The sequence below is a fragment of the Emys orbicularis genome, chromosome 8 (assembly GCF_028017835.1).
Source record: "Emys orbicularis isolate rEmyOrb1 chromosome 8, rEmyOrb1.hap1, whole genome shotgun sequence".
Classification (NCBI taxonomy): Eukaryota; Metazoa; Chordata; order Testudines; family Emydidae; genus Emys; species Emys orbicularis.
In genome coordinates this window covers 19,001,799-19,070,209 of record NC_088690.1, presented here as the reverse complement: position 1 = coordinate 19,070,209, position 68,411 = coordinate 19,001,799, and the positions used below count along the sequence as shown (strand labels likewise).

Here is a 68,411-nt window from a genome sequence, read left to right as displayed (position 1 = left end):
TTGAAGCATGACCCATGTTATGTGGATCTATAAATGCCCTAGCTAATTATTAGTATAACTTGATTACTATTCATCCCATAATCCTTAACACAGTGCAACTATGGCTGCAGCAGGATTATGAACTATGCATTCTGTTTCTTCTAAGCATGACGTTTTCAAACTAGTTCCAGTGATAGTTTTACCTAGCCAGTGAGTGGGGGAGCACTTCAAGGTGCATTGTAGCAGTGCTCATCTAGGTAGTGTGCCTGAAAGCAGCAGGAGTGAAATCCACAAGTCATGGAACAGCCCACAATCTATGAAACAGAAGCCTAAAAAAAAACTATGGTCCCTTGTGGTGACAACCAGCCTTAGTTAATTAGCATATGGGTAACTAATACATTTTGTAGGACTCCAACTAAGATTAGCCTAGAAGTATCACTGGGAAGCACTCTTCAAAATAAAACTTGAGAAGACTCTTATTCAGTTTTGATAATAGATTTTTTTTCTTTTTTTAAGATTCATTTCATAGTTATTGTTTTTTTAAATGTCTGTTTATCTATATTGGTACCTAAGGCTTTGTCATTGTCACTCATGCTGCCCACTTGCAACTGTAAAGTGGCAGATTATATAAAATCTGGACCACCTGCTCCAAAAGTACAACCACTCTTGCTTGCACCATGGGGAATCTTCTTTACCTTTTAGCAGTATCAGGCCTGTGACACACAGTTGAGAAATTTTGAGTCCGTCCATTACAAGATACACATACACCAGCCAGATTAAGATTCATAAGAACAAAGGCCCAGTATATTTGCCAGCGTTAGATATGGAATGTACATCATTATATGTGGGTTTTTTCCAGATATTGCCCCTAAGTATTTATATAGGACCTGAAGAACCAGAGTTGCAGAAGAAGACCTCACTTTCACTGGATACTGAGTTCTTTTGAAAATCTGGCCTGAAGTGTCCAAGTGGGAGCTTGTGGGTGCTAAATTCTTTTGAAAATCTGGCCCAACTGTGAGTACTGAGCAGCTGAAAATCTGCCCCCATGTGTGCCTGAGGCCATAAATAATTACAAATTTAGTGAATCACACTCCCAGCCCTAAGGAGCTTGCTTAATCCAAGATGATCAACAGAGCAATATGGTAGGTGAGATATCTTCTATTGGACCAACTTCTTCTGGCGAAAGAAACACGCTTTCACAGAGCTCCTCTTCAGTTCTGTGTAAACTCAAAAGTTGGCTCTTCACCAACAGAAATTGGTCCAATAAAAGATATTACCTCACCCACCTTCTCTCTCTCATAGCCTGGGACCAACACAGCTACAACAACACTGCAAACAATAGAGTGGGATGTAGAAGAAGGGGCACTTGCTGGAGAAGTGGGAGCTTGTTCCAAGCACAGGGCAGCCATACTGAAGGTGGGAAGCGGAGAGTGCATGTGAAGGAAACGAAGGCTGTGCGGCTACACTAGTCTTTTGCAGGGGAAGTCTCACCAGCACCGGTGGGAGCACTTGAATGGATAGGGCACTGCCTTTTTTACCATCATGTCATCTAGACCTGCTCTGAACAGGGGGAGATGACACCATGGTAACACCACCAGTGTCCTCTCTTCACTAACACTCCGACAGACTGTAAGGAAGTCCTGGGACACTTCCCCCGATAATCTAGCGTAGGCAAGACCAGAGAGAGTAGCAAGAGGAAAGGACTGAGAGGGACATAGAGAAGAAAAGTGTGAAGGATCCTGGTGTTGGCTGCGGCAGGGAAATGATGCCACAAAGCATTTTTCCTACTGTACATTACTCAGTCTGCTCCAGGCCGCTACGCTAGTACGTTCGGGTTACTTCTGAGAATGAGGCCCTGAAGTGCTCTCAGGCCTAGCCATAGGTTACTTGACTCTAAGTCGATTTAGTTGTATAGTTGTTTGTCCTCCTGGAACAGCCCAGCTTCACAGAGCTCTCCTCCTTGTCCCGCCCATCTAAAGGCCATTGTACACAGGAGGTTGCTTGTAAGTATTAGACACTTTGAATATTCTGATAAAAATAAACCCAAGCATCTCATGCTCCAGGATGAATCAGATACTACAACAGTGACCTTTGCAATTCCTATGCTTATTTTTCACCGTTAAATCAAGTTTAACTCAGGCCCACTACAGGTTTCAATGTACATAAAGAACAATTTCAGGCATGTTCTTAAACAAATAGTCCAGAGTGATAGAAATGGCATGAACTTGTTCTCTGTTTGTTTTCAAGGATCATCTTTGCTCCTACACAATGTACTCAGTTCCCAGTGAAACTTTGGACAGAGCACCACAGACACAAGTCATATCTCCCTATTTTGCCAAATCTCCTGTTAAATATTGACTCACTTTCCTCATGAATCAGGCTGGTGAACTGAAGCTTGATGAGTCACAGTTTCCATAACATTGAATACAGCAATGGCGATTAAGAAAGGTGTTTTATTCACAATATTTTCATTGCAGAAGCCTGGAGGAACATACCATAACTCAAATTGGGGGGGGGAGTAGAACTCTGCTGATTCCTCCTATCTCTTTCCTTCCTGGAAAATTGTCCCCCCAGTACCCCACCCCAATCTTTCCAGGTGCTAAGTCCACAATGTCCTGGAGATGGTTGATGTTATACCGTCCAAATACAGAACAGGCCAGCTCCTCTTTAGCTTATTTGATTCACAGTTGGCCTTAATATTTTGCACAGATTTGCAAAACAATTCTCTCTGTGCAACTTTATCCCAGTTTGCACAGGGATAACAGAAGGATTTAAGAGTGGTTTTGAAAGAGGACTCACTTAGATACATCCCAAATTTGACTAATTTTTTACATAAAAGTATGTTATGCTAATCAGACGCCTTCCAGCTCCCAGCTGCAGAAATGAAAGTGAAGTTTCCTTTCAATTTATGTCTTTACATGTGCAAAGGAAAACGGGCTAGATACTTTGTCTGTAACTGGAATGTCCTTTACATCTCCAGTTCTCCCAAATCTGAGAAGCTCATGGGCTTTTAGAGGGGCCCAAAGACCCAGCTCTGAGAAACATCACAGCCAAAAGGAACAATGAACTAAGTAGAATACAAGCAGTGAAGCTAAATTACTAAATATTTGCTTTTCATGCAGCATGGTTGTACACATGGAATTCACAGGGGAGGAGAGCTGAACCACAGTATTCCACAAACAGCAAGGATTCATACAAATCTGGTTCAACTGAACAAACAAAAGACACTACTTTAAGCAATCTTGGTGAGTATGAGAGTGCTAAGCACCAGGAAGTGAGCAGATGCATGTTGAAATATTAGGCTGTTGCTTCTGAAATTAAGGTCACCCAGATGAATTTCAGAGGTTCCAGGCACCAGAAATTCCCACTGATGTCAATGGAGAATGTGGATGGTCAGCACCTCTGAAAATCAGACCTCTGGTGAAATGCTCTATGGTAATGCCTGCTGGCCAGAGAAGAGCCCTACATCCATGGCATGTTTTATACATTAAATGGAATGGGAGGTAACATGGTAGGAATTGGGGGACAGGTTTTAATAAGGCAAAAATGTAACCCAGAACTTGTACTATCCAGGCTTGGAATTTAATGACCACACCAGTGAGAACTGGTTGAGCACAGACAGCCTTGCTGAAGGGGATAGGTGAAGAAAGCATTTGGGTGAGTGTTTGTTCCTGTAAGGAAAGGGGCATTTACAAATAAATGGGAAAGTAAACAATTGGTAACCCAATTCTTCTTTTGTACAGGCTTTTTAAACTCAAGATGCCTCCTCCTATTACTACCGCCATTAAAAAAAATCCATAAAACCAACCATGCACTGCTCTTGCTCACTCTGTCTACTCTAATAGAAAAATAACCTGTCCCCATGGATGTTATCAATAAAGTCCTAGATCCCCTTCATGCACTGAAGAAATGTGATCTAATCTATTAGGAAGTGCCTGGCATAGCCATTCTTTGCTCACCATACAAGCCCTTTAGAGTTTCTGGCTTTGGAAAGAGGTCATATTTGAATTATTGGCTGAAAGCGAAACCAAAAGCTAGGAATGTTGGAGGTTCTTCCCTGAGTTCAAGACTGCTGAGCGCTGACTACAATCATTTGGAGCATTCATAGCATATGATCTGGCAAAGGCATGTTCAAGATCATTTTCTCATAGTGGGCCTGGTTCTGCATTGCCTTGAGCCTTATGTCATCATTTACAACTGTGTAAAGTATTACCCTGTGATTTACACAAGTGGCAGGGAAGAATCAGGTTCAGGCTATTGGCTCTGAACAGAAACTAGTGTACAAGATTAGCACCAAGACAGACATCCTGATGGTAGATTACCAAAGATAAAAGCAGTTAAAACCTCCACCAATAAGTGATGGAAAGAGAATCTTGAAGCAGGTGTGCTCCACTCTCAACAGTAGATTCTCTGAAAAATAAGTGCTAATCATTTACTGTAATATTGGTAACATCAGTAACTTTCTAGTAATGACACAGAAAAGTACAGTAGTGCTAGAATTTAGCCCTTTCCTACCAGTAGGAGGTACTGGGGAGAAAGGAAGAGGCTTATAAACTGATTGCCTCCCCACATGAAACAATAGCCCAACTCATACACATAGCAAGAGTTTTAACAAACAGTAACAAGTCAACAGGCTTCCTAGTATCAAGGGAGTTATGTGGACTTAAGGTAAATTGTCACAATTATCACAAACGGTATCTTGACAAGTGACAGTTTTATGGTCTAGTGGAGAGAACCTAGAACTAGGAAACGGGATTCCAGGTCACACCCATGCCACTAATAGACTCTGGGGCCTTGGATAAGTCACTTATAAGTATGCGTCTCCATTTACCCATTTGTAAAATGGGGATAAGAACACTTCCCTCCTTCACAGGAATTGAGAGATTTAATTAAATGTTTGTGAAATGCTTTCACATTCTTGGATACAAAATGCTAGATGTAAATGCAAAGTTTATCATAAGAATAAAGTGCCTGTTTATCAGGTGTTGGTTTCTATGTAGTTAGGCAACTTATTTAGGAACAGATGACTCAGCTAATGTGCACTCTCTGTTGTATCTAACAGCTGAACAGAAAGGAGTATTCTTTTCCTTGGTATTTTCCTTAGGACAAATACAATCATCTTATTAAATGTTGCTTCCCACTCCTGGAACATTTTGTTATAATTCCATATTACCCCATATTTGGTTACTGCAGTGTAAACTTGCCTTTGCGGAGAAATAAATTGTTATAATAGGCAAAGAAAACCCTTAGTGTGCTGTTTGGTTTATGATGTAAGGGAGAGCTCTAAAGCTTAGCAAGCTGACGTCAGGACTGACTAAAATTCAGATTTCACTACAGTCTCACTGCAATTCCAGATCCTTTTTTGATCTAAGTCCTTTCCAGTGTTGTGGGTCAGCATCAGACTAGAACGACAGATGCCTACTTGTGCCACTAGAGTAACTAAATCTGTTCACATCTCTTCAATCATTGCTCTTCCAAGTGCATTGAACCTGTTGAATGGTCGTAATGGTGGCTATGTGGTCTTCGTGACAGAGTGGCCCTGGTTCATTCAGTAACGGAACTACTGCCCATTGACTCCAGGAAGAGACACAAAGGTCATCCAGTGGAGCTAAAAGAGGAACCAGGTCTTGCCAATAAAAGATTTCAGCTGGGCAGATGCCTCCAGGCTTCTCGCAGTCACAATGATGCGTCAAATATCTCTTGCATTAAAAGTGACGCACTGAGAGTTCAAGAGACAGCAGAGAGGCAGTACAGTGGGGTACCACACAGACAGATGACCTCCCAATTAGGAGGCCTGGTGTGGGGAGGAACAAAGCAGAGACAGGGAGCCGTGGGGAGAAGTGGCTAGACTTCTTACTGCTACACACTGATTTCTTGTCTCCTTGATTAATGAAGACTCCTGTTTGAAAAGCTTTAAAACGGGGCTTGATAGGGACTCAGTCACCAGGATGCCCAGCCCAAACTTTCACACATACGTAGAGAGAGGGGTGCTCAAGATAAATGGGGGGTAATCAATTTTGTTATTCTTTCAATTGTTACATTCTGCAGAGATGCAAAAATGTACCTGGATTTCTGGACAATTTACACAAAAAAGTTCCCTAATGTGATTCAGTTGCATTCATGTACATTACACTATATGCAAATTCCTTCATTGGGAAAAATAATTAAGCAACCAGAGACACAATAACCCCAGGAGCAGAAGGATGCATTACTATTAGAGGGGCAGAGGAAGGAGTTACCCAAAAAGCAAGTTCTTCCTTTGCTGACAGCATTACCTTCCCAAAGTAGTCCCTGTAAACTCATCCTGCCAAAAGCATGAATACATCTCTGCACTGATCCAGGTGTTTGCGTCTCCAAACTGCAAAGCTAAGCTCCTTAAATCCCCAGCGGAAAATTAAAAATCAAAAGTGCCATGTAGAGAAGTTTGCAGGACAGAGGCCGTAGATTGCAAGATCCCAGAGGCAGGGACTGTCTCCTTCTGCACACACAGGAGCAAGTACACAGCTGGTGCTCACCAAAGAGGGTGATCTTAGTGCCAGGTCTTGCCACAAATTAAACACCACGTAAAACAGGTAGAAGCAGGGGGAAAACATTTATTTACATATATCAAATGGCAATATAGCTGTAGTGATTCTCCAGGGACGAGACCATCCAAGAATAAACCCGCGGTTATATTTACAGCCATCAGCAAACATACAAGTACCAAATGGTTCCCTAGGCGAGAGGACAGACAGAGGAAACCTCCTCCTCCCGACTTTGATTTATTACAGAACTGTCACCACTTTATTTTAAAAAAAAAAAGCATAAGATTCACAGTAAAGTACCAAAGTCAGGGGATGGAGTGAGGAATTGTGTTGTGTTCTGACAGGAGGATTCAGACTGTAGGAGAAAGCTGAAGTAAAATACACCTCTACCCCAATATAACGCTGTCCTCAGGAGCCAAAAAATCTTTCCACGTTATATCAAACTTGTTTTGATCCGCCAGAGTATGCAGTTCCCCCCCCTCCCCCCCCCCCGGAGCACTGCTTTACCGCGTTATATCCGAATTCGTGTTATATCGGGTCACGTTATATCGGGGTAGAGGTGTAACTAACTTAGGTAGGTTCTGTGACTCAAGTGCTGTGGGATGGTATGCAGTTCAAACTGAAGATGTTTATCTCTGCAATGATTGGATCCATCCTTTAAGAACACAGTACAAGTATCTGTAGATAATTTGCACAGCAATATTTAATTAGTGCATGCCTTGTAAAACTAGACCTGTTCCTCTCCTTAAAAAAAAAGTCAATTTAGGGCCTAAAACCTCTAACAAGCCCCCCCATAGCTGTTCTAAGGTAAATACACACCCATCCATTCCATCCCTTTAACTGTACACTCAAAACCCCCCACCCCTTTGCACACAGCATAGACAACTAAAAAGGTAGAGCTGGACTCTGGGATGAGCGGAATCATCATAAATTGTTGGATTTGACACAGATTGCCAGGTTGTACCCAGTTTCAAGTGAGGTTTGGGGTTCCTACCCCAATTCAGGGTCTCCTGGATTCTGCTTGCACTAAAGAACAGGTGTGGCAGCCATCTTACAAACTCAAAATTAAAAACCCAGTGCTGAAATGACAGTGCAACCATGTGTAGTGTATTAGTGTTAGTATACTTCCTGAAGTCAATCGCTACCACTCCAATCCATAGCATCATTAAACCCTGAGGAATGCACATGCTGTGAGTGCCAACTCTTTGAAATAAACAACACTTCATACTTATACAGTGCTTTATGTCGAGCCACCAATGCCCTGCTGTGGTATGTAAATATAGTATTATCCCCAAGGTGATCAGGTGTCAAATTGATGTAAAGAATTTACACCTCTTTAAAAAATTGACATTAAAAAAGTTTGTAAATGCCACAAAGAATAGCGATTGCTATTTTCATAGATTCCAAGGTCAGAAGAGACCATTGTGATCATCTAGTGTGGCCTCCTGTATAACACAGGCCATAGAACTTCGCCCAAATAATTCACAGATTATATTTTTAAGAAAAACATCCAATCTAAATTTGAAAACTGCCAGCAGTGGAGACAGTATCAGTGAATTTAAAATCTAAGAACATTAAGAGAAGACTGAGAGGGGATGTGAGAACAGTTTTGAAGTACATAAAAGGTTGTTACAAGGAGGAGGGAGAAAAATTGTTCTTCTTAACCTCTGAGGATAGGACAAGAAGCAATGGGCTTAAATTGCAGCAAGGGAGGTTTAGGTTGGACATTAGGAAAATCTTCCTGTCAGGGTGGTTAAGCACTGGAATAAATTGCCTAGGGAGGTTATGGAATCTCCATCATTGGAGATTTTTAAGAGCAGGTCAGACAAACACCTGTCAGGAATGGTCTAGATAATACTTTGTCCTGCCATGAGTGCAGGGGACTGGACTAGATGACCTCTTGAGGTCCCTTCCAGTCCTATGATTAATGCACAACGTTCTCTCATTCAAAACAACCTGGACATGCAACCATCATCTTCTAAATATGGTAACTTTAAGGGAAACCTAACAATTAAAAACAGTTGCAGGAGAAAGGCAACCAAGAATGGCGTTTGCAGTTACTGTGTGGGAACGGGGTATGGACGTGTCTCCAACAGGTAGTTTTGTCACTTCTTCAGCAGAATGTTACACACACGCAGTCCAATGCACTGTGCACAGGATTACAGCCCCACGCTCAGAGTCAGCAAGTGATCTCGGGCAAGTCACATACTCCATCTGCAAAATAGGGGTAGCATGCACTGCCTGAGAACTAATTAATGTTTAGAAAGCCCAATATGAAATATTATACATGCATGTAAAAAAGGCTAAGGCTACTAATGGACAGAGAGAGAGGCATAATAAAGTGAAAGGTGTTCTAGCTACAGCTCAAAGGTGCAGGTCTACATCCATCTAGGAATTGTTGTGGCTCTAGCACGTCCAAATGTTGTTCTAAGCCATTCATCTTGCATAACTAGAAGAATAATTTCCCTAAGATGCAGCATGGGATGCCCAAAAGAGCCTCTGGTCTTATGAAATACAACAGCCTGAAAAACAATGGAAACAGCAGCATTTGCTCTTTCGTAGGTTTGGATAAAGATAAGGAGAATGATCTCAAGGAAGACGCTTAAAACATTTAATGTGTTCAATACAGAGACAAAAAGCAAATAAAAATAATGGATACAAAGGAAAGCCCCAAATGACAGTGTTCAAATATATCCCCCTGAACGGCACTGGAGGGCAGGACAGTAAAGGCAGGGAAATGAGACCCTGGATTTGAATGCTTGCTTAAAATGGAGATTACACAGCATTTCCAGCAGGAGTTTAACACCTATTGGCAAACAGAAAATATTCTCAAATGCATCCCTTCCCACACTTATTTTTCCACCAGTAAGTGTTTTCCTCCTACTCCGCAGTTGCATCAGTTTAGCAACTTTGATAAATTTAACCCCATATATTTTAGATATTAGGAATTTTTAGTTAGGTGTCACATTTATTCTCTTCGCCACCCCGTACAGCAGTCACTTTCCAAGGGCTCCATCCAGACATCTCCCAGACTCGGCATTCCCTCCATCACACTTCTCAATAGCATGTGGGAATGTGAGTGCTCTGAAGACTCCTGCCCTAGCGCCTTCTCTTCTGGCAACCCTCATCCCACAGAACAGACACTCATGGCAACAAACAGTAACTACTACAGCATATGCGATTCCTCAGATGGCTAGAAATGCAGCAGTGGTCTGTCCCGTGCAGTGAGTGGAGCACACCAGCATTCAAGGTCAGAGATGTGCACACAAGCACCTCCCACTGTCCCTATGTTTTTAAATAATTTAAATACCCTTTACCTAACCCCTTTGTGAAAGAAGAGGTTTTCCAGGAGCCTCATTTGTTTCTTCAAGCAGCAGTTTTACTTTCAAATAACCCCTTTTGTTGCTAACATGTATTATGAATTTAAGCCATTTCTTTTGTTTAGAGTACAGTCCTGCTAGTGGAAAGGACCAATCATTACAAGTATGTTTTAACTAGATGGATGGTAGATCCCTTTTAGGAGCTCCCCATCCATACAGTTAGCACAGATCTCCCACATGCTCTGCGGCTGCTCCCTGTCCTCCCACAAGAGAGAACCTTGTTAGCGCTGTAATTCAATTCTGCTCCATTCAAGTCAGTGGGAAGTCTCCCATTGAGAGCAGGCCTTAGAACACCTCAATGCCTCCTTTATATAATTACCCTCAGAAGAAGGCAACTAGGGGAGAATGGATAGGCAGCTGAGAACCAGGCCTCCCAACCCAGCAGATCCATAACTGGTGCTACACCTCCCATTCTTGGCCCTACCCCCAAAACCCTATGGATTGATATGTACCCTGGTGCACAACATGGGTTCCCAGGAAGGGTTGCACACACCTCTTCATGTCCTCTAGGTTGTTCCCTCCACGCACCTCAAAACCCTGCCCCATACACTAGTGGAGAGATCGGTTCAGGCCATTGGGGTTTTTCCACTCAGCCTTTTCATACCACAGCAGTACAAATACCAATTCTGCTTTGTCTCACTTAGAAAGGGACAGTAATGACATTTAGAAAGCTGTCTGATCCCAGTCCAAAGCCAAGCATTCCAGCTAGGGAGGCACTGACCTCACCACATTTCACAGTGGTTCTGTAATCAAAATAGGGTCCAACTTCCTAGTTATACTACTGTGAATGCAACAGTCACGGTCCTCAGTGAGAGATCGTACTGTGCAATACTGCTCAGTCTCATCATGGCTAAGACGCAAATGGGTCACAGGATGCCTGCCTGTCTGATGGGCTAGTGATGACAATGGCCAACTGGTTGCAATACTCTGGGACTACCGGAGTGTGCCTTCTACTGCCAGGAGCAGGAGGGGGCCACGATTTATAGGGAAGAAAATGGAATCCAGAATAAGGCTGGTGGAAATCTAGTGCACTACTGGGCCAATGTAATGTGAGTGGTATGAAAGAAGGGAGGGTGCAAACATACCAATAACCCACTGTCTTCCCATCCCAAAAGAATGCCAAGACAAACATTAGCATCTTCCTGGCTGGGAAAAGCAGTAGGATGACAATTCTTTCGGTGCTTTAAAATAAAAAAATGTTCTACTCAAACGAATCGCCCCAGGCCTCAGAAAGCCAAAGTAAGTTCCACCTAAGAATCCTCCCCCTACAGATTTATAGCCACTCTTCAGGAGTGTATTTTCAAGAGCAAAAAGCAGGAACTATGACATTTCAGCAGCAGACGCTTGCCCTGCTTGTTAACTGTTGTAATTAATCAAATTGTCTATTGCAGAGGTTCTCAAACTGTGGTCCGCGGACCACCAGTGGCCCACGAGCTCCATTCAGGTGGTCCGTGGATAGTTCCCTCTATGGTGCGCGCCTTGGCAGCCGCACATGAGAAAATGAAGGGCCACGCACCTAATTAGCAGAGCCACGCAGGCATGGCTTCACTAATTAGGTGCCTGGACCCTGGAGAGGACGCACATGAAAGGTGAGGTGGTGGCCTTGGGGGGGAATAGGGGGTAGTTGGGAGGGGGCAGTGGGGTGAGAAGAGGGGGCAGTGGGGGGGAATTTAGGGCTGCGGTGGCCAGAGAAAGAGGCGACTTTCCCCAGCTCCAGGGCTGTGGCTGCCAGGGAGAGATGGCCCTCCTTTCCAGCCCCAGCTCGGGGGCTGCCACAGCAAGTGAGAGAGGGCACATCCATCACATTAGAAAGGTAAGACTACTGATATTAAAATAGGAGTTGTGTGCTTTTATTTATAGAATAAAAAACGTTAAATTATTATTAAGGTTTTTTTTTAAATAGCGCTTCTATCCAAAGCGCGTTACAATAGTTAGCGAACGGTACAAAACATTTGGAAAGATCATTAAGTGGTCCGCCGAGACCCTCAGCAATTTTCAAATGGTCTGCAGGAAAAAAAAAAAGTTTGAAAACCACTGGTCTATTGTAATATGGAGGTAGCTCTTCTAGTTGGTTACTGATAATAATGTGGACTGTAGCAAGCTATGCGACTGAAACAGCTTGGTAAAGAGTTCTCTAAAGGCTATTCTGTAAAATTCAGCTTCTTATTTCTCAAAAATACACATCTTGGTTTTTCTTAAATAGCTTATAAAATAAGGCAACTTGAGGAGACATGGCCTTACGAGGTAAATCACACCCTCTGTTAATTAGGTACTGTAAGTATTCAAGATCAAGTCAAACAAATTTACAGGAATTCCAGTTTAGAAAAGCCACCACTACACCTAGCTTCATGACTCAACACATGAAAATAGGAACAAAGGAAACTGAGGAAGAGATTTCATACACCTTAAAGGTGTTTGTTCACAACAATTCATGCACATGTAATATTGTCAATCCAGGAACACTTATATTTCCCCCCACAAATTAAAAAAAAGAATCACTAGTAGTTCAAAGTGTTTCAGATCACTGCAGCTGTAGCTGTAAACTGGAAATGAATGTCTACAGAGGACAAAAAAAAAAATATACAGTAAAGCTTTCCCCTTCCATTAGCTGTAACCAGAAACTAAAAATCTGAACAGAGAAAAAAGCCTATATTAAAATCGAGACGCCTCCAGAAAAATGCAGTGTTTTTATTCAGTGCTTGGAAAGGTTTCTGGCAAGAAGCTGGGCAGTGTTTTTAGATTAGCTGCATGCTTAACTGTACATAACCTCAAGCACAAGACTAGACTGAGCATAAAGTAACAGAGACAAGGTGGCGGATGAAGCATTATCTTTTAGTGGATCAACTTTCAATAAAAGATATTACCTCGCCCACCTTGTCTCTCTAATCTCCTGAGACCAACACAGTTACAACAACAATGCGTACAGAAAGTAACAGAGTCAGTTTTGCCTATCGAGGAATATACAAGAACAAACAATTTGCTTTTGATTCACAAAGTGCTTAAATACCACCAATTGGTTGCCACTCTTGCCATCCAACACACGTGCATAACTCTCACAGATGTCAATGAGAATTGTGTCTGTGTAAGACCTGAAGGACCAGACCCTAAAGTGTTCCATTATTATGTGAAAAAGTAATCCCCTGCTAAGGGTATTTCCCCCCAGAATAGCCCCTGTATACTGAGAAAAGAAAGAACCTCAGTTATAAGGCAGAATAGATACAATGAACTTTTTCCAGAGAAAATTACCCCCCCCCCCAAAAAAAAGAGAGACATTAGAATAAATCTTTGGGACAAACTAATATGCTATGCCCATATCTTGTAGTGTTAAAGTTATAAACAACCAACGCACAAACTAGTGCAACTCATTTCTCATGGACAAACTTAGGCCTACTCAGTTTCCTGGTCTATTGGTGGGCATATATCATACCACTTAGCGAAAATTAGATCGTATAGCAGCATTTTTTTTTTTTTTTTTTTTTTTTGGAGGACAGCACAAGTATATATTTAACCCCCAGGATTTTTTTTTCTTCTACGTTTATTAATACTGGAAATGTTGTCTTCACATTTGAGCTTTTCAGTGTAAATATTTTCCACGTTACTCACTGATTCCCCATGGGGTCAAAGTCTGCATTTAAGGTTTTTATTTCTTAGAGAAAATAAAAAAGTTGCCATGTAGCGTTATCCCAAGGAAAAGGGTGTTGTGGAGCAATGGAGCAGCACGTTGCATATGTACATGGATTTGGGAGTAGGTTGGAGGGAACCGTGACAGGTTAGAGAGACTTGACAAAGAGTATCAGAGGGGTAGCCGTGTTAGTCTGGATCTGTAAAATCGACAAAGAGTCCCGTGGCACCTTATAGACTAACAGACTTATTGGAGCATAAGCTTTCGTGAGTGAATACCCACTTCGTCAGACGCATGTGAAGTTTGAGAATCTGACAAAGTGGGTATTCACCCACGAAAGCTTGTGCTCCAATACGTCTGTTAGTCTATAAGGTGCCACGGGACTCTGTCGCTTTTGACAAAGAGTATATCTAAGTCTGCATCATTGATTAGGGTTCCCGGATCACATCAGCAATACTTTATAGCATGAAAACTAAAATTTATTCCAGCAGACTTCACCTTTTACAGAAAGAGTTCTTTTCCACCCTGACGCGGGCTGTAACTGCATTTCCAGAACTGTAAACTCCAGTAAACCCAAGAAGTTGTTCTAGACATTGTACTATCCTCTAACTGGGCATAGCACCAATACAGCACAGAGAAACAAAATGAACCACCATATTAAATTCTTGATCCTCTACATAAGATGGTTAATCAGCTTCTTTGGAATTGACAGGCCGGATCTTGCTGGAAACCAGAGTGTAAACATAAGGCCAGATTTTGTTGGTCTCTGTCCCAGAAAATGCGTGTAGGACACCTCTGCTCCTGAAAAATATAATTAAGATTAGAAATCAGTATAATGGATTGAAAATTCTGGAACACATTAGGACTATGCAGTGTCTATGATCCCTTGCCTTCACATGCAAAGGAGCAAAACCAACGAAAATGAATGTAGCCTAAGCTCTCGAATAACCATTCTGGATTGCAGGTCAAGTTTCGGGTCAAATTTTTGCTAAGCGCTGTGTAATTTACAGTAGAGACAAAAAGCCAATTATGCTTAATGTTCATCTAATCTACTCATTGATTCTTCACTACTTAGGGTATGTCTACATTGCAGCTGGGAGGTGTAATTCCCAGCTCAGGTAGATGTACATGTGCTACAAAGAGCAGGGTGGCTGCAGCGGGAAGGGCGGCAGTTTGGGCTACCTGCCCAAGGATGTACCTAGGATCTTGGACAGGGGTGTACTACATTTTATATACAAGAGACTTATCCAGTCTGTCCCTCTGCAGTGCAGCTTTGCTCATTACAGTATATCTCCAAGCACATTACAATGGATGTGTCATCAGAAGAACAACTGCAAGGTAAAAGCCTTAGCCTCAAACTTATCAATGCATGGGCTTAACTTTACGTGTTTTACAAGCTTCAGTGGGACTACTCACACGCTTAAGGTCCTGGGTGACTTAGGGCCTCAGTCCCTTGTATTTCATGTCCCTTTCATTCCACATGACTATTTCAACTTTTAAAATGTTACTGAATGCTGCATTGCTTTAAAATGTTCAGTCTCAATCACTAGATCGTTAGCACAGAGCTGAAAGCAAGGCACGGCTATTACAACAAAACATGCCCCAAAATAATCACAGCATAGGCAAGAACATGAACACATTCTCTTAAGAGCCAGTCCTACAAATATTTAAGCATGTGAATAATCTGACTCGTGTGATTAGCCCTATTACATCAGGCTCCAAATGTTTACTGGTACAGAACAATAAAATGAAAAAAATTACAGGGAAGGAAGCTGTACCTGGTGAGTCACATTCAAAATTTTAGTGGGGTAAGTTCTTTCAAACTTCTTGAGAGACTTTTTTTAGTACGCTGTACACCAATATCTGGTTTGCTAGTGCACGTATAAATATGGAGGGTTGAGAGAGTCCTTTCCACTTTCCCCTGTTGTTCACGAGATAAAACTGCATTTGAAGGCAGCTGGTGTGCTGAGAACACTGCCTAGCATGCTGACACCATACCCATCTGTTGTTTCTCATCTTATACTTAGATTGTAAGCTCCTTGGGACAAGAGACCATCTTTGTTGTGTTTGTACAGCGCCTAGCACAAAGGCGTCCTGGCCCATGACTGGGGCTCCGAGGCACTACCACAATACAAATAATTCATGAGTCTGTTTTAACTCTTAAAGAAAGCTGTTGTGGTCTTTGTGCCTGGAACATGCTGCCAGTAAGTAACTAACCTCCATTTATCTGGAGTCTTAAAACTGATTTTCTGCTACACTTTTATGCACAGGTTTTGTTTTGTTGTGTCTCTAAGCTTTTCTCTTTCTCACTGTCCAGTGCTTTGAGAGGCTCTACCTAAAGAAGTTAAAAGAATCAGAAATGTTAATTTTAAAATCTTCCAGCTTCAATCAAACACACAGCATCCTTAAGAGACAGGTGGGGATCTTTCCATTTTACAGATGGCTCCATCTCTGTGCTCCAGTCAATAGATCACAATTCCTCTCATAAACACCTGCTTACAGATACACGGCTATTTCAATCATGCGATTCCACCAGCACAATCTAAAGCTGACAGCTGAGGTGATTAAAAAAAAAAAAAAAAAAAGGGGGAGCTAGACAGAAAGCTCCTTTAAAAAAAAAAAAAAAAAATCTAGATTAAAAACCACACATACAATTCTATTCTCTTAGAGGCACATGCGTAATAATTTGTATTCTTTATCATTTACACTGCACTTTCTAAACACAACACTATGTACACTTAAAAGAGTCAACTGTCCTTACACAGCAGATTAAGCATAACAGAGAAATGGTGAATCCCCCTATAATTAAATTTAACAGCAAAATTAGCCTCATCCCCTGAGCTGAACCCAAGGAAGGCTCTGCTTTGGGCTGAAAAGAAAGAGGAGAGAGCACAGAATCTAGCTAACCAGTGGCAGCAGAGGAGAAAGAAAGGCAAAGGAATCACATCTCACTGCCTGAGGTCTGGGCTACTGTAGGGCTTGAAACAGGCCTTGGCATAAGGTACAGCAGCCCTGGGGTGTGTTCTAATTTAAGGCAGCTTCACCAGGGCTGCTCTGCAGCCCAGAATCCCCGTAGCAGCGAGCACAACAGGTATTTCTGCTCCCGGCCTCACCTCTTCCACTACCCCTACACTGCTCCTGCCCTGGGAGAGTTCTTTGGCCCACTGCAGCTCTTTACGCTTGCCATATGCCACTCGAGTGGGGCCCTGAATCCAGCCCCAAAAGGTATAGCATATGGCTGCTGATTACAGCCAGGCAAAAATCTTAACACATACGCAATTTTACTTGGGAGAGGCCACCTCAAGATATCCCTGAGCAAGCCAAGAACAGACTTGTGGAGATGAAAACTTAGCACTTATTTTTACAGGCACGGTCCGTATTACTTGTGTGCGTTCAAACTCACTTATATAATTCTATTACTGGCTTTGCAGCATCTTTGTATTTTCTTAGCCTAGCAGCAACAGCATCAGGTTTATCATCTTCCCGTTGGATTAATGGTTCACCCGTGATGTCATCGATCCCCTGTGTACAAGACAAACAATACATCATGAACACTGTGCCAGATTAAACCAGTGCCACACAGTGAGCCATGGGGGTTGCATGGGTGTAACGGAGGATAGAATTTGGCCAGCTATAAAGAACTTGCATTCATGTAAGATGATATCACTGAAAGACACTTTACTTACTACAATATATATAGTAGATAAAAATCTGAGGCAAAGGGATAATTAACATTGATCTATGACACTCGTACCAGTTACTGTAAAACACCTTGTATTTTCCCTTGATAACAATGGCATCTGTGTGCTAGCTTGCATAACTCCCAGGATAATCATTTGTGCCATGACTGCACAATAAAACACTGTGGTATTCTGGATCACAGTAATTATAGTAGGACATTTTCTTACACCATGATTAACATAAATCTTATTTTCCTAAATAAATCTTGTCTGATTGGAAACAGCCTAGCACACAATCTTCAGCTGTCCTCTTAAGGCCCCCAAGCATGAAAAACCTAACTAGTTTTCTAAAACTTATCTAGCAAGAAGAATTCAACTCCCATGCATTCAGTACTTATTAGAGTAGAACAGGATTTCTCCCCCTAATGTTTTTAAAAAGACTAATAAGCCATTCTTGAGTGGAGACATCTTCACTGATCTAGAAGTAGATTTAAATTTTTTCCAGTTAAAATTAGTCTTTAATGTGGTAAATTCTCTTACATGTACATGAGGTGGGTTGAACTCCATATTATACACTCTTCCACTAGCTGGGTGAATCCAACGAGCGCTTAGACGATCTTTTAGCGTCTCGAATGGGATATTTAAATTGATCACTAGATCCAGTTCACAGATTCTGTCAAGTGCTTCAGCTTGCACCAGTGTCCTAGGAAAACCTGAATGGGGGGTGGAGGGGAAGAGAGAGAGAAAAAAAATGCCACATGAACTAACACAGGACACTAATATTTATTGGATGGTGAAGAACAGTTTCACAATATCAGCGCTGGTGTTGAAAAAACGCCAGTCCTCTGTTACAGCAAAAGCAATAAGTATCCGAGGCTTTGAATAGATGTACACTTAAAACAAACTAACACAAACACAAGAATTTACACTCCATGCCTTAGACAGCCCACTTTGTTGCATGCACAGTGTCTGATCCCATACTTCAGGGCTTAATCAAGTGTTTAAAATATACATGCTGCTTAGTTTTGCACAAGGGGTGTGGAGGATACTATAGTGAGATGGTTTCTACAGCCATCACCAACTCCCTGAAATCCCTACTCCCATCCCATATTCTTACAAAAGATACCTTGCCCCCTCCTTTGTGATATCAGACACCAACAGCGAGAAAACATTTCTGAAGGGCAAATGGGGCTTTTCAAGCAGTTTAGGATGAGCAGTGTGGGGTGCCATATTTTGCTTAGAATAATCAAGTGTCCAGTATAATGGTATCTAGCGAGGGCAAACTGTGTATAATGCAAAATTACCTCCAACGTTGGTGTCAATAAGCCCAGTCATTCCAGGCCAGGCTTTCACCCACCTGCTCACAGAGGGATAATTTCTTATTGTTTTCTCCAAGCTCAGTACCACCACAGACACTCACTGCCTCATGGCACAGCAAGAGTGTAAGTACCTCCAAAAAAACCCCAAAAACAGTTATGTACTGTGCTGCAGCCGTTACCAAGCACTGGATGATTTGAGATTATAACCCCCCACTACTCCCAACATTTACAGAGAGGTCAGCCATTGACACCCGAACCTGGATGCATCACATCTAGAAGCCTTCCCACATGTACAAGGAGTCAGCTGCTCCTCATCTTGTATCTCTGCCGGTAACCCAAAGGAATACTCTGTATCCCTCCCTGCTCAAGCTCAGAGGGAATTCTCTAGCGCTATCCCTCCCAGCCAGAGGGAATGCTAAAGCCTGCTACTCTCACCACTCAGCAGCAATGATATGCTCCAGTAAAAAACGATTATAAATATCTATCTCCCTGGGCACCTCAGATCTGCAACAAATTTGCACAGCTACATGTCATCCTGGAGCTTGTATTCTCCAGGTACAGAGTGACATTTACTCCAGTCAGTTTTTATTAAATAAACACACACAAAATAGTGCACCTTTACTACAATTCACTTTGGAGAATGGCTCCCGGCACCTGCTCCAACGCCAGCTATTTTTTCTGCTTTGTAGAGCACATTTTCATCGCTAGCTCCTTTCTTTTTGTGGGAGGCAGAGAGACAGGGACTGGGCATGTTAAATCCCACGGACAAGGTCATTCAGACCTTAAGGGCTGTTTTGCAGCATCAGAACCAATGAAGACAGTCCAAAAGAAAGTCTGGTTTTGTGATTTGCTCCAGGATGGCATTTTGAGCCTAACTAGGGTGACCAGATGTCCCAATTTTATAGGGACAGTCCCAATTTTTGGATCTTTTTCTTATATAGGCTCCTATTACCCCCAACCCCCTGTCCCGATTTTTCACATTTGCTGTCTGGTCATCCTAAGCCTAACAGTCAAGTCAGCTGTTTGGTCCCTCACAACAGCACAGACTAGGGAAGCCAAAACGTCGCATTGTGGCAAAGTGGTGAAAGTCAGGAGCCCAGAAGTACCCTAGGCTACACCGAAATAAATATGGTGTGCACACCCTTACTCTCTACACCTGTATTTAAAGCCAGGAGCTGCGACGACTCTAGAACACCAGTACGACAGATTACCTAGAGTACAGTGACCTTATGCAACAGGGCAAGAAGAGTCCACTCCCCAGAATGCACTTGTGCCAAGGACAGGCACGAAAGGGAAGGAAGCAAGGATCTCAGCCCTGCTGTTTGAAGGCCTTTGTGATGTCATAGGCTGAGCTGACTCAGTTATATTAATTCATGTATATGTTTAAGCCCTTTAATTCTTCCCATTATTTTGCCCCCACTAGTTCCTGTGGCGAGGGGTTCCACAGGTTAGCTATATGCTGCACAGTGTACTGCAGTCTTCGTAAAGCTTACTGCCTGAACTTCATCATTCAGGAGGAGTCTCCTTGTGAGCACAATACTCATACCAATGGCATGACTGCTCTTGGTCCCCACTTCCCTGGAAAGCTATATTGGTAGTTAAAACCCCAGGAAGACCTGTTCACTTGTCAATGTATTTACTCCCTCCAGGGGAACAGTGGACTCTTTAAATGCTCTCTTTTCTGACTTGTGCAAGTGGGTGACACACAGGTGTGCGTGTGTGTGTGTGTGTGTTTGTTTTAACGGAGGAAGTGAAAAAGCAACAAAGGCAGAAAGCGGAGAAAAGGAAGAAGGAGAGAATGGGAACATAGGGATTTTGTTAAGGGGCCTCAAGACTTTCTAGCATCCCCCAGGCCAGAAACAACATGGGATACTGGAGACATACATCCCCCATTCTTTCCTGCCTGGACCTGGCAATAGGACAGTTTTGCACCTCCACTTGCAGCAGCGTTGCTTGATCTAGCCATCCAGGTATTCTTATTGATTTGATCACGCTCATATCTGTCCTCCAGTCACTTGTTTGCACCAGCAACACAGCAGGATTTCAGTGCCAGGAGCATCAGCACAAGAACTTGAGATTGAAGTCAATCTCTCTGTGGTGCAGCTAATGCAAGCAGAGAAGGAGCACAAGAAAGGGAAGCAGCAGAGACAAGGTAGCAGCAGAGGAAAGACACCGAAGGCAGCTAGAAGAGACTCAGAAATACGCATTTAAAAAAGTTAAATTTATGTTTGTACGGCAGCCTTGACTGGGTCCTTAAATTCTCTAGGTGTCAATCAAAGCCACTGCAAGAGAAACAAGAGCCTGCAGTTCAGAGCGTTGGTGTCCTTCATGAGGAAACAAGATGATCATTTACACAAGTACCACAAACCATTCCAGTCACCTCATGGCAACACGGGCCAACACTGGTTGCTTTATTTGGAGAGACAGGAACGCATCAAAACCCAAAGAGCTCTGGCAACACTTTATTTGCTTTTCCATGAACAGCAACATTTCAGTACAGAAATGATAAACCCTTGTATTAATGAGGCGTAGGTCTGAGTTCTAGTTTAATGATGGCCAAATTCTGGGATTCCCAGATTAAGGAACTACCAGAGGGTTTGAATGATTATGCCCACCGGAAAAGGTCACCTCTCTAGGGAATGCTCTGAACAGAGTTCAGTTCTAGTGTGGGCCCTAATCTCCAGCGTATGCATTTATAAACAAACAGCTAATTAGAATGTAAATGAACAAGTGGTTGCTTATATTGTGTTCATTACCATGGTGTCTGAATGCTTCTCCATTAGTCAGTTTTTACCTTTAAGTTAATTAGAGATGCTCAGAAATGTTTCTTCTAAGTTTCATTGAAAGAAATGGAACTTTTGCAAAACATGTTCATTTTACCCCCTCACATCCACTTAAACTCAAGCCCACTGCTCTACTACTAAGTAAAATCAAATATTTAGTGCAACATACGAAAGACTAAATGCAAGCAACAGTGGAGACTAGGGGCATCACAGATTTTAAAACTACACTCACTCTGATAAAACAATTCATATTTCAGGCCTGATATTTACAAAAGGCCTCTATCTGAGCTCCAATTTTGTCGCATTTAGACATCCCACTACTTGAGTGCTCCCACAATTGATTCTGGATGTAAAATTGGGGGCTCAATTATTTGCAGGAACAAAAATTCATCTTCACAACCAAGATGGCTATAAAAAAACAAAGCTAATTGTGTTCAAAGTGTTTTTAAGGCTTCTGATTAGCATACACGATGCATGGTTGATACTTCACATGTCTCTGAACAAGAAACAAGAAGTGATTTATCTTGGCTTGTGTCCAGTCACTCCCATGCACCAGTTGCTTCATGTCATGATTTGGAACGGCAGTGTGAGAGAGATTGTCTGCTGCATAAAGCTGGTCTAAGTCAAGGATTCTGACATACCTTCCCAGGGGAGACTGGCCAGACATATGTGCACTGCTCCTCACAGGAGTGGAAAGGAGGGGGAACAAGCCAGGGGCTTGTACATCTTCCCTTCACCCTCCCCCCTTCCTCTGCACAGAGGGTCACCAGCAGTGACTTCTCTCTCCCCTTGAGCTAAGAGAACTGTGACACAGAGCCCCTCAAGGTTCACAGAATTTCTGGTGGCCATAGCCCATAGTCTGAAAACTGCTGATACTGGGCTACAGAGACCTGACTGTTAAGGATACGAAGAACCCACAGGGGAGGAGGGAGCAGTAGGGCGAATGGTGACTGCAGACATCCTCGGTAGCAGTTCGCTCTACGACGCATTATCCTATTGGGATCCCCCCACCCCCCAGCCTAAGGGGGGGGGGGTCCACAGGACCTGGAGACCAAAAAATTACAGGGGACAACTAATGAAAGAACAGAGACAGGAGTGCGGTCAAAGGGACAAACGAAGTGAACCAGACGGGGACACCGAGCAGAGAACCCTGGACAGCGCCCACTGCTCCTCGAAGGCGTCAAGGGAGTCAGTGGACGTCGCCCAGAGGAAGTCTGCCCGGATACGTGAACGGATGGAGGATCGGAAATAGGCCCCACAGTCACAGGAGACTCCATCGGCCAACCTCCTCATCCTGGTTTTATAGATGGTTGTTTTCGCCAGGGACAGGAGGAGGTTGACCAGGAGGTCCCGTGACTTTGTGGGGCGACGGATAGGGAGTGCATAAATAAAAAGGTGAGGGGAAAAGTGCAACCAAAATCTTAACAAAATATCTGTGAGGAGCCGGAATAGGGGCTGCAGCCTGGAGCACTCCAGGTAAACATGTGCCAGGGTCTCCCTCACGCCGCAGAAGGGGCAGGTGTCTGGGATAGGGGTAAACCGCGCCAAGTACACGCCAGTGCTCACGGCCCCGTGAAGGAGCCGCCAACTGATGTCCCCGGCGGGCCTCAGGATCAGGGTAGAGTAAAGGCTGGCCCACCGGGGCTCCTCACCCTCCAGAGGTGGCAGGAGGTCCCGCCACTTCGTGTCGGGGCAGGACACGAGGGTGAGGACATGAAGGGTATGGAGCACGAGCGTGTATAGATGTTTCCTTGGCGCGGTCTGGAAACGGACCGGCTGCAGATCGTGCAGCCGGCTCATGGCGAAGGGGCGGGGCGGTTGGGTCCATGGGGCAGGGGCCCGATGAAAAAGTCTGGAGGGCTCGGAGTGGAGGGTGGGCGGGGCGTGCCCTCTCACAGGACCCGGTCGAGATAGATCCGAGCAGCGGGCGGCAAAGCGGCCCTCACCTCCTGAAGTACGCGCCGGGGAGTACGAGGTCTGGAGAGCCCCATGCGCATTATACTAGGCACTGTTCCATGCTGTACGACTACCATGATGGTGATGTAAAACCCCTTCCATTAGAGTGACAGTATGTTGAGTGGAGCTTCTGACCTCTTGCTTAAATTAACAAAATCTTTCCTCAGTACCTGTGATCTCTTGCAAGTAGGATCTGAGTTTCATTTTCGGAAGCATGAGTCTTTAAGAGGAGACCAGCTCTGAACAGCTCTGTCCTTAAAAGCGCTCCGAAGTGTTTTTGCTTTCTCCTTCACCCCTCCCTAGCTGCTAAAAATATTGAAAAGCTGTGCTTGGTTTTATTTCTTTTCCTGTGAAATCGTTCCTGGTAAAGTAATGTCTTATTCAAAGAAATAGGCTTCAAGAGGTTGAAGCGGACTGGGATTTTTAATCCACAACGAGCTACCAGAGCAGAGGGATACAAGATTATTGCACCCAGGATACCAAAATCAGGCACATCAGTTTACTTACCGTCAAGTAGCCAATGCTGAGACTGCTTTTTCTCCAGCTCCATCATCATGACACTGGTGATGACATGATCCGGTACCAAAAGGCCTCGCTCTAAATACTGCTTTGCCAAGACACCAACTTCTATTAAAGAAAACAAAACAGAATTTTTGGGTTTTGTTTTTAATTGAAAAACACCACACCTTAAAATTTCTCCTTGATAACACTAATCCAGAAACCCCTCCCTAGCCTCCTTTTTGTTCATTAGCTTTGTTGGGAACACTTCCTTGTTATTGGTGTCCAGGGACATTTAACAGTGCTGTGGGAAAACCTAATTTGCCAGCTGCGAAGTTGTAGGCTAGGGAATAAAAGAGTGAGGCTGCCTTGAGGCGCAAAAGCGGCCAGGAAAATGCCAAGTGATTGTTGGCAGCCTTTTCTTCAATTGATTGGGTGAAAGGATGCTGTATAGATTCTTGATTAATGGACAGCAGAACACAGAAGTGCATTTGTGCTAATTTTTGCAATGCTGGATGTATACGCAGAATTTTAAGAGGGACACTCTGCCAATGTTGACTCCAAAAACTTAAATATTACATATTTATTTTATTTTACAAATGACCCCCTCTCTAAAAGAGTTTTTTTCTGAAGGAATAGTATCCTTCCCACTGCATCTGCAGCGTACAAGTTAACAATGTAAGAACCAGAAAACAAAAATGGGCATAAGTTAAATGATTCTGTTGAGTCATCAAGGCTCAGTGAAATCAGACTAGTAATAAGCCAAAAATAAGACTAAAATGTTTAAAACTCTGTTTTAATAATGTTAAGTTATTAACAACACAGGTAGCGACATTTAAAAGTTACTATTCAACATTTATGTTATGGTGGTGCAAAGGCTAACCAGATCAGGGCCCTATTGTGCTAGGCGCTGTGCAAGTAGACTATGAATTTAAACCTTTTTCTATAGGCACAAGTTTATGCATAACCATTGCAATCCCTCAGAGAATGGATTTTCAACAGAGTACTACAGGGATGATAGCAGAGGCTCCCATGAGTGTGAAAAATAATTAGAGCACTGGAACACTGCACAGACATTCTGAACAGTGCTGGTAATTTAGTAGGGTTAAACTTGCCTGAGAGTTTCTCTAATCCTATTCTTCCCCCTCTCTCCCTCCCCCCCCCCCCGAAAAAATATTAAGGGTTAAAGTAGTGTAAAAAATGTGCACCATCCTTTACATAGGACTTTAGAGATAGGAATTCTCACAAAGTCTGCACACAAAACACTAACAAAGTTAAACACGGTTCATCAAAAACCTGAACCCACGCTTGAGCTTTTACACAAAGCATTTTGTTATTGTTACTGAATACAGAACATTGCTTTCTAGCTACGCTTTTCTAGACCAAAAGCTTGAACTTGGAATGTGTATTTCTTCTCTGGTTGAATATATATACCCAGGAATGAATAATTTTAAATACTTTTGCAAACTTACTGTTATACGCTTCAGAAATCTCAAGAGTTAGCTTAATTTTTCTTAAATCCAGTGTTCATTTTCAAAGTCCATTGTTGTACCAGTGCAAAACTCAGTGTAGTTAGGATAATTAAATCTTAAAACAGTCTTGCAATAGCCAAAGTCACTCAAACAGCCATCACCTACATACAATTAGATCTATAACAAGAACTTGTTATTACTGTTGTCATTGCAAATTTGAGTATAACATTTTCTGCTTCAATAGGGAATGCTGTTTTTTCAACCAAGTATCACAGCCTCATAGGAAATGTCAGCATCAGATGGAATAGAGGGCGGTTAAGGCACCAGAGTGGGACCCCAAATGTCTAAGTTTAACTCTAGCTCTGCTACAGACTTCCTGTGCAGCCTTGGCCTAGTCACCTAATTTCTCTGATTCAGTTCCCCATGTGAATAATATCCCTTAAGTCACAGGGTGCTGGCAGTTATACAATATTAAGAACTGGAAAAAGTATCACTTCTTGTAACAGGAATTTCATAATTAGAATAAAAGTGCATCTCCTCCTAACCCATATTTCATGGGCTTGAACTGCCTAAGCAACAGTTGCCACCTTAAGCTAATATTTTCTGGAATTTCTACCAACTTTTGATCAACTCACTTGTACGCACTTGCCTCACTGGAAAATTTACAATAACCATGCTCAAAGGTCCTTAACTAGTTTTTTTTTTAAATGATGTGAAGTACATGCGAGGTGAAAAGCTATCCCTTGACTTCAGTACTAGTGTAACTATCACAATTCAAGTGTTCCTTTTAAAGGAGGTGCCCTTACCAGCCTAGAGTTGCAACATTGTGTCCTTGCAGGAGTTTGGACCCAGGGCCGGCTCTGGCTTTTTTGCCGCCCCAGGCAAAAAAGCCTCCGGCCGCCCCCCCCCCCCCCCCGCGGGGGGGGGGGGGCGGAGGGGGGGCGGCGAGCCCCGGCGGGGGCTCCGCTCTCCCCCTGGCGGCCGGGGGAAGGGCGCCGGAGGGGAGGGCGGCCGGAGCCCTGGGAGGAGGGCGGCGAGCCCCGGCGGGGGCTCCGCTCTCCCCCCCCCCGGCGGCCAGAGCGCCGGGGGCAGGGCGGCGAGAGGGCGGCGAGCCCCGGCTGGGGCTCGGCTCTCCCCCCGGCGGCCAGAGCGCAGGGGGCAGGGCGGCGAGAGGGCGGCGAGCCCCGGCTGGGGCTCGGCTCTCCCCCCGGCGGCCAGAGTACAGGGTGGCGAGCCCCAGCAGGGGCTCGCCGCTCTCCCCCCGGCAGCCGGGGAGAGGGCGCGGGGGGGGAGGGCGGCCAGAGCGCCGGGGGGAGGGCGGCGAGCCCGGCTGTGGCCCCGCTCTCCCCGGCGGCCCGAGCGCCGCGCCGCCCCCCTCCAGGTGCCGCCCCAAGCACCAGCTTGGTTGCCTGGTGCCTGGAGCCGGCCCTGTTTGGACCTATGAAGTTTTTACCTTTTACTGGGTAGGAGAAGGAGTATACCACACAGTTCTCTGTCACGGACGGGCTGCAGAATTAATTCATCTGCCAACAGCTGCCTCTGGAAACACAAATCATCTCCACCAGATTCCACCACCAGTGTTGCAGATGGTTCTCCAGAAACTTCACTTTCCTAATTGTGGCAAAATACTATGCCCCAAAACCAACCACACGCGAGCTCAAACACAGCTTGAATCTTACTGAGAATTAAGTGCAATCATTTCAAGAGCTCCATATTTTTTAAATCCTATGCACTTAGAGAGCTTAAAACCGGACTTATTTAAAACAGACAGAGTAATGTCTCAATGAGCAACACATTTCATCTTATAATCGAAAATAGGGCACAGGTTAAAGATTTTTAACCAGTGAATACAATACTCAATCTATTTTTATCACTTGCTTTGGGTAGCATACACAGGCTTGGGTGGATGAAGACATTTGGCTAATGCAAATGTATTTAATACTGTCCAATAAGACCTCCACTGGGAACTATGTCCTGTACTTGCAGGAGAATGGGCTCATTATGGAAAAGGTTGCTCTCATCGACTGCTGGAACAAACAGATGTGCTGCAGTCAGTCCATCTATAAATCTCACAACAGAGCTAGGACTAGAATTCTGCTCCTTCAGTTCCATTTACACAGGACTCAGAACTAATGGGGGGGTCAGGAAAAGAGGGAGAGAGAGAGAGAATGAGGGCTGGTCTACACTGGGGGGGATCGATCCAAGATACGCAACTTCAGCTACGCTATTCGCGTAGCTGAAGTCGAAGTATCTTGGATCGAATTACCTGGGGTCCAGACGGCACGGGATCGATGGCCGCGGCTCCCCCGTCGACTGCGCTACCGCCGCTCGCTCTGGTGGAGTTCCAGAGTCGACGGTGAGCGCGTTCGGGGATCAATATATCGCGTCTTAACGAGACGCGATATATCGATCCCGGATAAATCGATTGCTACCCGCCGATACGGCGGGTAGTGAAGACGTACCCTGACACTTGTTTAGCTGATGATTGTAGCAGCAGCAAGTCCTGTATCCTATCTTTCAGCCCTCTAGAGGGCAATGTCTCACATACACACTCGCCCTCCACAGCACCACGGTATGAATGAAGTGCTTCACCATGGTTTCCTTCTGTCTTTTTACCAAGTCTCTTCATCTTTTAGTCTTCTGTAGCTTTTACAAAAAAAAGTTTATTCACATGAACAGAATGTGTTTTCCCATTAACTAGCTGAAGCATTATTAAAACCTAAACACTATGTCTGGTACACAGAGTAAAGCAATTCACTCATTTTGCCTCAATATTCTTACCCCCATAGGATAGCAGCGTGTTTTCGAGGATACACATTAACTAATAAACAGGGGGAATGCAAGCCAGCCTCAAAAGCTCTCCAAAGAACAACTAGTTAATTAGGACCAATTGTAAGGTTAAAACCGAGACTGAGTAAGAATCAGTGCACAACTTTACAACCCCAGGAAGTAGGATAAAACAAAATAAGATTGGCAGCAATAATCTCAGTTCTAGGATATTTCTAGGGCCCAAGGAACATTAAAAGACTACATGGATGTCCAATTCCGGCATGTGAGAATGTAGTCTTTAAAGAAACACTGGGGAACACTGTAAGGCAAAAGATGGACTGCAAAGATGAGCCACTGGATTGAGATTAATGGGGTACTTCTCTTTCTACGGATAAATTTAAAATAGCATGGGGAAGTCAGCTATTTGCCTGTTGTTGTAGTAATAGGGTGAGCCTGTGTAAATACAGAGAGATGACCAGGAGTGACTTTTACAATTGAAGGCAATCCATTTCTGTACTGGAATAGTCACCAGCTGTCATGAATGCACATTGCCACCATTACTGCACTGTCGTTCACTTTTCTCCTGCTTCTTAGGTCTCTAAACACATCAGAGGGAAAAACATGTGTCTTATGCAACCTGTGCACAGGCATGAACTTTTATCACACCCTTCTGCATGCACATTTTTTGTTACCTGTTCACATGGTCTGCACTAAGCCAAGGGCTTGGCAAGAATGCACTTGTTGCTAGGGAGAGACACTCCCAGATTCAAAGCATTGCAATTCCTAATATGAACTGGTGTTCATAACTATGTTTACTTACTTAGCCACAAGGGGAAGTTTTCTATACAGATCCCCATTGACTTCAGTGGCAACCTGCCCCCACAGAAGCAGTTGCTGGACTGGGGTCTAGGTCAGTTTCTCAAAAATAGGCCAGATCAGACATGCAAAACCTGTACATCCTTCACTCAACACTGATGCCGTGGTCACATTCTTGTACCTGGAGCACATCCAGGGACCTAGAAGACGCTGCAACATACTGCAGCTGATTCATAGTCTAGTGAAGTTCTGGAGGCCCCTTGTTAAAATTCCATCACCACCATTTCCTCTGTGAAGGGATGGTTAGGATGATTTCCTTGCCACTAATGGACTGCTCTTCCTCTCTAGACATTGCTAAGTCATCCCTACCAGATAGGGCTTACCCCTGGGATTCATAAAATTCCTTCTGAAAAGCAAAGGTTTTTACCTTTGGAATGAACCCACATTGTGCTGGGTGCCAGGTATTTTATATAGACTTCTCTACAAAGTCTTCATCCCAGCCTCCTCTGAATTATGTCAATTGATTAGTCTCGCTCTAAAAAGCGGCATATTTTTCAGGAATGAAGTTTATACATTTCCAGGGAAGTTCACTTAAAATGAGGTTAATTTGCCAAGTAGTATTCTCTCCTTTCCAGGTCATGAGAAAGCATTTTCTTTAAAGAGGAAAAATTAATATATTCCCATAGTGATCTTCAAAGTTAACCCAGGGAAAACTGTTGCAGTAACTGAACCTTCACCTGACAGAGGTTGGGATGAATTACTACTTGTCACAGAACAAACCTCATCCTGAAGTGCTAAGAGCTCCTATGAGGTATTTATGTGATTCCCCCATCTCTGTAATATTTGTATTATTTGCATTACAGTAACATCTGAGATTGAGGCCCCATTATGCTAGGTGTTGTACAAATATATAGTAAGAGTCCAATCCCTAAAGAGTTTATAAGCTAAGCAGACAATGACTGGAGAAATGGAACTTTATTACTCCATTTTACAGATGGGGAAAACGGAAGCACAGTAATTAAGTGACTTAGCCAAGATCACACAAGGAGTCTGTAGCAGAGCTAGGAACTTAATTCAGGTCTCCAGAGTCCCATTCCAGTGCCTGAACCTTCCTCTTCTCCTCCCTCCTCCTCCCCACCCCCAACCCCCAATGACTTACAAAACCACATCTCACATAACTGATTAATACATCTGTAAGGAACTGCTGGTCTGATCTCCGAAAGTCCCCAAACTCCACCTCCAAGGACAGATCCCTGGAAGGAGCCAGTAACTTCCTCTCCTTTTTCGGTTTAAATAGAGCTTTTCTAGGTTTATTACAGCATACAGAGATTTGCTGATTGAAGCCACATGTGTAAATACAGCCCTCCGATACAATATATTGCCTGAAATGTCAGCTTTATACTCCCACTGAGAAAGTCTCAAAGTTAAGTTTCTCATTTCAAACCACCGTCCCCATGCTCTAAATATCTAAAATGGAACTTATTATTTGTATTACTAGAGCATCAACAGATCAGGACCTCATTGTAATAGGTGATGTACGAACACAGAACAAAAAGATGATCCCTCCACGTATACTAAGAGATAATCATGCTCTAATAATAAGAATATAGCAGTAGGGATATATTACCGACCACCTGACCAGGACGGTGATAAGTGACTGTGAAATGCTCAGGGAGATTAGAGAGGCTATTAAAATAAAATACTCAACTTAAATGTATGCCCCAAATTAAAAAACATAGTAAGAGAACTAAAAAAGTGCCACTATGGCTAAACAACAAAGTAAAAGCAGCAGTGAGAGGCCAAAAGGCATCCTTTAAAAAATGGAAGTTAAATCCTAGTGAGGAAAATAGAAAGAAGCATAAACTCTGGCAAATGAAGTATAAAAATATAACTAGGACAGCCAAAAAAGAATTTGAAGAACAGCTAGCCAAAGACTCAAAAAATAATAGCAAAAAAGCTTTAAGTACATCAGAAGCAGGAAGCCTGCTAAACAACCCGTGGGGCCACTGGACGAGATGCTAAAGGAGCACTCAAGGACGATAAGGCCATTGCAGAGAAACTAAATGAATTCTTTCCATCAGTCTTCATGGCTGAGGATGTGAGAGAGATTCCCAAACTTGAGCCATTCTATTTAGGTGACAAATCTGAGGAACTGTCCTAGACTGAGGTGTCATTAGAAGAGGTTTTGGAACAAATTGATAAACTAAACAGCAATAAGTCACCAGGACCAGATGGTATTCACCCAAGAGTTCTGAAGGAACTCAAATGTGAAATTGCAGAACTATTAACTGTAGTCTGTAACCTATCATTTAAATCAGCTTCTGTACCAAAAGACTGGAGGATAGCTAATGTGATGCCAATTTTTAAAAAGGGCTCCAGAGGTGATCCAACAATTACAGGCTGATAAGCCTGACTTCAGTACCGGGCAAACTGGGCTGAAACTATAGTTAAGAACAAAATTGTCAGGCACATAGATGAACATAATTTGTTGGGGAAGAGTCAACACGGTTTTTGTAAAGGGAAATCATGCCTCACCAATCTACTAGAATTCTTTGAGGGGGTCAACAAGCATGTGGACAAGGGGGAATCCAGTGGATATAGTGTTCTTAGATTTTCAGAAAGCCTTTGACAAGGTCCCTCACCAAAGGCACTTAAGCAAAGTAAGCTGTCATGGGATAAGAGGGAAGGTCCTCTCATGGACTGGTAACTGGTTAAAAGATAGGAAACAAAGGGTAGATATAAATGGTCAGTTTTCAGAATGGAGAAAGGTAAATAGTGGTGTCCCCCAGGGGTCTGTACTGGGACCAGTCCTATTCAACATATTAATAAATGATCTGGAGAAAGGGGTAAACAGTGAGGTGGCAACATTTGGAGATGATACAAAACTACTCAAGATAGTTAAGTTCCAGGCAGACTGCGAAGAGCTACAAAAGGATCGCTCTAAAACTGGGTGACTGGGCAACAAAATGGCAGATGAAATTCAGTGTTGATAAATGCAAAAGTAATGCACATTGGAAAGCATAATCCCAACTATACATATAAAATGATGGGGGTCTAAATTAGCTGTTACCACTCAATCTTGGAGTCATTGTGGATAGTTCTCTGAAAACATCCACTCAATGTGCAGCAGCAGCCAAAAAAGCAAACAGAATGTTGGGCATCATTAAGAAAGGGATAGATAATAAGATAAAATATAATATCATATATTGCCTCTATATAAATCCCTGGTACGCCCATATCTTGAATACTGCGTGCAGATATGGTTGCCCCATCTCAAAAAGGATATATTGGCATTAGAAAAGGTTCAGAAAAAGGCAACAAAAATTATTAGGGGTAGGGAACAGCTCCCATATGAGGAGAGATTAATAAGACTGGGACTTTTCAGCTTGGAAAAGAGATGACTAAGGGGTGATATGATTGAAGTCTATAAAATCATGATGGGTGTTGAGAAAGTAAATAAGGAAGTGTTATTTACTCTGTCTCATAACACAAGAACTAGGGATCACCAAATTAAATGAATAGGCAGCAGGTTTAAAACAAACAAAAGGAAGTATTTCTTCACACGACGCACAGTCAACCTGTGGAACTCTTTGCCAGAGGATGTTGTGAAGGCCAAGACTATAACAGGTTCAAAAAAGAACTAGATAAATTCATGGAAGATAGCCATTGAAGAACCTATTAGCCAGGCTGGGCAGGGATGGTGCCCCTAGCCTCCATTTGCCAGAAGCTGGGAATGAGCGACAGGGAAAAGATCACTTGATGATTACCTGTTCTGTTCATTCCCTCTGGGGCACCTGGCACTGGCCACTATTGGAAGACAGGATACTGGGCTAGATGGACCTTTGGTCTGACCCAGTATGGCCGTTCTTATGTTCTTATCATTTGACTCTGGACTATACAGCTGCTGCGAATACTGATCTAATGGTTCAGTACTAGTCCAAAGCCAAAAAAGTGTTTCAAAACCTTGTTAAGGCGGCATGAGAACAATGTAATTACCCAAGATCTAATTTACAAAACCCAAGCTCTTGAAATGAATAGTGAAGGACATTGTAAGTTTCACACTGCTCACATAAACAACTCATCCTTAGCAAGTATACAGAAATGCAGATTTCATTTTCCAAAAGTAGGAAATAGAAAATACCATTCCACTATGTTTTTCTCTCCATTCATTCAGTTGCTACAGGGTACATCTATATCACAAATTAAGATAGAATTGTAATGCAGGTAGGCACACCTGTGCTAGCTTTACTCTAGCTAGCACAGGTAACAGTAGCAGCAAGGACTGCGTTGGCTTTGCCGCCCCAGTACAAGCCAGCCGGGGACCCTGGGTACATACTCAGGTTGGTAGCCCATGCTGCTACATCTTCACTACTACCATTACCCGCACTAACCACATTAAAGCTACAATAGGTATAGCTTCCTACACTGCAATTACAATTTAACTTGCACTGTAGGTGTAGCCAGAGACTCCAGTGATGCTTTCAAGTAATGGCACTATGTTAAAGTAATCTTTGCCCTTGAAAACGGTATCCCTCAGCATAGCTCCTTAGCTACCTTCGGGGCCGTTTTAAACAATGGAAGGGACTCCCTTCCCCAGCACTTTCAGCGCATGCCAACTGACCGAAGAGTCCAGGCTCCATAACTGAGCCTCCCATGTGACAATTTGGGATTTGCCTCGTTAGAGAAGCTGTGGCCTGTAATAATGTGCAACTTGCACATTCATGTGTTCAGAAGCGAGTTGCATGAGCCACTTTTTAGTCATTGGTCAGATTGCCTTAAAAGGGAAGGGGCAGGCAGCAGTAGCATGAGGCTGGCCATGCTAGTCTTCCTGTGGAATGGCCAATCCTTAAGAGGATTAACAAAACCTAAGCAATGCATAAAAATTAAGATTCTTCCCTCATGATTTCCTCAGTGTCACTGCCCCATCTCCCTCCTCCATTCACAAGCCAGCCTCCTCCCCCTCCCCCAACCAGATCACACATTTGTCAAAGCCAGGGCTGTGGTTACAGGTTTGCTACATTTCTTGCCATTAGATCTTGGGTTTCCAGCCAAGCCTGCTGGTATTTAAATGAAAACAAGACAAGAGAGTGAGAAAGTTACTGCTGTATTGGCTCATGGAGAATATATTTCCAAACACATAGACTCTAAGAAAGTGTGATCTTCACGGCACAGCTGCTGCAAAGTTCTGGAGTGCCCGGCTGCTAAGAAACTGGCATGGATGAAAAAAAATGCAGCACAAAAGTCCTCAAAGAAAAGCCAAATGGGAAGGGTTTTAATTTTTCAACCGCCCTCCAGTTACCTTCCCATGGCCAGATTTCTCAAGATAAGCTCATACTTTCCCCTGTACAAAGTAACCTTTTACACGATTTCTTGTTTATACTTCATCTAAATTATCTAACGTTAATGAAGAAAAGAGACAGTTAATTTAACACTAGCAACAGTTAACTGTGTACTAAGATGGTTAAGTTACAACAATGATGGCCAACCTTCTGAGGCCAGAAGTTGTGCTTAGGATTTTAAAGACACCTGAAGTCATCTACCCCAAGGGCCTATGCTCCCCTCCTCCTATGGACACAGAGGAAAGCACAGACTTGTGTGTTCTGGAACCATTGCCATGGCAGGCTACCAGATTCTTCTAAACCCCCAGAAAGCTCCACACAGATGATCCACTAAGTAGTCTCAGTCATGTTTATTACAGCAGTGCCTATAGACCAATCAAGAATGAGGCCCTATTGTGCTCGGCGCTGTACCAACATAGGAGCAGCCAACCCCTACCCCAAAGAGCTTACAGTCTAAAAACAGACAGATGCAGGTTTGGGATAAGGGATAGCATGCACAAGCACAGTTAACCATGTGAGGGCAGCAAATGTCATGTTAATTCCACGGTTATTTCTTTTTGGGTGGGTTTAGCGTGGATAAGCTAAACAGAAAGAAAAGCAAAGGGAGCGGAGACATTCAAGGGAAGGGTGTATGGGGACAGGATAGAAGAGGGTAAGAGGGGCAGGTGTGGAGTGAAGTCAAAGTGAGGAAACTATAAGGGAAGATGGGAGAGGGTTGGGCAAACAGCCAATCAGCACAGAGTAGAGAAAGTCCAGTCAACGCTGTAGAAAGTTCTCCGAATGTCCAAACGTCCCTGCTTTGGCTGCTTCTGCTCCTACCTGCTGGAGTCTCCAGCTCCCTAAGTAAGAGTGATCCAGGGATCAAGAAAACACAAAAGCGGTCTAGAGCCACCCACCCCTTCCAGGTCCTGTGTCAAATACAGCTCAGCCTGAGCCGAGACTCTAGCCCAGAGTTTCTGCCTTTGACCTGAATGTCTTTGATACTGAGGCCTTGGCTACACTTGGGAATTCACAGCGCTGCCGCGGCAGCGCTGCGAAGCGCGAGTGTAGTCGCGCCGCCAGCACTGCGAGAGAGCTCTCGCAGCGCTGTATGTACTCCACCTCTCCGAGGGGAGTAGCTTGCAGCGCTGCGTGCGAGCGTGCAGCGCTGATTACATTCGCACTTCACAGCGCTGCACTCGCTGTGCTCGGGGGGGTGGGGCGTTTTCACACCCCTGAGCGCAGCAAGTTGCAGCGCTCTACAGCGCCAGTGTAGCCAAGGCCTGAGATACAGAGTCAGGCACTTCACACAGTTCGGATATTGCTTGTTTGTTTTTTAATACCAGTAAAACAAAAAACCCTGGGGGTGAGAATTGACCAAACCAATGTCAATTTACGAAATCCACATCATCTTCATCCCTGAGTCAGAGATTAGTAGAATGAAGGTATTTATTTATCATCCTCCCAGGAGGTTATGAGGACTCAGGCTGTACAACTCTATCTGTTCAGATTTAAAATGACACAGATAAAGGAATGCCTGTGCCCCAGCTCAGGTGCCCTTGCCACAAGTTAAAGCTACATTAGTAGCACATTCCCACCTATAGGACAGGTTTTGCTGCCTGGACTTACATGATCAACTCAAGATCTCCCATCTCAGATTCCTAAAGCAAATCCCACCCCCAACCCTCTCAGCCCTCCACCCAAAGCCTGGTCAACTAGATGGGACTTTGTACAACACCCTCAATGTCAACAAGTTCCAGCTATTTCAGACCAGGGGAAGTGAATTCTATATTTGAGGGGCCCCTCACAGAGCACATCCTGTTACCAGGTCCCTCACTTCTGTAGAGGGGGAGACTCAGCTCAGGTGCCTCTGCTGATCTCTCCTGCAGCAACATCACATGGGGAAGAGGGGCAGTCCCTCGGGTAGGATGCTCCCAGACCATTTCGTTCTTTGTAAGTCGAACACAACAGCTTATATCATTCCCAGAAACAAGTGGGCTGTCAGTGGGATCCCAGAATTCTAGCGTCAGAGGCTCAAGGCAAGATGCTCTGCTTTTAAAAGTGAGCCGATGCATTCTGCACAAGCTTCAATTTCAAAGAGATTTAAAGTGTAACCCTATATGGCACATACTACACAGTCCAACTGGAAGGGTGGGAGAGGCCTGGATACTATTAGTAAGGTCCATGTCTGTAGAAGGGTTCGGTTGGGGTCGCCTCTCTCTGGGGCGGCTGGGAGCCAGGCCGCCTCCCTACTTAGGTCCAGGGAGTCGGGGAATTAGCCTGGTGAGGTAGGAAACAGTCAAGGGCTCAGGCCCTCAGGCAGGGGCAGAGCAAATAGTTCAATAACAAGCCCAGGCCCTGGGTCAGGGCAGGACAGCAACAAGCAGGAGCTCAGGCCCTCAGGCAGGAGCTGAGCAAATAGTTCAGGAACAAGCCCAGGCCCTGGGTCAGGGCGGGACAGCAACAAGCAGGAGCTCAGGCCCTCAGGCAGGGGCTGAGCAAATAGTTCAATAACAAGCCCAGGCTCCTGGTTCTGAGTATCTGGGGCGAGGGGGAGACCGCCACCCGTGACTGGGGTGGCAGGGTGGACGCAGGCCCGCCCACTCCACTGCATCCCAGCCCAGGGCCCTAACAGCGGCAGGCAGCCTGCTGCTGTGTCAGTGGGGATCCTGGCCGCAACACACTGACATTGGCTCTGGGTGTGCCCCAGCCAGACTAGGGTTGGCTGCCCCCGGGCTACTTCCTACCTCCCCCTCTAGCAGTACCTGCGTCTGGTCGGTGTCCTCCACGGAATCAAGCACCATGGGCTCCTCAGGGTACTCGGCGAGCGGTAGGCTTGGCAGCTCCTCTGGGTCGCTTCTCTCCGGTAGGCTTAACAGCTTCTCCGGGGTCTGGTCGTCATCAGGCCTTAACTGGTATGGCCAGTCCTCAGGTCGGTCACAGGCTGCAGGAGTCTCCCCAGCGGGAGCTAGGCCCCCAGCGTCTGGCTTCTCCGGCGACCAGGCAGCTTCTGAGACCTGGGGTGGGGCTTTTATACTTCCTGTCCTGCGCTTTGACCTTTGGGGGGGTGGGTGCAGGCTCCAGTGGCTCCGCCCACTTTGGCATTCAGAGGGGCTCGTCCCTCTCTGGGGCGGCTGGGAGCCAGGCCGCCTCACTACAGTGTCCAACAGGAAAGGAGCCGGCCAGCGTTCTTGCCAGATGCGGGTTTACTGACATAGTTGCCATGAACTCGGAACCTAACCAAGCCACCCCTTCTTCTACTGCCCAAATTGAAAGCCTTGGTAGTGGGCAACTATCTCAACTAAATACCCAAGCTGCCGCCTTCATCTCACCATAGTCAGTTCAGCTTTATGTAAATTAATCCTCAGCCTACTTGCTCTCATCAAGACAGTGGGAAAGACATTCAGTAGCACCCTAGGTTTGAGATGACAGATGATAGCTCTAGTCTTAACTTTAAGCACATGAACAGTCCCTCTCAAGTGGATGAATGCTCAGCACTAAAAAAAAGCACCACTTCTTTTAGGAGGCAAACTATCGGTTTGTATTTTTAAAAATCTTGGCTCCGTGGTCATTAATTTCTCCAGCAAATGCCACAAGTAAAGTATTACTAACTTAACTGAGGTTTATGAACTACTGCAGAGTCACAGCACAAAGACAGTTAACCAGATTCGTGATGCAGGAAGCATATCCTCTTTCATACATAGGATATTTTCTAAACTCGTAAGTGGACTTTATAAACAAGTTTACAAGCCAGTGAACAACTAGTTACACATTTTCTGTGTTAATAAGTGTTATCTAGTACAACAGTCAGACCAATAAGGTTTATATAAAACTGTTTACTCTCAAATCATGATTTAAAGACTTCAGTAACTCAGCCAGAGATTGTATGTCTATTTTTAGGAGTGGGTGGGCAAGGTTCTGTGGCCTGCAATGTGCAGGAGGTCAGATTAGATTATCATGGTGGTCCCTTCTTGCCTTAAAGTCTATAATACTTGCTACCTTTAAGAGAACCAAGTTACCAGATTACATTCTCTGACCTCAAAACTTGTGGCGCTCAGGGTGGCTTCCTTATACAGCCAGTTTCACCTACACTTGGCACGATCTTTTCTAGGTCAAAAGGATAACTCATGACTTGCAGAGATCATCCATAAACATCCAGAGCAGAACACAAGCTCCATCAGAGAGAAGGAAAGAACATCCCAAACTTCCCTTTTACACAGGTAAAGTTAATTATGAGGAGACTGAGAGTTCAAAAGAGCCAGAGAAGTATTAGAAGCTGGTTATTTACAACTACACAAGGGTTGTTTGTAAAGGGCAAAACAGTTGAATTTACAGTGATGAGAGGTACCAGCTTGCCTGCCCTGGAGGATTAATTATCTTTTCAATCCACTAAACAAGCAAAGCATGGGCAGTAATAGTGAAAGGTTTCTCCTGAACTGCCATACCAGTGTGGCTCAGCACTGGGGTTATGATCACCCCTAGATGCAAGACAGTCATTTGGGATCCATGCTCATTCAAACCTTAATTTCTCTGAGGAGACCACCTATGAGGGGCTTGTAAAGTAGACACCCACATATTAGGCATTGGGCTGAAACCAATTTATGTCACACAAGCCAAAACACCACTGACAGCTAACTACTTTCAGTCCCTTCTCGAGGAAAGTCTAAGACAAGCCACAGCTCCAGGCTCAGAGAGCTTGCAGCTTAAATCTGAAATGGGTCAAAGTCAGACATTGGATTCCTAACTGCCTGAAGTTTGGATTTTGAATCCCTACATTGGTTTACCCAGTCATACAAAGATGAAAGAGAGATCTGGACAAGGAATTTTGGCTGAGGCCCGATCTTTTATGCCTTTCTTCCCCCTCAGAGGGGGAAGTGTGGCCATGTAGCTGGTGGACACAACTGGGAGTAAAAGACTCCTAGTCTAATCACAACTGTTCCATGGCAAGTCACTATCTACCTCACAAGAGTGTAGAAAGGATTAAGGATTGTGGAGAACTTTGAGAATGAGAAGAGATGAGTAATCTGAGCCACATTCAAACCAGTGACTAACTGATGAAAGAATCAGCAGCCCGTACTCGAGGGTGGATGGCTCAGGTCACTAGTAACTATTTGAGTATATTTTTCCCACCCTAATTAGCAGTGGGCCCCAAACCTGAAGAGCAAGTATAAACCACACCTGTGAACTCTGGAACGGAATCTGACTAAACTGCCTCAAACCCAAACTGGATGACTCAGGCTCCTCTTTTATGTCAAGATTTATTGTTCTCCAACATACTCAGATAACATACTCCAACTTCTCATGTTGTACTATTGCTAACTTGACTGTTAATTCAGTACTGTTTTAAAAAAAAAAAAAAAAAAAAAAACAATCCCAGCAGCTTTGTAATGTATCTTTATGACACAGAACCTGGGTTCTACTCTATTTAACCAAGCACCTGAACAGAGATAGCTGACAGAAGCATGTTCATTAATGTTGTCTATTGTCAGTAAGCTTGTTACCTTTTAAGACAAATAACGTTTTAAAGAGATCACGCATAGCTAGACATAGAAAGCAGAAGCAGTGAGTTGAATGATGCAATTAAAGTAAGAGACATAGACAAGCCACTCACTTGGAGGATATTTGACTCACACAAACCAGAAAAATTCAGAAACATGCAGCCTTTTGGCAGAAAATTAAACTTGAGTTTTAATAATCCCATTATACAAATAACCTGTGAAGGACTCATGATTCTGCATTCTTCCACAGATCGGTGTCTATTACAATGTTCAAGCCTTTCATTGGATGGAAAGGGCTCAATCCTGCATAATTAAGTACCATCTGAAGTCAAGAGGAATGGAGGGTGATCAGCAACACTTGTAGCCATGTCTCTACTCCCCCAGCTCCTTGCTGTTGTAAGGATGTCTTCTTCAATATAGATGCATTTTCACTCTCAATGTTCATTATGTTCAGCACTTTGCAGGATCTGATCTTTATTGACTAACTGAGGATATGAAGGCCTCAAAGATGACTAAGAACAACAGTTCTAACAGAGTGGCCAGTAAACATTACAGATATAAAAAATATTCTGGCTTTTTCCTATAGCTACTTCAGATCACAGGATAGTTCCAGCTGAGCTCCATCTCCTTGCACTGCAGGTTCTTTATTGGACAGATAATTGAACAGTTAGAAATCCAGATGGCGTCAGATTATTAGCATGGGTAGAACCATCCCCTCCAGTTTTAAAAGCAGGACTAGAAATGTTGTTGTTTGGAAAGAGTTTCTATCCAGATCAAGCAAGACTAAGGTAATACACAACAAGATAGGGTGCTGCGTTGCCTGTCAGGCTTCTCAACATATCGGACAGAACAGATTTAAGAGTCTCTTTACTCTTAAAGCTGAGTTTTCTTTCAATAGCACAACCATTTAGTAAGCAGGATGTTGATTAACATGTATACCTAAACCAGTGCTGGCAGGTGTGCCATCAGAGATGTTATAGTTCAACTTCAACACCGTGTAGTTCTGACACAACAGCGCACTCGGCCTTTTGATTGAGACCTAGCTCCTCTTGTGGAGAAGTAAAATATAATCACAGTACTTTGGGTAAAAATAGGAGTGCCATCTCCAGTGTGCTGGTCAAGCTCCCCCTAGTTGTTGTATTAGTCTTCATTTCCTGAACTGTATAGTGTCATGCACTTTAACAGCTGCTGCTCGACACCCAGAAGCGGCTGCATTTCAATGGTAGGTGGAACAAACACCTTACCTGCATTGCATAGTAGTTGTAGGAGATCCTTGGATTAAAATTCCTATAGGAGCACAACATTGAAAGGTTTCTTGGAAGCAAGAAAGATTGTCACCACCTAAAACATGAACCAAGTAGTACCGAATAAAGATTCAGAATGGGAATACACAGGGCCAAGTTCAGACTAGCTTACTCTAGGGATGGCTTTAGCTAGCACATGGTATTCGTGTAAAGGAAAAGGTAAGAACTGAAACATAGTTCAGGAAAGGCTAATAATTTAGGCCCCAATCTTGCCAAGATTTATGCAAATGAGTAGTCCCATTGAACTAGTAATGCATAGAGAGCAGCAGTGCTTTTCGTTTGCTGTAGTATTGTCCCATCCCCTTTTGTAAGCCTCCACAGAAACAGTTCGTTTGTATGCAGGTACTTTTCCTTTTTAAAAAAAAAATTGCAGTTAAACTTTTAAAATAGACAATTTGGCTTTGCTGGATTAAAGTCATTAAGAACTTGGCCTTAAAAGACCCAACCATAGGAAAAATGTATTTCTTCATAGAGTTGAAGGCTAGAAGGAACAATTAGATCATGACAGGCCACAAATTCTTGTGCATTAGGGTTTGTCTGCACAGCAAGCCAGAGTGTGAATCTACAGCACGCCTGAATTCCACACACTAACAGACCACGTGGACCCTGCTATGCACACTAAGAGTGCCACAGAACTTTTGAGTTATGGAACTTTTACTATGTGGCAGCAGAGTCCACATGGCCAGTTAGCATACAGCAAGATGGCACACTGAGTTATTCCCTGGCTTGCTGCACACTCACCCCATCAAGTGGGCAAGTCACTAGTGATTCATAATTTTTAAATCTCCCCCTCTACTATTCCCTCCCTACCCTCACACACTTGAGTCCCCTTCCCCCCCCCCCCCCACACACCCTTAGTGTTGCAACAGTATGTTTATCTGACCTGGATTTCCCTGGTTTTGAAATCTAGCCATCTTTAAAATAGTACTTTGATGACAATCCAGCTATATGAGTATTTCTCCGATTTGAGGAATTAATCCTTCCTATCAATGTAAGGGGCAGCACTAAGGCTAGGTCTACACTATGGGGGGGGACGGGGACGACGGGACGGGGGGGGACGACACCTAAGGGCTTGTCTTCACTACCCGCCGATCCGGCGGGTAGCAATCGGTCTATTGGGGATCGACTTACCGCGTCTAGTGAAGACGCGATAAAATCGATCCCTGATCGCTCTGCCGTCGACTCCGGAAATCCACCACGGCAAGAGGCGGCAGCGGAGTCGGCGGCAGCGGTCGACTTTCCCCCGTCCTCACAGCCAGGTAAGCCGACCTAAAATACGCAACTTCAGCTACGGTATTCACGTAGCTGAAGTTGCGTATCTTAGGTCGGACCCCCGCTGTAGTGTAGACCTAGCCTAAGATACGCAACTTCAGCTACGTGAATAGCGTAGCTGAAGTTGCGTATTTTAGGTCGACTTACCTGGCTGTGAGGATGGCGGCAAGTCGACCGCTGCCGCGCCGCCATCGACTCCGCTTCCGCCTCTTGCCGTGGTGGATTTCCGGAGTCGACGGCAGAACCATCGGGGATCGATTTTATCGCGTCTTCACTAGACGCGATAAGTCGATCCCCAATAGATCGATTGCTACCTGCCGATCCGGCGGGTAGTGAAGACGTGTCCTTATTATCTAACAACTACAGCACAGCCTGTAGGTCACATATTAAAAAAATACTCAACTGAAAAAAGTTCACACTGCTGTCTGAATGTTATACCTACTTTTGTTACAAAACAACTGAAAGTTGAGGGGCAAAACATTTCTCTGTTTCCGTTTATTTTGTGCACTTAATGGTTGTGTATATTCAGTTTCACTGTTCCCTCTGTACAGTGAGTCAGTTTCCTCTCTGGGTAGGACTTTCAGAGTAAGAGGAGAAAACAACATTTTGGGGAAAAAGAACTGATTGCCTAACCATAAAAGTCAACAGAGTAATTTGGGGGCCAATGTAAGGTATTTTTCAATTCATTTCTTAAAGTTCATTGTACTGTCACAGCACCAGTCATGGACCAGGGCCCCACTGTGCTAGGAGCAGTACAAAACACAGAACCAAAACGCTGGCCATGCTCCAAAGAGCTTAGACTCAGTCTACTTATAACACGACAGATGGATGCAACGGGCCAGGGAAGCACAAGGAAACAGTGAGAATACTAATTAGGGCATGGCTACACTTGCGAGTTAGAGCGCATTAAAGCAGCCCCGGGCGCCCTAACTCACGACGTGTCCACACTGGCAAGGCATGTAGAGCGCCCGGACTCCGCGGCTGGAGTGCTCCTGGTAATCCACCTCCACAAGAGGCATAACGCTTGGTGCGCCCTGACTGGAGTGCCGCAGCGGCAGTGTGGACACCCTGGTCTGTTAATGCGCTCTGATCGGCCTCCAGAAGTGTCCCACAATGCCTGGTCATCACTCTGAACTCTAACGTCCTGCCCTCAGGTGACCAACCAACAGACCCGCCCCTTAAATTCTCTGGGAATTTTGAAAATCCCCTTCCTGTTTGCTCAACCAGGCGTGGAGTGCTCTCAGTGCATCTTTCCAGGTGACCATGCCTCCATGCGCCAGGCAATCCCCAGTAGGGAGCAATGGCAAGGTGCTGGACCCCATCAGTGTTTGGGGGGAGGAAGCTGTCCAGTCCCAGCTGCGCTCCAGCCGTAGGAATTACAATACCTTTGGGCAGATATCAAGGGACATGATGGAAATGGGCCATGACCAGGACGCACTGCAGTGCAGGGTTAAAGTGAAGGAGCTGTGGAATGCCTACCCCAAAGCCCATGAGGCAAACCGCCACTCCGGTGCTGCCCCCATGACCTGCCATTTCTACAAAGAGCTGGACGCAATACTTGGGGGTGACCCCACCGCCACTCCGAGTACCACCATGGACGCTTCAGAGCCCAGTGCAACAATGCAGGAGGAGGAGGAGGAGGAAAGTGGGAGCGAGAGTGCTGAGGAGGAGGAAGACACCCCGACATCCCTAGATGCATGCAGCCAGGAGCTGTTTTCAAGCCAGCAGGAAGGTAGCCAGTCGCAGCGGCCAGTGCTTGGGGAAGGACAAACACCAGAGGAGGTTCTCAGTAAGCGGCTTTTATTTTGGAAAGGAAGTTGTTCGGTGCGGGCTCTTGGGGTGAGGAGGGTTAGGGCTGCATGCATGCCTAGATCCGGAATAGGGCATTGATGTGCTCTCTCACATCGCGGTAATCGGCCTCAGTGATCTCTTCAAAGGTGTCATGCAGAAGCTGTGCAATGTGCTTGCGCAGGATCCTTGGGAGCGCTACTGTGGTCCTTGTCCCAGTCAGGCTAATATGTCCATGCCACTGTGCCGTGAGGGGTGGGGGGACCATTGCTGCACACAGGCAAGCTGCATATGGGTCAGGGCGGAAGCCGCATTGAAGACCCTCCCTTGCTTCCCAGGTCACCCTCAGCAGCGAGAGATCTTCCAGGATGAACTCCTGTGGAAAATGTGGGGACAGTGTTCAGTATAGGAGCCCCCTGCAGCTGTTGGCTCTCCCCAAAGTGCAGAGCTCCAGAGGACAGTACAGCAGTGAAACAATCAGTCCCCCCTCGACCCTGTGCTTATTCACCATTTTGGGGCTCCTGTGAGTTATGTGCTCTCGCTCTGAGACAGGCAAATTCTGCTATTGTGTAGACTGTGCTTGTCTTTAAGTACAGGGAAATCATTGCTCGGTCTGGTGTGAACAATGCTGCCTCTGTTAAGTGTTGCATTTTGCCTTTACAGATGCAACCTTGAGATCTCAGCCGTCCGTGTTATCACCAGCAGAGAGACTCCAAAGAATTAGGAAGAGGCCATGTAGAAGCAAAGAAGACATGCTGCATGAAGTAATGCAGAAGTCCCTTCATGAAAATCAAAAAGCTCAGGAGTGGAGGGAGAGTGAAAGGAAGTTCCGCCAGCAGAATGCGGAGTGCCGGCAGCAAAGCACAGTGCACCGGCACCAAAGCAGGGAGCGGCTGATAAGCATCATGGAGCGCCAAGCGGACTCGATCCAGGCGCTCGTAGCCATGCAGGCGGAGCACTACCACGCCCACCCCGCCCTGCAGCCCTTGTCCCAAAACTCTTTCCCTTGTGCCCCCATGTCACCTCCAACCCACTTTCCCCAACATCCGGGTTCTTATCACCACCAGCTGCCTCCAACACCTGTAGCTTCACCACCCAGCCCTGCAAACTATGACCCTTACCCACTGCACTCAACCCCTATCACCATGCAGTATAGTCAACCTGAAGCGCAGCACTCATTGCACAGCACTCCAGACAGGAAGGCTGAGTATGATAACAGGACATACGCAAATCTGTGATTGTACCGTTCCCCACCCCACCCCCTTGCCCTTTCTGTTTCTCAACAGTGTGTTTCTTTTCAATAAATGTTCTTTTAAATAAATGGCTTTTTTGGCTCTGAAAACATTATTTATTATTGCATTAAGTAAAAGATACCTTAGCCCAGGAAAGCAACAGACACTGCAAGTCAGCGGAGCAAACACAGATTCATACTAACATTGGAACCACTGCACTTCGCTCCCGTGCAGGGCACCAAACATTACTGGTGGCTTTCAGCCTCAAATTGCTCCCTCAAGGCATCCCTAATCCTTGCAGCCCCGTGCTGGGATTCTAATAGCCCTGCTCTCTGGCTGTTCAAATTCAGCCTCCAGATGTTGAACCTCCGAGTTCCATGCCTGAGTGAATCTTTCACCCTTCCCTTCACAAATGTTATGGAAAGTACAGCATGCGGATAACCACGGTGATGCGGTCATCAGCCAAGTCCAGCTTCCCATACAGTGCGCACCAGCAACCCTTTAAATGGCCAAAAACACACTCCACAGTCATTCTGCATCAGCTCAGCCTGTTGTTGAACTGCGCCTTGCTGCTGTCAAGGCTCCCTGTGCAGGGTTTCATGAGCCATGGCATTAAAGGGTAAGCAGGGTCTCCAAGGATCACAATGGGCATTTCGACTTCTCCTACGGTGATCTGGGAAAAAATGTCCCATCTTGCAGCTTCCTGAACAGGACAGTCTTCCGAAAGATGCGTGCATCATGCACCTTTCCGGGCAGCCTACGTTAATGTCAATGAAATGCCCACGGTGATCCACAAGCGCCTGGAGAACCATGGAGAAATACCGCTTTTGGTTAACGTATTCAGAGGCTAGGTGGGCTGGTGCCAGAATTGGAATATGCATGCCATCTATCGCTCCTCCACAGTTAGGGAAACCCATTTGTGCAAAGCCAGCCACAATGTCATGCACGTTACCCGGCGTCATGGGTCTTCTGAGCAGGATGCGATTAATGGCCCTGCAAACTTGCATCAACACGATTCCAACAGTCGACTTTCCCACTCCAAACTGGTTAGCAACTGATCGGTAGCTGTCTGGTGTTGCCAGCTTCCAGATTGCAATAGCCACCCGCTTCTCCACTGGCAGGGCAGCTCTCAATGTCGTGTCCTTGCACCGCAGGGTGGGGACAAGCATATCACACAGTCCCATGGAAGTGGCTTTTCTCATCCCGAAAGTTCTGCAGCCACTACTCGTCATCCCAGACTTGCATGATGATGTGATCCCACCACTCAGTGCTTGTTTCCCCCAAAAGCGGCTTTCCATGGTGGTGAGCATGTCCGTGAATGCCACAAGCAATCTCGTGTCATATGCGTTACGCGAGACGATATCTTCGGACTCCTCACTCCGAGTTTGAATCTTAAGGAGTAACTTGACTGCCAAACATGACATGCTGGCGAGACCCATCAGCATATTCCTCAGCACTTCGGGCTCCATTCCCGCAGACTGAAAGGGAAGACAGAGCGCGCAATACAAAAAAGTTGAAAGATGGCGCCAAATATGGACGGAAGCACGCGGATTGCTGGGATGCGAAGCGATGCATCACGGGGTGTTGGGACAGGAGCCAGAATGCCCCGCACCCCTCGCCCCCTTCCCACAAGCCACAGTGCCAGAATGGGAAGAGGTGCTCTGTGGGATAGCTGCCCATAATGCACCGCTCCCAATGCCGCTGCAAGTGCCGCAAATGTGGCCACGCCAGTGCACTTGCAGCTGTCAGTGTGGACACACTGCAGCAATTTCCATACTACGCTCTCCAAGGGCTGGTTTAACTCACAGCACTCTACATCTGCAAGTGTAGCCATGCCCTTAGTGTAACAGGCAGCAGTCTTAGCATATAAGATGCCGAAGTTGGCTGTATCCATTTAAATTACAACTAGCACAAGACCTCTTTTAATGCCAATGAAGTCAAAGCTCTCAGGAATGTAAACTGGACATGGAAACTGCAGGCATCTCACATCTTCCTGTCCCTCTAATTTTTAGTTACCTCAGTAAGAATACTTCAGGGGAAACTCACACCTCTGCTCCTGCACAGAATTACATCTCCAGTGAGGCCAGCAGTTCCAGATTGAAACCCAACAAGATCTGCTGCCCACTTATCCATTCCAAACGGTTCCTGGGCACCACAAGATCTGTGCTGTTGTGCAGGAGCTCCAGTGTGAACCTCTTGAGGGAGGAGAAGAAACTCACATTGAAAGGGAAGGAGTGTGACAACGGAAGAAGGAAAGGAGACTGGATTGAAGAAGGAACAGAAACTCAAAATGGGAAGGGGGGGGGGGGAGAATAAGGTGGTAGAGGGAAAGATAGGCAAAAATAAGAGGAAGTGGGAAAGGGACGTGAACAGTCTACCGTAAGAGGAAAAATACTGATATCTAGGCAAGGCCTACAGTAGAAACTTTTGCTAGTATATCAACGTTGGTTAGGTCTGCAGTGTTTTCTGCACCACCAAAGCCCTAGTGCAGATGCAATTATAGCTGCATAAAGATGCTTGTGCCAGTATAGCTAATTATGCTCAGGAAACTGGTACAATTAAGCTATACCGGCAAAAGCATTTTTGCCAGTATAAGCAGTGTTAATGCTAGGAGGGTTTGCCTGCACAGGTACCAGAAAACCTCTTCTAGTGTAGACAGGGCCAGCTCCAGGCACCAGCTGAGCAAGCTGGTGCTTGGGGCGGCAGATTGTTGGAGGCGGCATTCTGCCCAATCCTAGGGCGGCACGGCCCCCTTTTTTTTGTTGTTGTTCTTGTTCCGCTCCGGCCGCCCTGTAGGGGACGGCGGCGCGGAGAACCAGAGCGCCCTGCAGGACAGTCCTCTTCCTTCCCTCCCCGACAACCGGAGCGGAGCCCTCGCGGCAGGCGGCAGCGCAGCGGGAGGGGCCGCGTGGCAGCGCCCCTGCTGTAGCCCTGGCCGCCCCCTTCTCTCTCTCTCCCGCCTGCTCCCTCCCCCTACCCCCCCAGCCAGTCCCCCTGCACCCGCGCTCCGGCTGCGCCACAGGGTTTTTTGTTTTGTTTTTTTTTTTGGCTTGGGGCGGCCAAAAAGCCAGAGCCGGCCCTGAGTGTAGATCTAGCCCTAGAGAAGCGAGGCAAGAGAAAGAAGGAAGAGATAGAGGAATAAGAGAGTGCTATTGCTAATTCAAGTGGTATTTACATAATTACCCACCTTCACACCTGAACGTGAATAGCTAATATTGATACACAAAGGAAATAGATTCTGGGATCTTCACTGAAAATTCTATACAGGGGTGATAAGTAGCCCCTAGCTTGCGTACACTGAGCATACTCCACTGCTCTGTTAGTGAGGGGGAAATGAACTCCCCCAAACAGACACCACTGAAATTCAACCCCTGGCTCTGTTAGTCTTTTCATTATGAAGCCTGTTTCTGAAGGGTTCACAACTTGGCCATAAACACTGGCTCTGAGATGAAACGGCATATAAAAGGCTTCATTCCTAAAGTGAATATTTTCTTTTATAAGTTACAATGCCAGTTTACCATTTATATGTTAGAGGAAGAAATGGCACAAGTTTTTATTTTAGAAAAAATAAAAATACTTCCAGAAGCAACCAAGTTTGAGCCAGTTTCATAATGCCTAGCTCTAAGAAGCCCAAATTATTTCCCCTGCCTAGAGCTGGGAGAACTATGAGGGGCATGGGACTGTCAAGATCTTTTCCCATGCCTCTAGTTGCCCTGCAGCCCATGTTTCACTGCAGACTTTTCTGTTAGTATGAACTAACTCACTCCACTACATAGGAGATAAGCTGACAGGTTCATGTGGTCGCAGCTACTGGTCATACCCCAGCACCATCCTCCACCCTGAAAAAACAACCAGAGAGAAGTCTCTGCTGCCACAGATGGAGCCCACTCTACAGCACAGCTCCACAGTCCAGTACACTTCACTGCACAGATGTGCCATAACCTGCCCCCATGCAGCAGAACTGCACTGGTTCCACTGCCTTTTAAGCCATATGTGCCTGTAGAGGGGATGATGAGATTTAAGCTTTAGCATTTAAAACTAAGCAGACAACCCAGCTGAGATATTTGTAACACTACATGAGTAGGGAGCTATTTTTCACAATGAATTATGAATTGAGGATACATAATATTTATACTCAGATAAAGCTAGTGTGCAATATTTCCCCAAAACCACAGCTAATAGTGGATGAATGGGCACATACTAATTATTTATACTGGCTTCTTCTGAACCTCAATTACTATGTATGCAAGAATCACTGTTAACTTTTCAGAGAAAACTATTTTAAAAAAAGGGAATTGTGTGGATTTAAACATGAAAACCAGGAAGTTACAATTTTTCACACCATGGAAAAAAAAACAGGCAGCATACATGGTGAAAAGTACATTTTTAAAGTTTTAATTGTATTCACTGATATTTGTAACACTGATAAGAGAAGCATCCCTTTAAACTGCACAGCTGTACTTACTACGGCAGGAAAAAACAGTGAGTGAACTTAACGCCTGTGTATTGCAAATTGTGCAAGGAGGCACAGTTGCCTCCTGTTATGGATAATTTGTTGCAGTTTTCATTAACCAAGAACTCTATTGTTTTTGTAGGTTTTTTTTTTTAACGAGATCCATAATGTTATAGAGGTTGGCGTCCTAACTAGATTAAAGATTGGTCAGCCTCATCACGCACCATATTAATGGACAAAGACTGCATTACAATCTAACAAACGTAAAGAATTTGTTGTTAGGTGCTGTTTCTCTTCACTCCAGATTACATGGTACAAGTGGGTTATGCAATGCACTGAGCAACACACACACAAGGCTGTGTCGACTGGCTTCTTGAGAGACGGTTGCTAGCCAGCGGCGAGATCATTTTGCAAAGGGCCCAATTTCATGGCACAATTCCCCTCTCGGGACAAACAGCGTTTAGGATCATCTGCCCCGATTGATCCCTGAGCCATTCCGCCTTGCGGTTCGCTAGCCCAGATGGTCTGCAACATACGGCGCCTCCTGCATGCAAGGAAACACGTAGGCGCCCCTGGGTGAGCAGATCCTCAACAGCTGGGCATTCACTTACCGCTCTTTGCCCTGATGTTCTCCCGTAAGAAGTGCCCGCTGGAAAGGTGCTGAAGCCCGAAGCTCTCGGCAATTCTCTGGCACACGGTCCCTTTGCCAGAGCCGGGGGGACCCAGCACGACGGCTCGCAGGAGTTTGGAAGCCATCGCAGCCGCTCACGCACTCAGAGCTCCCCGCTGATCCCTACGGAGCGACAGCGACCCCGACAAAGTTACAGAGCAGCAGTGGCCTGGGAAGGAGCAGGTCCCCCGCACCCCTTCCCGATCAGAGCGGGCTGGGGCAGAGACCGCCGAACCCCGCCAGCGCCAGGCCCGACATCTCCACCCAGCAACCCCGAAGTTACAGCGGAGACGCTCGCAAATCGTGCGGGGGGAGCGGGGGCTCTTTGCACGTGGGCAATTCTCCCCAGCTGCCTGCGGGATTAGCCTCCAACCCGCCGAGTCACTGAGTTCCTGGGGCTCCTTAGGGACCCCCGCCGATGTCGGTACTGCTTGCAAGGGGGACGGGGATCCTCCTTCCCACCCACCCTGATTGCACCCACGGCGCTTCCAAAGAGCCACCTTCCTCGAGAGGGAAACTCAACTCACTAATTCTTAGGGGGATTGGGGAGGGGACGGGGGAAACTCCTGCAATATGGCGTTTAAAAAATGTGCGAGGGGTTGTCCCATAACACGCTACTGACCCAACATAGCACACAGCAGGCTGCCCCTCCGCCTCGCCTCCGCCTGTGCCTTTAAGCGAAAGCGTGGCGGCTGGGTCCCTTGGCAAATGCAAGCCCCAGCCCCGGGAGCGGGAGCAGCCGCGCGCGCTAGCTCGCTTCGGGCGCTCGCGTTCGCCAGCCCCAGCACTCACAACAGCAGGGAAGACGGCGGCCAGTGACAAGCCGTCACAGACCCAGCCCCGCCCCCAGAGGGCCTGGCGCAATGGGATTTGTAGTCCTATTGGTGCGTCTCTCCCACGCCCAACAGCAAACTGAACCGCCCACAAGGACTACAAATCCCAGACAACCACACCCTCCCAGCTCCCTGTATGAATCTCTTGGGGCTACGGCAGGGGTTCTCAAACTGGGGTTTGGGACCCTCAGGGGGTCGTGAGGTTATTACATGGGGGGTTGCAGCATCAGCCTCCACCCCAAACCCCGCTTTGCCTCCAGCATTTATAATGGTGTTAAATATATTAAAAAGTGTTTTTAATGTATACGAGGGGGTCGCACTCAGAGGCTTGCTCTGTGAAAGGAGTCACCAGTACAAAAGTTTGAGAACCACTGGTCTAGGAGCAACACTTAAAACCATAAGAATGGCCATGCTGGATCATCTATGGTCCATCTAGCCCAGCATCCTGTCTTCTGACAGTGGCCAGTGCCAGATGTTTCAGAGGGAATGAAGAGAACAGGGCAATTTATTGACTGACCCATCCCCTGATGTCCAATCCCAGCTTCTGACTGTCAGAGGCTTTAGGATACTGGAGCTAAGTTGGCATCATTGACCACCTTGGCTAAGAGCCATTGATGGACCTGCCCTCCATGAACTTACCTATTTCTTTTTTGAACTCACTTTTGTCCTTCACACCATCTCCTGGCAATGAGTTACACAGGTTGATTGTGTGTTATGTGAAGAAATACTTCCTTATATTGCCTATTTAATACTTACCTGCTGCCTATTTAATAACTCTTAATTGGGTGCCCGTGGGGTAGTCATTAACCCATAGAAACTCAGAGGAGGAGTCTGCGGTGGGGGGATCCTACATTTAAAGACCATTTTTAAAGGGTACCACTCCCACAATGTTGTGTAAGTGGCCCAAAATCATGCATTTGCCTTACAATGTGTAAACTTGCTTATGGTTACTCTTTCAAAACATAATTTTTTTCTGAATCAAATGCTTTTTAGCAACTCCAGGCCATGAGACATTAGGCACCAAATTAGGGGATGTCTCTTAAAGTACAGAACTCAAAAGAGAGGATTCATTCACACACTTCATCATTGAAAGCTAGTAGATATGTTACACTGGAATGGCATGTTACCACAGGGGCTATTATGAAAATAGCTGTTACAAAAGTGATTTTGCAGACTATGGTTATTGTGTGTGTAGAACATGTGCGCACACACAAAATATTTATAATGTAGCAGACTTGCCAAGTCTCATTCAGTTGGGAGAGATACTCCCTTGTTTTGAATGGTTTATAAAGGGAAACTGACAAGTTCCAAAATTACACTTTTTAAAAACAAATATCTTACTAGTGTTACTAATAACTGTATGGTTAAAACTGAAGGATATTTTTAAATATAACCTTTCCCACCTTTGCTACTTGTTGATTCCTCCTTCTGCTTGGACAATGAAAACCGACTAGTCAGGTGACTTTCTGGTTTGATGCACTAGCATAATGCTGCAGTATCTGGTAACATGCTTCATGTTCACACACAGAAATGTTCTCAACATTGTGCAAGTGTTATAAATATCTGTAGTAGACTTCCTTCAAGCCAGACCAACCATCATGTGGTTCTCCACTCTGCCAATCTCCATCAGTACAGTGCCACTGAAGACAGGAATTATTAGTGTAATAACCCCAAGAGCACAAATAGTCTTCCCACTACTCAGTGCCGGCTCTAGGCACCAGCTTGTCAAGCAGGTGCTTGGGGCGGCCACTCCGGAGAGGGGCGGCACGTCCAGCTATTCGGCGGACAGTCCCTCACTCCGGCTCGGAGCGAAGGACCTTCCGCCGCAGATCGCGATCGCGGCTTTTTTTTTTTTTTTTTTTTTTTTTTTTGGTGGCTGCTTGGGGCGGCCAATACCCTGGAGCCGGCCCTGCCACTACTGTCCCATAGTGCACAGGTCAATGCTTAGGTGACATGTCTGGTCTACTTTCTGCATGGAGTTAAGCCACTTACCTGTACAAATAATGCTGCACATGCAGGGGTGAAAGTAACTTAAAGGACTTACCGGTACTCCGGAGTCCTTATGAGGGGCTGGGGCCTCTACCGGAAGAGGCAGGGCCTTTAGAGCCCCAGGCCCTTTAAATTTCCGCCAGGGGAAGCCGATCCGCCCCGGTACAGCGCACTGACTCTTGCCGGTACACCGTACCGGGACGTACCGGCTTACTTTCACCTCTGTGCACATGCAGCTTTTGATTTCAATATGTATTGATGTGGATTTATTTTGCAGGCTCAAGGAATCAGGGAAATAGTTTCTGAGCTCTAATTAATGCCACCACTACTCTTGTTAAAAGTGTGGATAAATCCTAACACGAGGGTGAAAATGTTCATATCTCCCTAGCTCTCCCAGTGTCCTCTCCTCTCTGGGAATCATGGGATCTGGCTTCTATCCCTGGCTTTGTCGTGGACTTGCTCTGTGACCTGGGGCCTTAGTTTTCTCATTTGTAAATGGGAAATTAATACTTACCCACCTTTGTAAAGTGCTTGGAGGCCTACAAATGGAAAAGTGATATGGGTCTGAAATCCCCACACTTGCAATGAGTCCATCTCCCAGATCACATAGCTGGAGCAGGTGAGATGCCCAACCTAAAGCTCCTATCTACCCACCAAGAACCCCGTCTGCAGGGGCAGAGGGAGCAGAAAGTATTGAAATCTACAAACTGCTGAATCCTTGGCCTGTGTGGTCTCTTTATTTAAAAGGTCACCTAGCAATAGAGAGGAGAAGAGAGATACAGAAAGTGCTACAACAGCACTGAATGCTAACAAGATGGGGAATAATAAAAGCTATTCACCCATAGCTGACAAGGTCCAGTGTGAGATTTCATGGCAAAGGTTAGGAATGGGAGATGTTCTGGTCTGTGGGACAAATCAAGAGTCCAGACTAAATGAAGCAGAAGCAGTAAAGGATTAATTATCCTTAGCTGGTGCCTACTCCTTGAAAAGGAGTCTCATTTGCTTCTTTCAGCCATAGGGTGACCAGATGTCCCGATTTTATAGGGACAGTCCTGATTTTTGGGTCTTTTTCTTATATAGGCTCCTATTACCCCCCATCCCCTGTCCCGATTTTTCACACTTGCTGTCTGGTCACCCTATTCAGCTACTTGTGACTAGAGTCCAAAGCAAGAAAGTATATACAAAGTTCATCACACAAGGAATCTCAATAATACAGAGCTTCAGCTCTATTAAATTCTGTTGTCAATTCCCAGCATGCATAGGAATAAAAATGCTTGGCTTTTATGAAGAGAGTGCACTGCATTGTTTTCCTCCTTTACTAAAGAAAACAAGAAGCATCTCTTTTTTCACACCCAGGGGCAGCCAACCAAAGCAAGGCTGGCTTTAGGGGGTAACTCAAGTAGGCTTCTAGAAAGTTTAAGTAAGGGGTGTCATCATAGTTATACTTAGGAAAATGTTCATTCCTATCTCCTTAGTATTCCTGATGTGAGCATAGAATTCTGCCTCACCCAGAATTCTGTTTGACCACACATGAGCCCTGAACTCATGCCTTTCAGAGCGGGAAAGGTAGATTCCAGTGGCATGGTGTTGTGAAATGATTATGGTATGTATATTATGATAAAGCATTTCCTGCAGATCCTATTTTTGCTGATACACAATGTCTCATAATAGTTTTGGTTGAACAGCACAGATGGAATCTGGTAGGGATCCTAGTAGGGTGTTTTGTTTGTTTATTTGCCTTATAAAACTGGCTGTCCCCAAGAACAATTAATACAGCATGTACTGGGGAAACTACCAGTTTTTCAAATGGTGTCATGAAAATTTTGGTGGTAGCAGGTCCTCTAATGGAGTGAGAAAGGAATGCAGACATGCCCATGGTCAACAGCTTTATATTCCCCCATCACTTAGCTCCCTATTATGTTGGGATGAACAGGTTTCCATGGAATCGGAAACATGACTTTGCCATGAAGGTTTTACATAGCTAGTTCAATCCCCTTGCCACTCTGACTGCTGGTATATGCTTTCCTCCATTGACTGCTGTCATGAATTAACATCGGGTGTAGGAGGGTAAGTCTCAAATGTTAACTGACTCAATCAAGTAATTTTGGTCACAATTTTAAGATTTTGTCTAAAGTTTTGGAAATCCTCCAATTAATTTAATATTTCAGGATTTTTAGCAAATTAATAACTGCAAAACAGGTTTCTTAAAGTTTAACCTTTCAGTCAATGGATGGAAACTCAAAGAGCATTGTGCTTGTACATCAGAGCCAAAAAGGTGTCTATCCAAGTTAATAGATAGCATAAATGGTGAGAAGTCAATCAGATATTTAACGTTTTCAGTTTTAAATCAGTGGTTAAAGTAAATTGAAAGGGGAGGAGCGATCTCTCACTGACCAAAAAGAAAGGAGGGGGAGCTCTTGGCTTTTAACAGAAAAGGGAGAGCTGTGTTCTCCCTGCCTCCTCCCCAGGGCTGGATCTAGGGGCAGGTGACCATCTGGGGTGGCAGCCTTGGAGTGGTGTTTCTGTTGTTAATAGAATATTTGAAGTAAAAATGTTTCCGTTATTCCATATGTGGATTCATTTTTCACTAACCTCCTAGAATGTTCTGGACCATTGCAGAATCTCGTAGAACCTTCCCGACTTTTTGAGAATGACATATTCCTTGAACCTCTTAGAATATTGTCAGCCATGCCATCATAGGTATATAAGGGGCGGGGTATCACCAGTGAGATATCAGAAGACGTGAGAGCACACCTACAGTATTGTGAACCTTGTTTTATTGTGTAACTGTGAAAGTGTATTTGTGTTTTAAGACTTGAAGAGTGTAACTAGCAACTAATAAAGGACATACTTAATGAGATGCCAGAGATATCTATCGAATCCCTGTCTATGCAACAATATAAAAGAAATACTGTTATTTCTTTTGCCATGCTTAACATGTAATGATGGATGACTTTCTAAGACTGCGGAACATAAACTTTTGCTTTCCATAATACTGTCTGTTTTCCCCCGTAGAAAATAAAAGATGCCCCTGAAGAAGCCTTCAGGAGCCCAGTATAGGAACCAAAAAACTCAGTTGCAATCTAGTTTGCAGCAAAGGGCACTGTAACAGGAGCGGACTCACCCCTGCGGCGCCTCCTGCTCGTCGTCCAGGGAATTAGCTCACCAGCCTCTGGAGCGCCCTCTGCAGGCTGGTGATCTGCCTTGTCCTCTGCACTGGCCCCATGTCCCTCCCAGGACCCCGGTGCCCCTTGCTCTGGGTGCTGCCCCCTGGCAATACCCACAGACACGCTAGGTCTCCCCTCCCAGGGGAACCCCCACCCACTAACCCCACCTCGCCTCAGGATAAGGCCACTGCCAGTCACCATCTAGCCCCCACTCTCTGGGGCAGACTGCAGTATAGGCCACTCATCACTGGCAAGGTTGGGTTTGGACCTGCTGCCTTGGCTTAGCCCTGGGCTGCCCTCTGCAACCCCCAGTACCCCTTGGCCTATTACCAGGCCGCAGCCTGGGGCTATCCAGGCTGGAGCTCCTCAGCCTTTCCCCAGCCCTGCTCCACCCAGGTACTCTGTCTAGCTCCCTGCAGCCAGGCCCTTCTCTCTCTAAAGGCAGAGAGAGACTGTTGGGCTCTTGGCTCCCAGCCTCTTTATACAGGCCATCTGGGCTCTGATTAGGGTGTGGCCCAGCTGCAGCCACTTCCCCCAATCAGCCAGGGGGGAGGGATAGCTCAGTGGTTTGAGCATTGGCCTGCTAAACCCAGGGTTGTGAGTTCAATCCTTGAGGGGGCCACTTGGGGATCTGGGGCAAAATCAGTATTTGGTCCTGCTAGTGAAGGCAGGGGGCTGGACTCGATGACCTTTCAAGGTCCCTTCCAGTTCTAGGAGATGGGATATCTCCATTTAACAAAACAAACAAACAAAAAAAACGGGTTTTACCTTGCCAAGCCCTCTGCAGGGGTTTTCCAACCCCTCAGGGCAGGAGCAGGTGTCCATCCCGCTACAGGCACATTTGATGGGAAATATCTGAAACAGAACAACACAGACTGGGCTTTAGGCATCATCCCAGCGCAGAAGAAATAGAGGAGCAAAGCATAAATGATGGAAGTCCTATTACTAAGGAATTAGCAGATTTACCTGAAGATCAGGAATGGAAATATGAGGAAAGTGATGGAGAATCATCCAGTTTTCGTGGCGGTGTAAAGGAGAGTGGTAATAAAGAAGAATGTGGTTCACATGAAAAGGAGAGTGATGACAAAAAAAATCTGGTTTACATGAAAAGAGAAACAATAAAGAAGAATCAGTCTCGCATGATGACAGAAACAGCAGTGACAAAAATTGCACACCACAGATCTATACATCAGATCCCACTTTATGTCCAGCAATCCTAAACTCTGCCAATATTGATCGTACAATTTTGAATGGGCTAGGCAAAATCAAGGATATGATGTTTCCCTTAAATGAGCAGAAGTGACACTTCTCAAGGTCACACTGCAAAAGAGTATGCAAGAATGGTGAGAAACTAAATTGGCATTGGCTAGTTTACTCAAAATCAACTGACGAAGTGTTCGGTTTTTTGTTGCAAAATATTTCATAAGAATGCCAAATTGTTGCTTGCGCTTTCCGAGTACAATTATTGGCATAACTTAGCTGATGCTCTTAAGCAACATGAAAAGTCACCTGGCCATTTTATGTCCTACTCTAAATGGATGGAGGTCGAGTCCAGGCTCAAGCCGAATAAATGCATAGACACAGAAAGCCAGCGCATTATTAATGTAGAAACCTAGCATTGGAGGATCTTGCTCGAGCATCTGATCTCAATTACCCTCTTCCTTGCAAAGAATAATTTGGCTTTCCAGGGTTTGATGGATAAGTTGTTCACTGAACATAACAGTCATTTCCTTGGTTTGGTAGAGTTCCTTGTGTGGAAGCAGAGAAAGAGCTGACAAGAAGGGGATTGCAATACATGACAGTTTGTTAGCAAGAGTCAGGCTAACTGTAACCCTAATAACGCGAGATTTGTAGAAGCGAGGATTGTGTGAGGCGAGTGGGAAAGAACTGTGTAAGAAGTTGTTGTGACCTTGTGTAGATAATGTGCAAACAATATGGAATGTAGACTAAGAGTCTACATTAGTGAGAAAAACAAGATATCAGAATGACCTATGTATAAACAAAATGCAGCTGTTGCTTTTCTTTGTCTGTAACAAAAGGTATAAATGTTTGCTGTAATTGTTTACCTGTTGAACGACCTGCCTAGGAGGGGGAGACCCTGTGTCCTAGTGCACTCTCTCCCTTTATGTAGCTATTTAAGAGAATAAATTATCTGATTTTGCTGTACCCAACCAAAGTGTCTCCGACACTTGGGAAATACCACAATGTCTTGCGTGAGCACCTACATTGAGTAGTTTGTAAAGAAGCTATATGGGACATTACTCCAGCAGAACAATTCAAAACAAATTGATTGACCTTATGTCAAGGAAAGTGCTTGATAACATATTGATGCGGCTTGGCAAAGCCAAGAACTATGCCATAATACTGGACTGCACTCCCAACGTAAGTCACAGTGAAAAGATGTCATTTACAGTAAGATTTGTTGACGACGAGGATGGCTGTATCCAAGTAAAGGAACACTTTATCTGTTTCCAATCTATGGGCGACTCTACTGTAAAAGGCCTAACAGAACTGTTTATGAATGTTTTGAATGAGAATAAAATAAAGCTTCAGGACTGCCATGGCCAAGGCTTTGACAACCGTGCGAACATGAAGAGAAGAAACCGTGGCATCCACGCAAGGATCCTTGCGCTGAATCCAAGAGCTTTCTTCGTGCCTTGTAGCTGCCATTCCCTCAACGTGGTTGTGTAAGATGCCGCGTCATCTTCTTTAGATTCAGTATCTCTCTTTGGATTACTACAAAGGATGTACGTTCTGTTTTCAGCATCAACTATCAGGTGGAACGTGGAAGATCCTCACAGGCAGTGTTACATATTTGACCCTGAAGGCATTAAGGGACACTTGCTGGGAGAGCTGCATTGACAGCGTAAGGCCAGTGAGGTACTAAGTGACTGAGGTTTATGACACCCTGATGGAACTGGCGCAGTTGAGTAAAGCCGAGGCCGGAATCTGACTGCAAAACCTGGCAAACCAGATCACTGACTTCAAATTTCTGGTCTCAGTTGTGATTTGGCATATCCTGTTCCAAGTAAATATTGTAAGCAAGGCATTACAAACCAGTCAATGGACATTGCGGCTGCTACTACTCTGATGAGAAGCTGCTTGATTTCGTTGTGGCCTACAGAGACAACGGATTTGAAGATGCCATCACTGCTGCCAAAGAAATGGCGGAAAGCTTAGGAGTTGAGCCTGTCTTTAAGGAAATTTGTATTAATTGGAAGAAGTGACAGTTTGGTTATGAGGGCGGAGATGAGGTGATGGGAAGCTTGGAAGAAAAATTCAAGGGGGAGCTTTTTTGCTCGCTGGTTGACACTGCTTGAGTGTCCATCGAAGAAATATTTGGACAAATGAATCACCACAAAAAGACCTGGGGGGAGGGGGGGTAATGACCTGCCGGCTGACAGGGAAACACTCTTGAACAATTGTACAGACCTTCACCTGACGCTGACACAAGAGGAACATTCAGAGGTCAATGATAAAGACCTCTATGTCAAAATGGACAACATCCGTCACATTTTGCAACACGGGAAGCACTTTCCACTCCAAGTTCTCCGATTAATTCATGATGAAGAGCTGAAGGACACTTTTTCTAATGTCTGGAAAGCTTTCAAGAGTCCGCTCATGTTGCCAGTCACAGTTGCGATTGGTGAGCGCAGTTTTTCAAAGCTCAGGCTCATTAAAACATATCTTTGATTGACGATGGCTGACGAGAGACTGACATTGCTTGCTATTTATTGCTTGAAAATGCTATTGGCCAGTCTTTGGATCTCGCTGATGTTGTGCTTCAGTTCGGGAGGGCAAAGGCAAGAAAAGTGACCTTTTGAACTAAAGGACTTAAGGTTAACATTCTAAGGTTGTCACTTACCGTAACACTATTTAATACTGGTCCACCCAATGTTGGTGCACAGTTCAATTTCTTGATGTTAGTACATTTCAGTTATTCTTAAAATTAAAAAGTTTCTATATGCTTAGAGGAAATGATTTTTATTTGCTTATATATGGCATGAATAAATACAGATTTACAGATCCTAGCGTGCAAATTTATCATCTTATATGACAGGGATAAATCATGCATCAAAGTTGTGAAATAAGCTACAAATGCAATAAAGTATTCAAAGTTTAACAAGCGGGAGGTGCCATTTGGTTTAGGGCTAGCCCTGCTCCTCCCCACTCTTATAAATCCTGGTTTTACTAATCTAAGGTGATGTTAGTAAAAGACCTAACAGGTTTTATAGTAATGTGGTTCCTTGACTTCAATGGGAGATTTGCCAGACAAAAGACAACATGGTGTTGCCCATTGTTTTTATTTTGTAAATGTCTGCGTGGGAACCTGTCATGGCTGGTTGGTAGACCCCCAGTTTTATCTACCTTGCTCTTACAGCCATTTGCAGTCTGTACAATGCTTCACATGTGAAACTATTTTAAAAAATGTTTTAACCTTTTTTCCTGTCATAGCAACTTCTGCCAGTAGCTTATGAATAACCCAACATAACAAACCAGTGTATGTATTTGTGTGAAGAGGATCAATTCAATGAGAAAACAGATTTCAGTGTCACACGTCCAAATCTTTGATATCAACGTGGAGCAGACAAGTCATTTTAAGAATGATTAAAAATGCTTTAACATCGTTAACTTTTTTTATTATGACGAGTGAACAGAGCTCAAAGTTGGTATAGCTCAGCAGAAAGCGGCGTGGAAATCGGAGGCATTTGATCAAGCAGAACAGGGTCTGGTCTCATCTTAACTGCTTCTGATCTCCTGATTGTAAATCTGGGGCAGAATGTGAGTGAGGGGTGACTTTCTCTACCAGACGGTTAAATCCCACAATGCAAGAAGCGGTGCCCTCTGGTTGCTTATTTTCTGACAGTTGGGACGCATCGCTGGAGACAAGGAGAGACGAGACACTTGCGCGCGTGTGTGTGTGTGTGTGTGTGTGTGTGTGAAGTTGTGTCTTGTCTCCGTTTTTGTTTTGCTCTTTTCTGGTCATGAGACCCGGAAGTTTTTTTTTTTTAATCACATGGCAGAGAGATATAATAAAAACAGAAAAATGGCGACAGTCACGTTGTGGCGAGTCTATGCTGCGTCATTAGATAATCTTCATGCAAAGATCGCAAAGAACAAAGAGAAGAGGGGAAAGGAGCCCCGGCCGCAAAGGTGGGTGAGCAGAGGGCAGGGAATAGGGGGTGCACGGGCTGCGATCGGGAGCAGCGCACCCTTTTGCAGCTCGGGGGGCGGGGAGCGGGGGTATTGCAGGGCGTTGCAATCTTGGCATCACAAGTCCTGTGCTGTCCTCTCATAATTCACCTTTAGGCAGCGCTGGAAACGAAAGCCAGAGGTTTGTTTATGTTTTGGGGGAGGGGACCTATTTTTTGCGGGTGTGAGCGGGATGGAGGATAGGCAGGAGTTATCTTGCTGCGGGGGGGGGGGCGAGAAAGGAAGAGGAGTTTTGGTTGGGAATGTTGTTTTCTTTACAGCGCTCTCCCTGGATCGCAGGCAGCTGTTCTTCCTCGCACGCGTGGTGCTCCTCCCAACAGCTGGATGCGTTGTAACCCGCTCTGCCTCGCACGCTGACAGGCGCTCCGCGGACCGGGGGGCTGATTTCGGTGGGGACGGTTATAGAGGGAGGGTGGGGTACCGGCGCACCGCTGTCCGATTGCCTTTGCGGGGTTGTTTTGCATGCTGATGGGGAGCAGGGCTGAAGCCCTGTAGGTCTCCCAGCCCCTGGCCTTTCGGGATGTGTGTGTGCGGTTTTTAATGTTGCGCACTGTTATTTTCCTTCGGGATCCTGGCACTGGTTCCTTTCCGTCAAGCGATTGTAAATATAGCCTGGATCTTGTTTACATGAAGCATCCAGCGGGAGGAGCCTGGGAGGAGGAGGAGGAGGAGGAGGAGGAAGATGGAGGAGTCTCCATGGCTCGCTGGGGTGAGCTTCCCAAACGGAGGAGGAGCCAAGACGGGGCTGGAGTCTCCCTCAAGCAGCCTGGAAGCTGCCTGGTACGTGGGCTTGTCAGTTTCAGATTCGCTCCCCCTGCCCCCGACCACCGCCAGGCAGAGCTTCACATCAGCAGCCCTTGGGAGCTGGGTACCAAGCTATGGCTGCAGGACAGCGGTGCTCTCTCCTCTCCCAGACAAGCGGCAAAAACTTGTTTGATGGTGCTTTTGTTCCCACAGTGGCGGGCACTGGCACTCGCTGGCTGAGATCAGCAAGGGAGAATGCCAGAGGGGCTTTTCCTAGTCTCTGTGCTCCTGCTCATGCCCCTCACCCCCTTTGGAGCCACACCTCCAGTTCCCTCTAGCTTTCACTTACATAGCAGGGTATTTTCTTATTTATTGCAAAGAGAGGGCCTCAGGGCAAGTTCAGCTGGACAAAGGGGGCAGGTACAGGGCCAGATCCTAGATCACCAACTTGTTTCCTGACCTAGTAAGTTATTCTTTAACAAAGCGTAGGGACATTTTCTTCCCATTGGCTAATAAGTGACAAAGGCCAAGTCCATGGCCCTGGTTCCTGCCATGCCAGCCTCTGTGATTGTTAGCAGATGTTTTCAGTGCAGCATGAGCTGAAAACAAAGAGCATCCCTGCCCCCCCCTCCCATCACTATATTGAGCTCCCCTTACATGGGAGATGTTGGTCCATCTTGAGCTGTGTTCTAATAATGGGTGTATGTGTGTGTGAGGGAGGGGGGTTCCGAGGAAGAGAATGCTGGGGGATCCAGTCAGGTTGCTGGTGTTAAATTTGTTTGAATATTTTCGTGTATTTTTCAGGAAGGGGCCTCTAGGAGCTCTTGTTTCCAGAAAAGTGACTGAATACTTGCCCACAGACCGTAGCTGATGAATGATTAATCATGTTTTAGAGATTTATTTATTTAATTATTCATACATTTGGTACACCAACAGCAGCAGTTAGAATTCATCTATCAGACCGTTAACTCAACCACTAATCAATGTTTAAGAGGGGAAGGGAGTCAAAAAGACTAAAAGGTAAGTGTTGGCGGAAGGAATCAAGCAGAACGTAGATAAAGAATGGAGAAGATTTTATAAACAATTCCCATTACGTAAGTTTCCTTGATGGGAGAGTCTCATATTGTTGAATGTACCTGTCTCCTACCTCACTTACAAGTGAAGAAGCAAATCTTTAAAAACTAATAAAGAAGAATTTAAAGCTATAGAAAATATTGCTTTAATAACTGTCCTAGCACACTAGAGTCTTTCACTTCTAGGTGCTGTAAACTGCACTGTAGGGAGGAGCTCCTGCCATATTAAAATTCCACTAACTTTCTTAAGGAGTAAAGTCACTTACCCAGTAGCCAAAAGATCAATTAGATCCCTGTAACTGCAGTTTTCTGCTCTTAAGATCACACACAAAGTAAAATATTTGTAATAAAGGTGGATTTTTTCCCCACTTTTCCTAGCTTTGGATAAGACAGATCTCTTCCTAGTCAGTGTCAGAGTTGGCCTATAAAAATCAGAGCTCTAATTCCAAGCTACATGCTAGGAGAAAAGAAAGAAAAGTTGTATTTGTAGGGGGAGGGTAAATAGCCAATTTAGTTTTTAGACTCTAATCAAAAGGAGTGTTGTGTAATTCAAAACACTCAAGAAACTTGGTAAGTTATCAACCCTGAAAGAAGAGAGTAGTGGAAACGGGGGGGGCGGGGGGGGGGGGACACACACGGAAAACAAGCAAAAATAAAAACAATGTGAATAGATTTTTTTTCAAACGCAAAATCTGACAGCAAAAAACAGAACATGGATTTGAAAATTTTAAAATCAAGTTAAAGTATTTGCAATGCCTTAGAAATAAGCTGAACAAAAATACACACCGAAAAATGCACTTGAGTAAATTTATGTGTGCCACATTGAGATCAGAGGGACTACTCCTGTATGTTTTCAGGATTCGGACCTATGTTACCTGACCATTGAGGAAAGCTTTCTTTTTATTCTAGAAAAGAAGGTGAGTGTTAAAAGGTGAGAAGGCAGAGTAAATAGATCCCCTTATCATCAGCAAAATGTAAATACATCTAAAGTGTCCAGCCTTTGTGATGCTAATAGAATGCTCTAATGACATTTTTGTACCTTTATATTGTTCACATTTTTGAAAGCCAGGAAACACTTATTTTTTATATAAATCCTTAATAAATGTGTGCTCCTAGGTTACCTTACGGTTACTATTTTCAGAAAATGGCAGTTTATTCTAAGGATGCTGATAAATTTGCAGTTGATGGCAAATATATATCCTAATATTTTTGTACATATTTGCCCATTCATATTTGCATCCTGGAACAATATTGTATAACATATTGACTGGTCCCTTGTTTATGAAACATATGTTTGTAATTTGTTTTTAAAATGCACAAATATTTTTTCCAGGAAGCTGTGTTTCACATTTGTCTCTTTATTGCCCTCTTGTGTTAAAAATATGTAAGAGACCATTTTGGTAGTACTTGGGCCCAGCTGAATGTTAAGCATTTCTGAATTTTAAAAGCATTTTATTTAACTTAAGGAAATACATTGTCAGTTTAGTTGGTTATTTATTATGTTATCCATAAAGTTCTTGCTCTACCCTATTAGAAATATTTAAGTACCACTTACACCAATTAAGTCCATCAAATTCTTAAATGGAACATTATGTGAAATGTAAAATCTATTTATCAATTCCTTTCCATTGTGAAACCTGATGAAACATTTATTTTAATATGCTGATCATTACAGAACTGATTCGCTAGATTAGATGCCTTTATTCAAAGAGAAAAACTACCATGACTTTTTCAGCAGTACTTCAAACATAAACCAGAGAAAATATTTTGATAAACGTCTTTCATTGTTTGCAATGTAATTCTTGATTTCAGCAGTTTTCATTTAGACCTCAGTGTATGGCCCAAATCAACCATCGCACAGCCTGAACAAACAAGCCCGTCAGAGAGCAACTCTTTCTTCAAACTCCAGGATCCTTTCCACATCCAGTGCTTGTTACTATTTTGGATTTGATCCTGCTCCCACTGAAATCAATGGCAAAACTTCAGTGGGAGTAGGATTGGGCCTCAGAGGACCCCAGTGCTGCAGACGCACCTGTTGGAACTTTAGCACATCTGTAAGCGTTTGCAGAATGGAGGCATGAGATGGTACTGTGAATCCCACAAGACAGAAACCTTGTCTTTTTTGTGTGTCAAGGCCCTAGCACTTTCAGTGTGGAACATACTACTTTGAAACTTAAAAGATATTATATCCACATAATTAGCTAAACTATTAGATAATGGGTCCAGATCCTCCACCAGTGTAAATTTGTGCAGCTTCATTGTCTTAAGTGGAACTATGCCAATTGTACCAGTTGAGGATCTTGCCTATGTAGTTTATGTATGGGAACAGCACTCTACTTCAAATGCTGATTGAAACTGAAAAAAAAATAATGAGAGGGGAAAATACCCTCATTCCATCAGTGATTATCTCCATAGAATGAGTAAATTATTTCCCCCCCTGTTAAATACAGTATCAGTAGATTTGGATTCTTAAGACTGTTATTGGTAAAAGATTGTACAGCTCTGAAAAATACTTTAAAGCTGCATTGAATTTAACTGCACTGATACCAATTAACCAGGTAATTTTCAAAAAGAGTGGATAAATTAACTGAAGTTTCAGAACACTTTGTTCATTTCCACATGTATTTATTAAACGTGCATTAAATCCATCATCCGTGTCCTCGGAGAGCTGAACATCAGTATTTGATGTGATCTTTATTTTTGAAACATGCACAAGAGGAAACACTATGTAAGCACACAATAAATTAAGCACTATTCTCTATATGATACTAACAGACATAATGACTGACAGGCTGCCCTGGCTCAGTTATCACAGTGCTGATGCTGTCTATTCTAAAGGTACAGTACTGTGATAACTGAAGGATGGCAGCCATCTTAGCTTCACAAGAACCCAACGAGCAGAAATCAGAGAAGATGTCCTTATTTTCTGGATACCGGACATGCTTTGTTTATGAAAGTGACCAGGTGCTCGAGCAGAAAGATGCTTGTTGTAAGGGTACATCTTAACTCCCTTGAAGAAAAGAATAAATGGCTTAAAAAAAGACCTTTAGTTCTACTGGAATAAAAAAAAAATCACTTTATATCTGTTGAGTTTGCCTGTTAATTGACTGACCTTTTCTACTTGGAAGTTCTTTAAAAAATTATAGGCTTTGAACGAGTACTCTAGGCTTTGAAGAAGCATGCTATAGAGTTTGAAAGATGATTATTCATAAAGTAACAGTAGATGGAGGTCCCTATCCATTATGGAACTCATTGCCACAAGAATTAAGATTAGATTCAGAGCCAAATATAAAGCCCACCTCTTCACCCTGGCTCTCTCTCAAATTAAAGACCACCCCCTCCCCAACCCCGCCTCTTGGTGGCCGGGAAGGTAGTGAAAAAACACTGACATTTTAAGTAAAGGAAGGTGCTTGTGTACTGTGGTGACGAGGATCACATAGGTACCCGGATGGATCAATAGAAAACGAGGCAAGTTCTTAATGCAAGTAGTAGTTACGACATTCATACACCTCTACCTCGATATAACGCTGTCCTCGGGAGCCAAAAAATCTTACCGCATTATAGGTGAAACCGCATTATATCGAACTTGCTTTGATCCGCCGGAGCGCTGCTTACTGTGTTATATCCGAATTCGTGTTATATCGGGTGGCATTATAACGGGGTAGAGGTGTACCTTCCTTTCTTCATGGATCTATAATCCCTCCTGTTTATAAATATTTACATACTTACAAAAGACTAATTCAGCCTCAACATCTTTCCATTTAGGTAAATAAGTGGTGGGCCAGTATCCTCATTTTACTAATTGGGAGCTAGACCATAGAGCTACAGGAGTGTGCACTAGGCCCCCTGTCAAACTGGTGGTAAAGCTAGGATTAGGACTCAGGAGATCCTGGCCCCGTCTCATGTTCAATCAACTATTTTATCCTTGCCTCTCCAAAATGTAATTAGATGAAGACTGAAAGACCACACACAGCTAGGTGATTTGATAAAAGGACTATAAAGGAATTGGAGAGGAGGTGGTAGAGTATCTGCTCCTGATTGAAGCCAAAGTCTCTTATTTTTCTGAGCATTAACTTTAAAATATGTTTGGGCTTTTTTAAAGCTGAGATTTTCAATACTCCCATCTTTTGGTGTTTTCCTCAGCAAAGACTATTGTGTGGAGCCTCTGTCCTGTCCAAATGTTGTTATAGATAGGAAGCTGCAATGCTGGAAAATTAACACCAGAGGGGACCATTGGATCAGTTCTCTTTTGGAAGTGGTGAAGTTTCAAAGTAACTGTTTCATAGATGAACAGACACCTGCACATATCAACATGGTGTCCATTCCCAGCTCTGCATACCTCCTAAGGAAGTGTACACGTGTGACGCAGCACCCTTCTCGTTACCTGTGAAGGTTTCATTGGACAGGTGATCAATCAGCAGTGATCTCCCTTTGTTCTCTGTACTGCTATTGCTACCTCAGATGGGTTAAGAAAATATTTCCATATAGGCAGAGTGTCCTGCACCTTCCTCCAAAGCACTAGATACTGGCCCTAGAGACAGAACAGTGGGTTTGATGCACCCCTGCTATGACCCAGTATGGTAATTCCTGCTTTGTTTTACTTCTCTAATCCTTTAATATAGACAGGCACTACCACAGCTCTGGGGCTGGACATATCTGAGTCTGTATTTACCTTAGTGCTATATAGCTATTATTGAACATCTAGCTGGTTTTAATTGCTTAAAGGAAGTTATGGTGGTGTAGTACTATTAAAGTAACACCTTAGGAGCACCACTCAGGCACCAGGACCCCATCATGATAGGTGCTGTACATGCATAGAATAAAAAGACAGTTCATCCCCCAAAGAGTTTACTTATCTCTATTTAGAATGTAAGTACATTAACCATCAAGTTTCCTCTTCTCAGTGAGTGTAGATTTAGAAATCATTTGATATTTGTGTGTGTGTGTATTATTTTTACATAGGACAACTAAAGTATTATTTAAAGAAATATTGTATTACAGTCCTCTGAGTCCAACTATCAATGGGTCACCATAGATGGTATTAGTCCTTTGTTACCA

The 68,411-nt window shown here is 44.7% G+C and overlaps 1 protein-coding gene across 1 annotated transcript; it reads right to left on the bottom strand.

Moving 5' to 3' along the window:
• Window positions 1-11,717: 11,717 nt before the first annotated feature.
• On the bottom strand, window positions 11,718-51,147 carry AK4 (adenylate kinase 4). The gene is made up of 7 exons (XM_065409077.1): window positions 50,956-51,147; window positions 50,275-50,456; window positions 23,751-23,870; window positions 17,726-17,898; window positions 16,909-17,027; window positions 14,159-14,306; window positions 11,718-11,887 (listed from the first exon to the last, which is right to left on the bottom strand). The coding sequence occupies exons 2-6, from the start codon at window positions 50,417-50,419 to the stop codon at window positions 14,192-14,194; spliced, it is 672 nt and encodes a 223-aa protein (XP_065265149.1). The 5' UTR covers window positions 50,420-50,456; window positions 50,956-51,147; the 3' UTR covers window positions 11,718-11,887; window positions 14,159-14,191.
• Window positions 51,148-68,411: the final 17,264 nt, after the last annotated feature.

Coding starts and splice junctions, on each gene's coding strand:
- AK4 (XM_065409077.1), bottom strand. CDS start 50,419: ATGGCTTCCAAACTCCTGCGAGCCGTCGTGCTGGGTCCCCCCGGCTCT. Junction 17,899..23,750: donor TCAGCATTGGCTACTTGACG/GTAAGTAAACTG, acceptor CCCCCCATTCAG/GTTTTCCTAGGACACTGGTG. Junction 14,307..16,908: donor CCAGTAATAGAATTATATAA/GTGAGTTTGAAC, acceptor TATATTTTTCAG/GAGCAGAGGTGTCCTACACG.